This window comes from Dermacentor andersoni, chromosome 4, assembly GCF_023375885.2.
Source record: "Dermacentor andersoni chromosome 4, qqDerAnde1_hic_scaffold, whole genome shotgun sequence".
Taxonomy (NCBI): Eukaryota; Metazoa; Arthropoda; class Arachnida; order Ixodida; family Ixodidae; genus Dermacentor; species Dermacentor andersoni.
In genome coordinates this window covers 54,119,755-54,171,006 of record NC_092817.1, presented here as the reverse complement: position 1 = coordinate 54,171,006, position 51,252 = coordinate 54,119,755, and the positions used below count along the sequence as shown (strand labels likewise).

At 44.7% G+C, this 51,252-nt stretch overlaps 1 protein-coding gene across 3 annotated transcripts; it reads left to right on the top strand.

Moving 5' to 3' along the window:
- The first annotated feature begins 10,340 nt into the window (after positions 1 to 10,340).
- Positions 10,341 to 46,463, top strand: asrij (OCIA domain-containing protein asrij). 3 transcript variants are annotated; one of them, XM_050184365.3, is made up of 8 exons: positions 10,341 to 10,471; positions 17,436 to 17,505; positions 20,910 to 20,963; positions 24,569 to 24,616; positions 26,004 to 26,136; positions 26,705 to 26,847; positions 36,301 to 36,579; positions 46,310 to 46,463. In XM_050184365.3, the coding sequence occupies exons 1-8, from the start codon at positions 10,391 to 10,393 to the stop codon at positions 46,345 to 46,347; spliced, it is 846 nt and encodes a 281-aa protein (XP_050040322.1). In that variant the 5' UTR covers positions 10,341 to 10,390; the 3' UTR covers positions 46,348 to 46,463. The 3 variants fall into 3 exon arrangements, with proteins under 3 accessions (XP_050040322.1, XP_054929760.1, XP_054929759.1); XM_055073785.1 differs by lacking the exon at positions 10,341 to 10,471 and adding an exon at positions 10,520 to 10,627; XM_055073784.2 differs by lacking the exon at positions 10,341 to 10,471 and adding an exon at positions 12,316 to 16,125.
- Positions 46,464 to 51,252: the final 4,789 nt, after the last annotated feature.

The following is a 51,252-nucleotide window of genomic DNA, read 5'->3' as shown; positions in this document are numbered from 1 at the left end:
ACACAAACAGGCCCACGAACACAAGCGCGAGCGCGTGCACTCTTTCCAAACACGCCATTTACGGCATCAGTGTATGTGCAACCGTGGTACTGAAGCTCTTCTATGTAACTCGTGGACGCAGCCGTGTTTGATCACGTGGTGACGCGTCCATTGCTTGCCTCAGGTACCCTACCTCCGTTTCCTCCGTGTTTACAATGAATGCGCATGACGCCCGGTCCGGTTCAACAAACCTCTGTTTCGGTGGATATCGTAGACAGTGACTGGGTGGACGACATGAAGCTTTGCTCACAGCTTCAGAAGACAGGTAAGCACTTCCGTTCTCATTACGCCTTTTCTAAACAGCGCGAGCAGCGTATGTATAGTGCTTGTATACTAAAAGCGAGGTGAAGTGCATTCCAAGCTGTCCAAACTTTCCGCTTATAAATTAAATCAGTCTGTTTTGCTCTTCTTTATTTATTTAGCAATCACTTCAAATCAGCTGCTTGTCATGTTTCTGACTCGGTAAAGTTACTCGGTGCGATCGCTATCTGATTCTTTATTTTCTGCCTAATCCGCTCGCGGATGTGCTCAGTTGCGATAGATTTGTTCTTGCTGCGCACAAGGCTTGGAACGTAGATGATCTGTACCTTGTAATAGCTTGGTAGTAAAGACGTATTTCGTATAGTCACCTTCCTACTCTGTGGAGTGTTGGGAAACGCTCAGCTTCGAACATTCGTGTGTAGTCTGTGTAGTCACCGTCACTAATAATTCGGCACATTGATTTAAGTGTGAGCCCATTCATTTATCCATGATACGTGCACGCGGGATATAGTGGACGTAAATTTGTCTATGAGTTGGGGTGGACATGTGTAGAGAAAGTGCGAGAAACTCACTATGTCCGGATGCGGGGCTACTCCCTTTGTCACGGAGTAATGAGCTGCATTCACCCTTGCCAACGTTCCGGGGTTGAAGTATTTTCTTTGGAGATTTGCGATACAACGCTGGCGGAGGAGTGAAGTTGTTGTTGTTGATGTTGTTGTTTTTCCTCGAGTGAAGCCGTGCATCGTTAAGGCTGGTGGGTAACATATGCAGTCCTTATGTAGCAGCGGTCAGTGCACCTAGGTCACACACATTCGCGTCGTTGCTTAATATGACAGTCACTATTTTGCAGCCAACTACTGCCCACGCCTTTCCTCCACTGTTCCACACTTTACAGCATGAATGGAGCACAGTGCGTAGCGAACACCCACTTTCATTTTCGACAGCTGATCGCACAGTAGTAGGGCAGAAGCGGCGATGGTTTCGTATTCGTGCGCTTTCGCTGAGGTGAAGCAACGTGCGGCGCGCCGCCTAAAGCGCCATCTCATTCCTCTAGAGCAAACTGCTCCGCGAAGAGAGTAACTTTGGCGCACCGATGACCGAGTCCCTTCATGTTTTTCTTCATTCGTTCACTCGGCCTCCCGCCGCGCTCTTTCTTGCTATTCTCCCGTTGTCACAACTTTTCCACGCCCCGCGTCGTCCCCTGGCTTTGCCGCGTCACAGTCACTTTCCCATTCGCATTCGTTTCGCCGTTGGTTCCCTTCCGTCTACATCCCAATTCGGTTCCAATCTACCCGACCCGTTCTGCTCGTTCTGCCCGGATGTCGCTGCGGGCATTACTTTTTTATCTGTTCCTCTCTGTTTCATCCTGCGTAGCTGCCCTGTTGCTTGTTCTGCCACGCTCAGCCTACATCCGTTTATCCTCGCGATTGCGTTGCGCTGCTCTTTCTATATTTTTTTTTCTATCTCGTTCCTTCGCTCTGTATCATGTTTCCGGCTCTATACTGGCTTCCACAGCTGGTCCTTTGCACAGGACCTTCGGCAGCGCATATTTTTTGCTCCTTCGTGCATTATTTCGTCCAACCAACACTGGGAGCAAGAAGCAGAAACGCACGTTAGCGAACGCAAGCCGACGGCGGTGCACAGCAAACCCACAGGCCGCGATGAGCTCGCGGATCACCGAAGGCACAGCTGGCTTATGTAGGCTCCAATGACGGCGCGCGTAGAGGCCTAACCCGATTTTCATCCCATTCCCTTGGCTATCCAGTGGTCTTGCTCCGGGGCACGACTCAGAGACAACGCGATAATGGTCGCAGGCCTGCTGGCGACAAGCGTGCGCGACATGAAATGAGGCCAAGCGAACGCCAGTAGAAGGTGAATCAGCAGTGCTGGACGGGCGATGGTCGCAGTAGCCAGCCCCGGACCCTCGAGTAGCACCGAGGAACTTGAACTTCCTAGGACCTTTGATATCACACGCGTACATTTTTGTCTGACGGATATAGGTTCCATTCGATTGATTGATTGATTGATTGATTGATTGATTGATTGATTGATTGATTGATTGATTGATTGATTGAGTGAGTGAGTGAGTGAGTGAGTGAGTGAGTGAGTGAGTGAGTGAGTGAGTGAGTGAGTGAGTGAGTGAGTGAGTGAGTGAGTGAGTGAGTGAGTGAGTGAGTGAGTGAGTGAGTGAGTGACAACAATTTTACACGGGAGAGAAACAGGATAGCCAATATTTGTAATCCGGGTGACAGACGCTGAGAACTGTACAGATGCAGTCACTGTTATTCTCTGTCATCAAGTTCCTGTCAAGTTCAATAGAAACATACACGCAAGCACTTTTCGAACCGCGATTGGGCGCCACATACTGGAACGATTACCGTTGATTTGTTTTCAAGACGTTGTCGTAAGCCTGAAGGACATTCTCATGCATCGACGACGACGACATATTCGCTAGTTAATGTAATAATCGAGTTCAAAAAAATACTGAGAGGGAGGAAGGTACACTGCTTCAGTTCAGGAAGGTACATATATGACACACGTAGACAGAACAAATATGCATGGTAGAGCTATAAAAGAAAGACAAATTTTACATTTAGATGCGGTTTTAAAATTCAACAAAACATAAATCGGAGATGGGCAGCCATTTAAGGAAACGACTGCCGTTCTTCATTAACGCAGATGGACACTAAGTTACTGCTACTTGTGGAAACGCCCGACTCTCTCACGTCCACTGACGTTCGTTTTCAGCGCACGACTCTCGCGTCTTTTGGCGGTCGGCTTCCCCGCTTAAATCACAAACGGAAGAGGGACTTAATGACGTATTTACGCAGCTACAACGAAAGATGGCGTGAGTGTTCCGAAGCTTGCGCCATCTAACGGCGTGTATAGGTCGGGCGCCAGAGGAACTTGCTTCCTGCTCTTCGAATGCGGTAGTACGTAGGCGCGCGCAGTCTGTCGGTGCGCTGCGATGAAGGCTTGCCGTTCGGCTTCGGAGAGAGGCACTGGCATTAGCGTATTGGGTCATTCATTGCATGTGTTACGGCTAGCGGGTATTGCGTCAAAGGAGCAATAAATGCTCTTCTTGTGTTTTCACTACAGTGTTTTGTCATTTACTTTGTAACGAAGAGCTCCCGATCCACCACACACTAAAACCCGAAGTCCGTTTGATTTGGTTGATCCAAGTGATCTCGGAGCAAGATGAGTGCTGGCGCCTGCTTTCAGCTCGAACAATTTTTTTATCACATATTTACCTTCATTTTCGAGAAGTTTCGTGTCACCAAAAGGAGCACGTTCATTACATAGTTTTGCACGAGCAAAGTAAGCACAGTACATTTAGCCATGGAAGAACACTCTAAAATAGAGCTAAATAAGGGAAAACCAGTTGCTAACACTTCGGCGAGTTACTGGCTCTTCAGTGATTTAAGTTGTACTGAAGCACGAAGATAATTTTCTTTAGTTCTTTTTCGTATATGAGCTGCCACGCGGCGTAATGTCGGCATGAAATCAGTCTAGCGAGCACATTTCTTTCACTGTTTCCTGCGTATTAATTTTGTTCAGTTATTCCGCAGAAAACATTCACTGAAATCTGCTCCCCTAGCGGAAACAGGCTGTGATATCGTCGTGCAAGTTTACATTTTTCCTACACTATAGTACGAATGCTAAACTTACCTTCCCATCGTATTTCGTTCAGAGAAAAGCTCTAAAGTAGACAGAAATCTTCGGCCACGGTCTCTTCTTTTGCAACACGAATGCATCGCACAAAGATGAGGTTTCGAGCTTGTTGGTAGATGTTCAAGCTGAAGTTTCTTCGAACGAGGGCAGGAAGATTAGAACATAAAGGTAGAATGCTATGGCTTCATACTTGCTAAAATACTTTCTTTCATATTCTAGCCCTCCCGCTTTCATGGTTGCACCTCAGAAAGCTTCAGCATGGATTTCTCGAATATTTCGGGCTTTGTCGGTGATGTACATTATTGCATTGAAAGGGGTCATGACACCAAATTTTCCAATCGACTGGACTCCAGAGTTTGGGTTACCAGAATCATCTACACGTGTAGAAGTCGGCGCTACAAATCCATCATGACTCTCATTTCTGTCGGAAGCTGCCTTCTGTATTACGCATGTTCGTTTTCTGGCACCCACAAAAAGTATGCTGCTCCAAAACACTTGAAGGTCTTAATGTTAATGTCTAAGCATGCTAGGGCTAATTCCCTCGGAAATCTGTCCGTCTCTCTGTAACACGTGACACGATACGCTCTATAGGTATATATGAAGTCCAATGTGGATATATATGAGAATGATGACTACGTCTCACTACTGATTTTTGCGATTATGACTATATATAGTGAACACTGACAAGGTATTAAGGGTAATTAAGGTTAATAAAAGAATAATAAGATTGATTACGATGAAATTAATTAAGTCTAAATAAGACGCCATAAGCTAATGAAGATAAGTAAGCATAATGGAGATTAATTATAGTTATTTAGCCTGATGAAGACTAATTGTAAGCTCGCGGCCACTCAATCGATATCATTCGTTACTTAAGTGCAAGATGAGCGACTGAAAATAATGCTTACGCTTTATCTGACAAGTCATACGAGGAAGTTTCTGCAGCAATTTCTTCGGCTTTAATTTCGCGTCCAAACTGTGCAGCCAATGACGCCAATATAACGTCACCGACTTAGCTACAGGTATTTTAAGGCATATGAGTGACATTTTGTGGCAGCAAACCTATATATAACGTCCACAAAACGTGCCAGGCTGACTTTTCGTTGAAATACGGGTGCAATGCAATCTTCATGTGCTGATCAACAATAAACGAATCTTGCGCAGATGTCGCAAGCAATAATGCCACTTAACGACGATGAAAACGAACGAGACTTCCTTTTTTTCGTCTGTGCACCGTCTAAAGTCAAGAGGAACTTAGCGGACGATCGGCGTACGTTATCCGACACGACGATGCATAATGTATCACCGTTTCGCTGCGTGCCCTCGAGTATAAGCAGTTAGCTTTTGGCCGCATCCAATGGGTGCATAATTGCACGGTATCCACAGGATTGCTTATCCACAGCCTCAAGCCCAGTGCGGTTTGCACGTCATTCCCTATGTCGCTGCCGGTGTGCGTCCCTGTTTCTCCCTATCCCCACTCCCCCATTCCTGTTGCATTGTGCCCGCACGCTTAGCTGGGACAAATGTCTTTTCGATATACGCAATGTACCCAGGCGCACAGAGTGAGTATCAAGCGACAGCGACGTGCTCTGCGTAACAATAATAATAATAATAATAATAATAATAATAATAATAATAATAATAATAATAATAATAATAATAATAATAATAATAATAATAATAGTAATAATAATAATAATAATAATAATAATAATAATAATAATAATAATATCTTTATTGCCAATAATCAAATCAATACATTCATATGCAGGCCTGCCAAAGCCTTTGAAGGCTTCAGCGGCAGAGCCTGGCAGGCAGCAAAACCATACACGGTACATTAATAGACTATCTATGAGCAGCGAACTCGAGTATAGCACACCACAAAAAAAAAGTTATTAAAATTTATACAGTGTCTATGAAAAGAATTTTCATTGAGCATAATGAAACACAGAGACACAGCAACGCGTGTGAACGAAAATGGCCATGAGATAATAGATAACCATACACCAGCCTGACCGTCATGGTGCGAAGGAATTGCACAATCACATGCACGAACACAAGCAATAACGGTAAACAAAAGGAACAAATACGCCTTTACAAACAGTCAAAAGAGACTGCCAAAGCCTTGGCAGTCTCTTTAACTTGTATTTCGTTTTTGCACAGAAGGTGCTGTGGGGGGGGGGGGTGGGGGGGGAGGGTATTTATTGAAGCAGGTTGGAACATAATGGGCGCGCGCTCTAGTGCCATACCTTTATTTATTCTTTATTTATTTACCGGATTTATTTAGTAAGTTTACGAAATAAATCTTGGCTTTGCAAGCTACGTTTGTGACCGGCTGCAATTTCCTGCAGGCACGTGGCCTGGGACTTAAGCGTGAAATTCGCTGTTCGAAAAGACATTTCCAAACAAAGACCACCTGCGTCCTGTGCCGTGTGTACATGAATAAAATGACTGATGCGGAAGACGGGGAAACTCTCTCGCAGCATTTCGAACCTATTGATAAGTTTCAAAAGGCTTGTGATAAATTTTGCATAATCTGTTTGTTATACATGACGCGTGCACTGTCTGCTACGCATGCATGACGTCACTCTATTTAACACATAAAACAAAATCTCTAAAATACCATTGCACATTTGACAAAGACAGGCTCATCTATCGAAACGTCCTCCAGTCTGCATCAAGCATTCATGCTCAGTTTTATACCCTTCTTTCTTTTCTGTGTCTCTAATGAACACCATTTCAGATTATATCGCTCGCGTTCCTTCCTCGGTGTATTAGTGAAGAATTTAATTAGATGTAATATGATCCAGGAAATTAACTTCCAGTATTAGGCAAACACGCATTGTGTCCAACAGTCACCATTCAGCATGAGCCGATTGTCGCAAGCCCAGCGACGAGTGTCTGATGACATACGACGAGAGCGACTAGCACGCTCATGTGTAGAGCCGTTCTCAAAAGTGCAGCTATAGCCCGCGCCGTGGTGTTGCGACGGGCAAAGCAGCTGCGCCGAGGTAAGCCTCAGCGCACAGCGTTAACCCTCCCCCCCCCGCCCCTACTTCTCTCCCCCGCGAGAGATGCCGCGATGGCCTGCGTTCTGCCTACCGCTGCGCCCATGTCAGGATAAACGGCTGAGCCGTGCAATAATGAACAGGCGACTGGGCAGCAGTCTCCTGCGGACGGGCATCGAAGCAGAGCAAGAGGGGAGATGGGAAAGGAAACGCGGAGGAAAAGGGGGAGGTTGTTCAAGTCACGTGGACCGGACTACAACCTTTTATCCTCCCCCTGCTTCCCTGCTGCGCGCTCAGAGATCCGGCAGTCGCTCCGGAAGGTTGCATCACGCAACACGGCGAGCAGCTGTCAGTGAACACCTCCGCCCGCGCTCAGCGCGCGCTGCGCCAGCCACGCAGATAAAAGGCGGGCGCGAAAGGGAGAGGCGGGAGAGCTGGTTTCGATCTCGTCAGCGGAGGCGCCTGGTTGAGCTGGACGACGGCACCGGCCAAGCTCGCAGCGAAGGCAAACCAGCGCTGGCCCTAACCCGAAAGGCTCAGGGCGACTAAGCACGCCAGCGCGTGCGCGACTCGCGTGGCGTGGTCATTGTTCTTTCAAGCCGGGAACGCTCGCTTTGTCCCAGTTAAGCGCGCGCACAATGCAGCAGGAATGGGGAAGTAGGGAGGGGGAGAAACAGGGATGTACATAGGGAGCGGCCGTGTGTTGGTGACGTGAAAAGAAAGAAGGCATAGAGAACGACGTCTAGCCCGCGTTGGACTTGCGGCTTTGTATACCTTGGACGGCACCAACGCGCCGAAGCATTCCTGTGGATACCGTGCAATTATGCAACCATGAGATGCGGCCTAAAGCTAACTGGTTACACCCGAGAGCACGAAGCGAAGCGGCGATATATTATGCATCATCGTGTTGGATAACGTACATCGATGGTCCGCTAAGTTCCTCTTGACTTTACATGATGCACAGACGAAAAAAAAAAGAGGTCTCGTGCGTTTTCATCTTCGTTAACCAGTTGATTAGCCGAGCCGCAAGAGTTTAGCTGACTTCCCGCAGAGCAATGCTCACGCACAAAACCGACACCGTACAATGTCCGGAGAAAGCGGTGCGATATGCGCACTGTACCGACGCGCATATAGCCTTAATCTTAGACCGAGCAAGTTGCCTTGATTTTTATACTGTACTTCACGCTTCGCACTTTTATTGTATTAAGATATTTCATCGGCAATTCAATCCACATTTTCAGCGAACCTTTCGAGCGAAAGCCAACTGAAAGCCGGTTTCTAAAGGGACGCTGAAAGGAAATATTATGTCAATGTGTAATGTTAAAATACCATTCCAGAAACCTCGCAGCGCTTGTTTCGTGCCAAGAAAAGACTTTGTTTAAGAGAAAATTGCGTCTGAAGGGTCCCGCATACCTTTAGGGCAATTCAAACTGCCCGCTCCCGAGAGGGAAGGGGTGACGTTGCATGCGCCATCATCGCCCTTTACTGCCGTCGGTGAGTAAAACGGCGCCCGACAGTCGGCGCTAGTTATCTTCTTTTTTTGTTTTCTTATTTTTGCGATACGCAAACGCGCAGCCATGGAGAAACCGTGACAGGGCAGAGCGTCGGATTCGCCGCTGCAGCTGCTCCTGGTCAAGAGGCGACATCCCGCGACATCACATGGACGTGGAATTCTCTGTTACCAACAGTTTGTGCGAGTTTCGCGAGCCAGCAAAAGCAGCGCAGCACTACGCGATAACAAAATTACTGAAACGCGAAAGTGCGGGTGGTTCAGAGTCGAGCGAAGGCGAAACCTTTCGATCGCCCGCGTCATTGCCAAGGGTAATGTCAATAAGCTTTTCGATTTTCTTAAAATCGAATATAGAACTGGACAAGTATCATTTTATTCCGTCTTATAATGCAATGCAATGCTCTTTTTATTACTAGTGGTTGAGTACTAGTACCAGATATATAATGAGGAGTTCCTACGTCATCGGGCTAGTACTTCAATCTCCGGGTGGGTCGCAAATCGAGTCATGCATTTACCTAAATTTCTGTACTACTAAAGCTTTGTTCGCGATAATATTGACGCCTTAAAAGTTCTTGAGCATTAATCAACCACTTTAGCTAAACTTTAATATTTGCCTTTAATGTTCCTCTAAATATGGATTAGTCCCAATTGTAGGTTTTGGAATCTCAATTAGGCTGCTGTTACGAATGCAGATGAACCTTTTTCCGTTTCTTATGGCGGCATCTTGAGCCAATCAGAGGCTGCTGTGGTCCTCTCTGATCGGCTCAAAATACCGCAATTACCCAATTCTACAACATGGCGGAATTTTACAATTTCCAGGATAGTAACCTTGGAAACAAAACAACGCATTGAAATGGTTTCGAAGTTGTTGGCGCTTGAATCTTTAAGCGCTGTGCATTTTCTTTTAACTGCTGTCGATGTTGTTTCACTGATCTTGAGTTACCAAGGTCGCAATTTTGTAGAGACGCCTTCCGCTGTGCACAAATTTCGGTTTACACTCTGTGGACAGTGTAAAACGTACACACTGTAAACCGAAATCTATGCACAAGTATTCGACATGTGCGATTTTTCGCGCGACCACACGCGTGCGGTGTGGTTTGCGGCGCTGTGTGGCTCGAGCGTACATCGGCCTATCCACCGTTCACTAGTGGCTGAACTCTAGATAAGCGGGCGGAACGTAGCTCTGACTCAAGACTAGCTAAGCTCTGATCCCTGGCGATGGAATAGCATCGTAAAAGGCATCGCTACAAAATTGAGGCCCAGCTTTCTGCGTACCAACTGCCATTTTATATACTTTCCTCGACGAACGCGCGAAAATATTTATTTCGCACGATCCTGGTCTAATTATTTGTTTCGTGTTGAATAATTATGTTCTTATGCAACACTTCGTGTCTCAGATCTGCCTGCTTTCTAGGTTTATTCCACCGCCAAGAGAAAACGAATAACATGGCTAGATTGGGGTGAGCGCTCTACTACATGCGCTTAATTACCTTAGTCGACCACTGGTTCCAAGCATGTTCGTCAATAGTCCTTTATTGTTAGTGCATGACGGCAATGCTTTCGGAACACGAAGGCATGTTGGCGCGGAAGTAAATCAACAGCAAATTCATTATACATAATTTCGATGCGATGACAGTGACCACGGAGAGACGAGGTGCCCTTTCAAACATCCCGCCATAAAAGGAGGGGGAAATAAGAAAAAGTATTTACAGCGAGAAAATAAATGCACAGCCCATATGCACTAAAATATTATGTAGAGATTATAATATCTTGCAAAGTTATATTAAATGCAATATTTTTATACCTTGTACACACTTGGGCAGTGCTTGAGCGGGGTAGTCAGGATCGCCAGGTAAAAGTGTTGGCCGCATCACCATCTCCATCACCATCGTCAGAGAAAATGGCGACTTCCAGCGATATGCTGCCTCCATCGGAGGTAGCGGCCGGCGGCTACGATCAGGATAGGAGGCCGCGGCTCCAAGTGAGACATTGAGCAATACCTCATGAGATAGAAACGCCAGTGCAGTAAATCTTCCAGCGGCTCATGTGTGGCCCGTTAAATTTTACAGTGTTGATTATCGGGGCACGTCGCCTCTATCATTTTCCTGCACGGATTGCGGGAAATCGGCGCAGCAGAGTAGGGGTGATGGCTTTCATATTATCCAATGCGTCCCAAGTAGTTGCTGTCTTCAAGGGGACCAAGTGTTACAAAAATTGCGTCCTACAGAAACTTGCAGCATAAGCGAGGTCATTGCCCTGCTGACCGAGTCCTTGCGAAAACAATTCTGTATGCTTACAAAAGCATTGTCAATCTGAACCCACTGCCTACTAACGAATTTGATGCTTCCCTTCACGACCTTCACTGTACCTTCACATCGGCTTCTTGTCTTGTTGCGTCTGTGTTGATATGGTCCGTTTCACGACAGCAGCAGCTGACCAGTCTTGACGCGTACTCCGTCTTTTGGCCTCCAGCTGTTTGTACAAGAGTTTAGGTTAAAAGACGTTCTCTATCTGTTAGTTCTTTTATATTCTCAGTAAAGTTGAAGAAGTACTTTTACAAAACCCGCGTAATTAAATCACGGAAGTTGTGTAAGAGAGCACAGAAGCAGATGTAGGCGTGGTCAGCTGTTGCAAATACCGAGCTTGTTGTTTTTCGCTTCTAGCTCCTGGTGATGCTTAATCAAAGCATACAGAGATATGGCTGAAGTGGGAGCCTCAACTTACTGTAAACCAAGTCGCTCCAAAACCCTACATCTATCAAGAATACTGCTTTAGCACTTAATTAAGGGTGTATTATTAGGACGTCATCCGGTGGAGTGAATGCACAAACATCTATATATTAATCGGTGCGGATGAAAGTGCTCATCTACGCTGGTGCAGTCAGGAGCCAAAGAAGTGTGCGAACCACGAACTTAATCTATATCTATCAATGGCAGCTGAACCGTGGATTTCCTAAAAAAATTGCTCATTAGTGGTCATGCAGCGGTGCCAGCCCTTCTCGGTTATATTGGTTAACTTCAGTAAAATGTTCTTGTCTTGAAAACCGTGAAAAACTTGAACTCGACGCTTACGCTTGCTATTTGCTGGATTTGGCAATGTGCAGAGCTACCCCAGCGGAGCTGTGCCATATATTGAATGCTTACGTTATTGGCACATAACATGAAACGCTACTCGCACGAAGGACATGGTGTTACCGCTGTGGGCTTTTACGTGGACCAGCGACATCAGCACCCAATGTAATCCTCAGGGGTTCCCTTCTTTCAGGGACTTGACCTATTAATGTTACAAATGGAGAGGCAAAAGTGCAGTTGCAGCAGTTTATTATTGGTTGATTCAAATGTCTTCATTTGTTCCTTTCAAAATCTTTTCATATCATGACCTTTGTGTTTCTTTCATGAAGTTCCGTTTGCGAGGTTATGAGAGCAGCTGCACAACACAGGCAAATACATGAATAGGTGCATCATGTACACTGCAGTGTGGCCTGGATAACCCTGTATCTGTTGCTGCTCTACAGGAAGGTGTTGTTGGCAGCATACAACAGTTCAGAGCCAATGGAGCCAATGGATGGCATTCACATTATTATTCTTTTGCCATCTGTGACCAATTTTATGTTGAGTTGCCTTGTTGAGGGGTTTGTTCCACTTCTCTCTATTCCTCCTTCTTCTCTGTCATTTGGTCTCCCTTCCTTAATTTTGTAGCTTTAACTCATCATGACATATATATATATATATATATATATATATATATATATATATATATATATATATATATATTGTCATGAAAGCCATGGATGCCCAGTTGGTGGAGCATGGCACTGGAGGAGGGTCGTTAGTTCAATGCCAATATCAAGGAGCGTGGACAGATGGCCGATGCCTTCCACATGGACTCCAAGCAGCAAAAGTGAAGGCATCTGGTAGTGGATGCAGGTTTATGGCTGCTCAAGTATGTCAACACCAGTCTGACAAGGGCGGTCGCAGGTGAACTTACTGCGTCCTTGGTGGCATGTATGTTGTTCTTCATGGCTGCTTGTGGTTTTCTGAAGCTGGGTTGCTTTGCAGGCAAAATCATGCAGCGTCGCTTCAGGAGACTGAGCTGACAGGATCGCAGAGACTGAAGAGTAAAGCATGTCATCTACAACGCAGTGTCGAGCAGCCAGAACACTCCAGGTCATGTTGCATCACTAGAGAAGCTTCAACTTCTCAAAGATGTAGGCAGCAACATCCTCACTGTGCACTTGGCAACAAGATCACATTTGCATGAAGCACTCATCATAAGCAGAGGATAGCTGTCTGAAAGTAACAAGAAAAGCCACACTCCATTCTTCCCATGACTGCTATGTGTACCCGTTGTAACTGTTCCACATCTTAAGAGCATCACAAGGTTGCCATTTTCCAACAGACCTTTTCACATTCTCTAGGCAAGCGTGAAGGTTGCCAAGTGGTCAGCAATCCTTACCCATAATTCAGGGTCATCTTGGAAGCCGTCAATCTTGGGAGGTGCATCTTCATTTGACACTGGTAGTAGACGATGTGTGACAGCAGAGGGGGTAGAGTCGGCGATGGTCTGCTGCAACAGTGCCAAGATATTACATGCAACCTCCGAAAGAAGCCCTGGTATGCAAGCAGCTGAGACCACCTTGGCAAAGGCCTCCCATAGGCCCGAGGCACTGGGAGCTGTGGATGATATGGTCAAGGACGGGTACCCACCGGCATTACACAAGGCACAGATCACAGCAGCGGGATTCAGGAGGACATCATCACTCCAGGGAATGTAATTTGAGCCCAGGATGCCTGGAATTTTGAGGCTCATTGGCTACACCATTGTAATGGAAGAGGCAGTCGGCCATCCTTCTGAGTGTCTCCCCTTTTAATCCACTTCCTCTTCCTCCACCTCTCGCGGCTTGCTCGCCATGTCTCTTTGACAATATATATAACATTATGTATAAAAATGCAGAGAGTTCATCCTGAGCCTGTGATCTGTTACCAGCTACTCTGCACTGGGGAAGGGGAATGAAGCAGGGATGAAGAGTGCTGATGACAAGAATACTGGTACAATAAATTCCGATCATAACACGGGAGCATGCTTAAAATGTTGAGCCCAGTTCTCTGTAGTGAAAATATCGAATCATGGCTCATATACTCTTAGTGTAGTGTATCTTGAATTTGGCTAAGAACTGAAAATAAAAGTCCTCTGTAAACGCCCTGGCTTTGATGGTTGCCAGACTAGAGGCTCAAGTGAGTCACTTCTACAGTCAAGGCTGTGGCCGCTCCTGCATGTAACTGGGCAAATGCAAAATGTGTGTGCTGATGTCCCTGGCACATGGCAGCGGCCATAATCTAGGCCGTTCTCATGACCATTGAAATGCTGCGTTAACGCCACCCCAAATTGTATTCTTTGCGCCAAACTCGTTCCAGGCGTCACTCCTTACATTGTGAAAAATGTACGTTCTGTGAAAACATACTGACTTAGGCTTGAAAATAACAGAGATGTCAAAATTTCAGTGCAAGACAGCAAACTTTAATTTCAAGCATACAAGTACACAAGTGTGCACATAGACCCAAACAATGAAACCTTCCTTACCTCAGTAAGGAAGCCTTCATTGCAGTGAAGCCACCTTGTGTCACTCTGAAAGCTTCCTTACTGAGGGGCCCTCAGGGAAGGTTTCTTTGATGCTTCTTCAGTGTAAGGTAGTGTCAAAGCTACCTTCATGCATCCTTACACCGCTCCTGGCCCTGAACGGGCACTTCACCTCACTGCTTAGCCACGTGACATTTGCTTGCGCTGTCACCCACCTCCGGAGAAGCGCAAGCACAACATCAGTGGCGTTCCCAGGCGCTGCTAGGCATTGCACGATGCCAGCGTGCCAGCGTTGCTGTAGCACATCAAGTTTTGCACTATAATGTGGTACTCTTTTACATTTACTAAACAAAACTAGAAGAAAGCATGCACGTGTCTCTATATTAGCACTTCAATTTAAAAATTATGCGAGGATACATCTTTTTATTGTATAATGGTGTTCGCATAAAGCTTTTAAGAGATCCTCTCGAACCCAGGCATGCGGCAACCGTTCCTTTCATGAGGACAGGCGAAGGTAACTTTCAGAGTACGCTTGCTTCCTCCATCGGTCCTTCGCTGTAGGGAGGCCTCGCGTAAGGTTAGGAAGCGGTCTAAGGAAAGGAACGTTTCACTGTTTGGGCCATAGTGTTGCACTAACTGCTATTTTACTTGTGGAGACAGTATGGTGGCAGTTGTAATCCTTTGTTTTTGTGATACTCATCGTGCTAGCAATGAGGAAAAATGTTTATTATGCATTACCTATGCAGCTAAGCTGTTTAGGAAAATTGAGAAAGTGGCACAGTTGTCTCAGCTGTTGTGCAAGCGGTTGTTGATGGTTTCAAATGTGTTACATTCTTAGAACTGACAAGAGGGCCTATAAACAAGCCCTACATCGTCCCATTTCCACCTCTAACGAGAGACTGGACACCCTAGGCATTCACAACACCACAGACTAGCTTACTGAAGCTCAGAGTATTAGCCAATACAAATGACTCGCCAATTCCACCATGGGTAGACACATTCTAGGCGCCCTACGCATAACCTACACCACCCAATTCAGACCAAAAGTACCCGTCCCTGCAAACATACGCGCTCAGCTAGTTATCCTGCCCATACCTCACAACATCCACCCTGAACACAATCGGGAGTGACATGTAAATAGAGCTGGACGACTACAGAAGTGCTACTACGACCAAGCCGCAGACTTAGCCTACGTGAACACAGCAGAATACCCCAACCAGAACATCATGGCAGTTGCCGTAGTTGCAGGCTCGCAGTACCGCCTCGCCGTCACCGCATCAATACTCAACACGAAGAAGGAGAAGAAATGGCCATCGCTTTGGCCTGCGCCTCTAGCAATGCACACTGCATCATCAGAGATTCTGTAATGGCCATTTGCAACTATATAAGAGGACTGATAGCACCCCAAGCACAGAAGGTACTCTCCGGAACTCCTCCCTCAAGGCAATGCCCTGTCCAGATCATGTGGGCCCCTGGTCACTCGAGTCTGGCTGGGAATGAAGCCGCCCATGATGCTGCCCAAGCTCTCGCACACTGGGCGTATCATACTTCTCCTGCGTCTTCCAATCCTGACAAGCCTTCTGTTCTACATCACAGTCATGCAAGGGACCGAATGGTCACGTTCAGAGAAATCTTCCTCCACTACCGCAGAGAATGTTTACGCTACACCCCCCAGCATACAAAACACTAAATAAATCTCGATCCACCACTTGGCAACTACTCCAGACGCAAACTTTCCCAAACTCCGTGTTATACAACTGCATTTATCCCCATACATACTTCCCACTCTGCAAAGCGTGCGAGGCGCACGCTGACCTCGATCGCATTATCTGGGCATGCCCCAAAGCCTCACCCAACGCACTAACGCTACACGCATCATAACTACGGCCAAGCAGTGGGAGACTTTGCTGCTCAGCTTGGACCCAGAAGAGCAGCTCTGGGCCATCTGGATGGCCAAAGATGCCGCCAGAAAGCAAGGACCAGCCGCCGGCTGAGGAATGGGGGGACTGGGTGTTAGTCTCCCAACCCCCGCCACCCCTGGACCTCACCAAGGACACAGTAAAGTTTTATCTCTCTTAAAATAGAAAAGGCAGCACTCAAAATGATAAAGGCTGTTTATACAGAGGTTGAGAAACTATCTAAATGCTGCCAATTTGTGCTGCTCTTATATGTGTAAAAATAACTAAACGTAAAATTTACACTGTTGTGGGCACACAACTGTGTTACATACTTGTCTAAAGTAGTTGAATGGTGTACAGTAGTGTACACTTGTGCCATCTGTCAGGTATTGCTGGGTTGACAGTTTGCTTTTGAGAAATTGCTTCCTGATTTGCAGGCCACCAGTGTCGCATTGTTCCCTGTGCAGGGAAGCTGGCTAAATTAATTAGCGACAAGTCGTGATGTGCTAAAGCAGTCCAAGCGTCAGCTTGGCAGCTGCTCAGGCTTGCCTGGCATAGGGTAAAGTGGTTGATAAAATGACACCATGATAACTCGGTAGCAGAGCAAGAAGCAGCAGCAGTGAGCTCATTTGGCAGAACATGTTCAGAACAAATGGTCTCAAGCCAGGACACTGGGCACATGAAAATGTAATTATAAATTGTGGGGTTCAACATGCTAAAAATGCATAGTAGGCTATGAGGGACACTGTGATGAAGAGCTCCAAGATAGTTTTGACTATGTGGAGTTTAACGTGAACCCAAAACATGATACACGGGCCCATCAGAATGAGGCAGCTATGGCCGAGATCGAACCCATGACCTTGTGCTGAGCAGTGCAATTCAATAGCTGTTGAGCCATCATGGCAGGCCTATTCGGTACATGGCACACACTGTTCAGCACACTGCTCTGTGCTTTAGAGTGGGCACCCAGAAAGTTGAAGTTATCTCCTCTAATGTCTTGCAAGTTCTCTTAGGACAACTGTGTTCTTTTTGCATGTACACTGTGTCCATTGTACGCACCCATCAATTTGTATTACATGAAGACCTTTGCTAACAAAAAGGCTGCATAATCTTTACATAGCCACCTGATAGCACAATGAATCCAACTTCGTTTGACTTGCTGCTATGGCTCACCGGCCATTGCATTCTCCGACTGCACATGAGGTCATGCATTCTAATTCCTGTCTGCAGCAGCTACATTCTGGTGAGACTGAAAAACAGAAGCTTTCCTGTGCTTATACTTGTATGCATAATAAAAAATTCCCGGTGGTGAAACTGAATATAGAGCCTCCTACCTTGGCATCTCTCATGTTCTCTGTGCTGCTTCGGGCTGTTAAGCCCTGTCAATCGTTCAATCAACCAAACCGACTTGGGGGATGCTCCTGTATCATTTGAGCACAATGATACAGCATATCTGTTCTTCTATTTAAGGGCCATGCTTTAACACCGGAAGAAGTAAGGGCCTTTCAGGAATGCAGCAGTGAAAGCTTCAAGTACCGCGGTGAGTTTTTCAATGTCAACTGCTGAATGTTCAAAAGTTAAGCCCTTACTGCATGAATTATTATTTTGTTGGGAAAAAATTACACAAGCCTTTTTTGCTTAGGCCATATATACCTAAACCAACCTCACTTATATAAATAAGTGCTTGATTACAATTTAATGAGCCGAAATTGATGTCTGTCATATATTATCCATGATGTAGTTGTGGGTATATATTTTGTGACCATGCTAAAATACATTTGAATTGCAGAAAACATTAGAACCATTTAAAAAACTTGACACATTGCTTTGAGAAGTGGTGTGTATTCCTCACAGCTCCAGCAAGTATAAGTTTCATTAATATTTGGTGATGTCATCCTTGACCGACTAACTGATAGCTTCAATATCTAGGCCAGATCAATTATAGAGTTTAGTTTTATGTTAATTTTTGCTTTGCATAGTCTTTAGGAGCTTGTTGCAAGCTGATAAAGAAACATTCTTCCTACTTTTGTGAGAGTTTTTTGTTGCTACTGCTGTTGTTAGCTCTTGGAACATGGCAGGCCTGACGCTATCTGCATTGTAAACACTGCTGTTGTGTTCATTTTCTGACCTATTGTACATAAATAGCGGTGCTAAGGAAAAGTATAGTCTGTACAAACATTAAACTTGGACTCCAAATTTGTTCTTTTGCAAGGAAACAAATATCTACTGTCCTCCACAAAATACCTTCATAATTGTAAGAGTAGTTAATCTTTGCCTCGGAGTACCACTCATATTTCTTGCTCAAAATATCGCAGTTAGCCAATAAGCAGTAAATAAATGCCCTGATATTTGTGCACTGATTTCGAGTGCATAAATTGCGAAAACAACCTGTTTATTTACTAATGTTTCGCACATTGCATGAGGAGCTGCCAACATACATTTTTTTAATGGAAAAATAACTCCAAATTTTTTTACAGTGCTAAAGTTGTCATTTTTATTGCTGGAGCAGACATAAATTCTGGCTGAATATGTAAGATATTTTTTCTTTTTGAGTCTGTTATTCTACAAGAAGCTATTCTATGCATATCATATATGATAAACTAGGTGATAAGGAAATGACTGCAGGAACAAATCATTCTGTGTGGGCTATCAATTCACAGCATTGCAACATAATCGTATCCTTCATGATTCTGTGGTGTGCTATCATAATCTAGTTATTGTACTGTTGAGATAAAAGTCCAGAAAATACTGGAGTTGTGGCCAATGTGCATTGCTGCACTTTATGATGGCGACCTGCCTGTGTAGGAGATCTGTAGACTGCATACATGTGTGCTTTATCTGTCAACGTGCACATTCGCGCAGTTCAACCATATGCTCACAAGAAAGATGGTGAAAGAGCAAGGTGCTGCTGTGGCAACCAGTGTGCACATATCATTTAATGCTATCAAGGAATGCTAGATACATGCTTCTGCATCACGATTTTAATGCGATTAGCATTGTTAGGGTACTTCACACTTTCCAGGGGCTGCCTATCTATCTATCTATATCTCTGACCGTTTTCCCACCAACCTGGGTTACTGGTAGTCCACGCTCGAATAGCTAGTGCATGGGGCTGCTGTGCTGAGGGAACAGTTTGGAACCAGCTGTCAAACCAACTTGAGTCACTAGGTATGTGGCGCTGTGCACCCATGTTCCGCTCTTCAATGAACCTCTCTGATGCTGACACGAGTCACTGGGGATGGGGAACTGGGTATCTACTGTTTTTCATTGAATCTCTCATGCTGACATCAAGTCTGTGCTGCTCTTCAGTGAAACTCTGTGATACCAACTTGGGTCACCCTGTATGTGCCCGTAGGTGTGTGCTGCTCTTCAACGAATGTGCTTGATGCCAACTTTGGTAACTAGGCAATTGCCGCTGGGAATGTGCCGCTCTATAATAACAGAAAAGGATCCTTTTAATTTCTCCGGTGCTCATCGGAATCTAACCTGCACTGAGTGCCGACTTTACAGCGGCCTCAATAGGCAGTGCAGTGGGAAGAGGAGCCTGGCTGCAATTAGAGTAATTGATTTTGTGATGGTGATTTCAGCCCGCCTAATGTACCATTAGAAAATGTTTCAAATTTCTCCTGTGCTGGGCAGAATCGAACCCACCTCACACGGGTTTCCCGAGGACAGCAGCCCCACGCTTTAGCAGGCTGCGCCACAAATGCACTGGGCATGTGCCGCACTTCAACCTCTTGCATGTGCCACTGAATGTGCGGCCAGAGAGGGAACAATTCTCATTGTTTGCACACACCGGCGCGCTATGTATCTCATCTCGGAGGCCATGCGTGGACTTCTCAGTAGCGATGCTAGATGGCGCGGCACGTATAAAAAAAACAGTGCGAGAGAGAAGCCTGGTGGCTGCATAATGCGTTTCTCGGAACCTGTACCGGTGCATCATGCATTTGAAAGACCACGTGCAGGCTTTGTGGCGGCACTACTAGATGGCATAGAGTGTTTATAGGGAAGTCTGAGAGAAAAGTCCCATTGCAATACACACGTTATGCATAAGGCATTTCGACAGTGGCAGTACTTTGTGTCGCTATATTGTTTCAATGCTAAGCACATTACTGTTGACATTACATCGTCATTTTTCTGCCTCATCGGCCTTTTCTATCTTCAGAGCATGCGTATGGACACTTGATATTGGGAATTAGCATCACAAGTTACTGCCTTATCCTCAAATTACTCATACTTTTATGTGACAAGCCGTCATTTGTACACATGTGCCTATTAAACTGCACAAACAAGCACACTGGCAGGTAAAAAATGACGTCTGTGCGCAGTACATATCTTTTGATTCCAAACGTTATTGTTAGAGAGTACAAAAGTGCACTTAGCCACCACTCCCACGATTTCCAAAATTTCGCATTCAACAGTACATCTCACAGTCCACTTTAGTGCCAAAGAAGTAAACAAAATATCTTAAAAACTTCAGCTAAGATCTGTTTTGTGCATTGACTGTTCCTTGGAAGATGAGGGTGCCAGCTGCTGCTTTCTTTTTAAATATAATTTTACTTTCTGTTAGTATTTCAATAATTCACCTAAAGTTTCTTTATTACAGTGATTACATTGCAGAACATGAATAATAATTATATACTACAGTAGGAGGCCCCGAAGTGATAAGCTCCATAACTAGCTTCATTTTGCAACCCTTGGTAGGACAAGTAGACTGTTGCTTTTGCTTACAAGGCACATGTTCGTAATGTTGTTTTGGCTTGTGAACTGTAACAACCTCTTTACTATGGGACATCACCTGTATATGTTCCTATCAACATGTTGCGCTTAAGGGGAAAAAGCCTAGGCTTGTGTCATTGTCTCTTGTATACAGTTTCGTGTGTGTGTGTATTCGCATCTGCAGGCATGTGTGTGTTGGCTTATTTCCCATGTTTCATCTTGCAGCCTTGCCACTAGGACTGGCTGCTGCTTTTGGAGTCCAGTATGCCACCAAAGTTGGTAAGAAGGCTGATCTAGCCCTATTTTATTTAGACTGGTCAAAACACATGAAATCCTGGTACATTTACTGCAAACAGTAGTTGTGAGTTGAACAGGCCGATTGTGTTTTTTTATTTTCTTCATTGTTCATGCTTTGGTTCAGGCTCCTAGTTTCTCCTAAGAAAAGTATGTTCAAGTATGTATACCTGGAATTGAACCAACAACATTGCAATTTCAAGCCCTGCATTCTAACCACTATGCCAAGACAACATTGCACATGTAAACAGATAAGACCTTTATTGGATGACAACAAATGTTGACAGTTTTTCACCAGGCTCATCTTGTGCACCACGCTTGAGTTGCTCAAAGCAAAGCACCTGCAATGTTCATGCCAATGCACTGTGATGTGGCCTTACTTTTGTTCCACCAGTGTTTGCCTTGGTGTGCATTCAGTCTGCCAGATTTGCTGGTTTGTGAAGCAAATCCACAAACACACAAAAAAAAATGCATTGCCACACGCATTTACTGCTGCATGCAAGCTGCATGTTTTTTCATTGTAGAGATGTTTGTAGCTTTGTCCAAGAGTTCCTCTCTGCCTTTCTGTAAATAAATCTCTCTTAGTCAAGGAGTTCTCAGGAGCTTTTCAAGTGGCAGTATAGTTAACTGAAAGCTCTCCAGTTCTTCACAAGATCCCATGAGAGTCTCTGCGTGTATCAAAGAGCTTGAGGCTCCTAACTGCTGTTTGCAGTCATTCAGCTTTAGGAATGAGGGTCACAGGCATGTGCTTTTGCTGTAATCTCTCATATTCAACCCACACTTCTCTCCTTTTATTTTTTTAAATCTTGACAAGGCATTAGCCTTTCCTGATTCAAGTTTATGGCCATCTAGTGACTTATGTGCTGCGTTACAACTCTTTTACAGAATGGGAAAACACTGATGACCCACTGTGGAAACATTTATTCACTATACTTCATCACACTTTGCTGTTAGCACTAATTTATCCTTCTGTATGCGCGCACTTGTTTGGGTACCCTCATGGGGAGCTTTCTTTCTTTCTTTCTTTCTTTCTTTCTTTCTTTCTTTCTTTCTTTCTTTCTTTCCTTCTTTCTTTCTTTCTTTCCTTCTTTCTTTCTTTCTTTCTTTCTGTATTTATTTATTTATTTATTTATTTAATGTCCATTTCCTGTGGCAGATTTTGAGCATGTGTCCAGCTTGACACACAGACAGTTCCATTTTAGAGCAATTTCTCTATATCTATAATTCAAACACATGCTTCTCTTCCAGAACAAAGAGATGAGAGAGACCATGTGTAAGCCTAATGAAGAGTTACCTGTTATTTTGAAGTTCTCGTCTTCTCTGCAGAATAGTTTTGGCTCGACAGGTGCTCTCTGTTTGCCATTGGAACACACAGTCGGTGCAACCAATGTGCTTCGATTGTTGTCACAATTGCCATGGGACATTTTTATAATTTTGGAGCAATTTCTTGGAGTTACCAAGCCCTTTCTGCTGCATACTCAGTGACAATGCCTTCGACTCTCTGCATATCCTGTTGCAGTGGTTTGTTTTGTTCTGTGTGCATTCATGTACACTAATCCTGCAGGGACCATTTTGTTGTCTGCAGTGCAGGCTGCATAATTATATAAATCACCATGTTGGAATCAGATTAAACAGAATAAGTTTATAGGCTTGCTGTATTTATACCTGATATCCCGATTCTTTTTACTTTTTCAATACGTTCTTTAACATAATGTCGGAGCTAGTACCAGTGTGAACAGATGGATTCAGGCAAAGAAGCCAGGTAGCCCTCCTGAAACAAGCCTAACTAATCAGCACAGCCCAAAACAAATGGAATATTTTCATTCTGAGGTAGAGGTTAAAATCTTGCTCATTAGTGATAAATGCATTTGCAGATTGCATCTTCACTCAAGGAAGTTGAATTCTCTAGTAATGTGAAGCACAAACTTAAAAACTAGTTTTCATTGTTGGGTACCATGTTACTTTTATGCCAAACATTGTTTAGTATTAATTATCAGTTTTCTGGTTGCTGTCCTGGTTTCAAATGAAGGTTATTGTTTGAAATGAATACTCCAGTTTATGTAACCTGAATATCAGACCTGGCAAAGAAACTTGGGAATGTGAGAATATAAAATGAGATTATAATTTCTTAAATTAAGAAAGCTTGACTACCAACTAGGCTCAAGAAACCACAAGTAACTGAAAGTCTTTACAGTCAGCTTGGTGAGAGCAACAAGTGTAAGTCTGTTCATAATAAGTGATATTCTGCTTTTATTGGTTAACATATTAAACATTGATGACTACTTTTCATTCTAAACAACTCAAATTTTTTTGGCACTCGATCAAGTCAGAAGAGGCTGTGTCTAGAAGGTACAGGGACTGAAGAGGGTGTCAACCTCTTTGACTGCATGGTTCAACAGGATTTTCTTGCACATGCTTGCTGCATAGCAGCATTCATGTGATATTGCTTGCATATTATACAAGGATAGCTACAGTACAGATGTATGTAAGGTTATGCGTAATAAGGTTATACGTATACGGTTATATGTATAAGGTAATAAGGTTATGCAGATACAAGCATCATGATGCATTGACTATTATTAGTGTTCAAACACCCATGTAAGATAGTGAGAGAAGCTACACATAGTTTGAGCTTTACTTTACATCGAAGCAGTCACAGTTATCTCGCAAAATAAAACGAACTGGAGTAAGCTAAATACAACGCAGAATATTCATTACATTGAACTAAATTGTACAGTAACTGCTTTCTTTATTTTGATGAATGGAGGAATATTCATTTGTGAGACAAGCCTAACCTTGATGTTTGATCCATTTTTGGCTGCAACAGGCAAGGTAAACAGAATTGGGACTATTTTTGTTGGTCTTGATGTGTCGAAAAATTACTTTTTCAACATTTGGGAAAGTCAGTGGCAGGTCAAGAATGTAGCAACAAAAGCCTCTCAGAGGAAAGACTGGTCATGTGCAACTGCACATTGCCTTGTCTTACCTCCTTTCAATCTGTGTCCCCATTTCAATCATTGCTATAGCCCTGCTGTGGTGTGGTGGCATAAACCACCTCATAAATGGCGGGAGAAGTGGAGCGTGGTTGTTACTGAGATTCAAAGAAAACCGGCTTCTTGTAGAAAAAAAAAAAGATTAACTTGGCCTTCCTGACTGCACTTTGTTGGCTGCTGGGAGTGCCTTGCTGTTCATGCAAGACAGCAGAGAGGTCAGTTGTGAGGTCAGGGCACACTAAGCCTTCTCCTATGAATTCCTAGTTATACTCTGCATGCATTTATGCAGTCTGCTGTCTTCTCAGCCTCCACACCTACCAATCTTGGCTGCTTATGTGCAAGGTGCATTACTGCAGCATGTCCGTTGTCCCTGAAGTTGGTAAACCACTAGGGTACCTCTGCCTGTGCAATCTATAGGAAAGCTATTTTATGTGATTGCAGAGGGACAGAAAGCAGGTGTAGCACACTTTAAGGAAGGAGCCTCTCCTACGTTCTCGACCTGTCATTGACCATGGTTAAAGGCCCTTTCGAGGGACCAAAATTAACTGCCCTTTTGCTTTCTGTTTTCCTTACATACTATTGCTCTCCTTGTTGCAGGTTACCTCACACCGCATCCCGTGTATGGCCCCTACTTAAAGATGATTGGTATGAATGATGTCTAGATATCTATATTGCGTAGCGAAAATAAACAGAAGGGAACCTCAGTAATGGCACCAGCATGAGCGCAAGAACGAAAAGCATCAGCACAAATAAAACCTTGAAAAACAGTGTATATGGGGGTGGACAGATTGGAAGCACTTGGTCATGTAATACTCATTGTTCGAAAAGTACTAATGCAAGGTTGCTGTGTTGCTGCCAACTAGAGTTCAAATTTGACAAAAAAATTAAAATTAAATTATGGGGTTTTACGTGCCAAAACCACTTTCTGATTATGAGGCACGCCGTAGTGGAGGACTCCGGAAATTTCGACCACCTGGGGTTCTTTAACGTGCACCTAAATCTAAGTACACTGGTGTTTTCGCATTTCGCCCCCATCGAAATGCGGCCGCCGTGGCCGGGATTCGATCCCGCGACCTCGTGCTCAGCAGTCCAACACCATAGCCACTGAGCAACCACGGCGGGTAAATTTGACAAGTCATAACGATTGGAGCATGCTATGAAATTATGATGTTTTCATACTTCATTTGGAAGCGCCAGGAAAACATGACTCCTTTTTTTTGACTACCTTGTCTGCTGGCCAAAAGTTTATTGTGGGTGTCACCAAAAATGGCACACAGCAAACGGGGGTCATCTGCAGAAAGGTCTCCAGATTGACAGCTGTCAGTTAGACTTTGTTGTGCTCATCAAATTGGTAGACAACGAAGAGTGGTCATATGGCTTGGCCTCTGAGATATGGAAAATGTGCATGATGTCGGAGGTCGTGCCATGAACGATCACGTCCCTTTGTCTTCTGCATGGCACAATGTACTATGCAGTTTGCCTGCTAGCAGAATAAGACACCAAAAAGGTGTCATGCATAGTGTGGGCGTTTAGCAATTGGCTCGGTAACGTTTGAGTGAATTAGTCACACCCATGTTGCAGGAGCAACTGTGTGGGTTTCAGCAAAGAATGTAAGCACAGTTTCAGTGAAGAATGTAAGCAGTTGATGTGTGAGAACTTGTTTAATGGCCACTGTGTACTTCTGGGCCTTGGCATTAGTGAGGCACCTATGTTGTTGTAAGCCTGCAGTTGGATGGCCCAAGGCCATCTGGCTTTGAGCAATGGAACTACTAGCAGTGGAAGTGCTGCTTACCATTTCCTACGGTTCTCCTGCTAGTTTTGTTTATGGATAACAAGGTTCTTCTGTGAAATAGCCAACTAACTGCAAAGCCATGATTTTAATCTGTTGTAGACACAAACCTATCATCAAGTGAAGACATGTGCCTTGTTGATCTCAGGTCTCGGCAGTCTGCTGTTACTTCAGTCGACTGTAAAGAAGTGTTTTTGCAAATAGATGTTTCTTATCTGTGTGTTGCTTCTCTTATTCCCTCAGGAGCTGCATTTGTAGGATGGCTGGTTGGCAAGGTCTCTTACCGCCGCCAATGTGAGGAAAAGCTCATGAAGCTTCCAAACAGCACCATTGGGGAAGCCCTGAGACGAAAGCGTGGCATCACTTCGCCTGATGTGTAAGTTGCCATTATACTCTTAGAAATGTTAACAAATAGGAATTTGTCAAGTCCCTTGACTGTTCTAGTTTTCAGTTATTACAGCATCTTCTCACTGTTCACTGTTGAAGTGCAAGAATGACAACTGTGCAGGCTAAAAAAAAAAGCCCTTCTCTACGTTTTCAAACAAAAGGAGTAGTGAAAGACACATGCAATTTTGAATAACAGGTTCCCAAAGCTACCTCATAAACACATAAATTTGCCTATGTTTTTTCAAGCTACCGTGCCTGGATTAGAATTATTTTTCGCACTCTTTTTGGCTGGTGAAACAGTTTCATTTGTTGCATATGAATGCAGAATGTTGCACTGCAATTTTGTAGTCGAAATAAAAAATAATTTTTGCTCTTTGAACTCACATCACCCCATAAGTCACTGCTGCCACATCTAAGATGGCTTTAGCAGCAGGCATTTCACTTACCACATGCCCATACTGGCTTCAGCCATTTATTTGTTCTTTATGAGTGTTTGTTTTGCTATGTTTAAACATCTAAAGCTTCTAAGTGACTTTCTTACCTTGCTGTTTTCACAGAGTCCTGGGATACCAGGCTGGAGACAATGCCGCACGTGCTGCTCAAGAGAAATATTCAGCAGACCTTAGCTCAAAGAGATTGGACCTGCGTAGTTACAATGCACCTCAAGGTCTTGATGACAGCCAGAGGCCATCCATGGACAGTGAGTATGCGTCCAGCTTTGAGCACTGTTAAGAGTACTGTGCCATGCACACAGTGGTGTCACCCGCTGTGATAACCCACTGGCAATGGAGTCATGCTGCTGAACTCAAGGTCACAGGTTTGATCCCGGTTGTAGCAGCTGCACTTCAATAAGGGCTAAATGCAAACATGCTTCTGTAAGCTTATATTTAGGTGCATGTTAAAAAACCCCGGGTGGTCAAAATAAATTGATAATATCGCACTATGGCTTGCTTCATAATCAGATCGTAGTTCTGGCTTCGTTCTAATACTATTTGCACCGTAACGCAAGGCCACCACTCTGGCGCATTTCTGCTATCTGTTGTATGTTTACAGACGATTTTTCATCAGTGTGCTTTCTCCAGGATGGCTCTGCCTTCTGTCGTATCTTTTTCATCTGTCATTCTCTTTGCTTTGCCAAGTTAAGTTCTAACATAAATGAGAGCACTCCTTCCTTGAGAGCAGCTGCATGATTGCTTTGAGATGGCTGCTCGTATGGGACCTTGAATTATTGCATGGAGTGGCGGCTCTTCCAACTTGGAATATGTGCCAGGCTCGAACTGGGAAGAGGACAGCTGGTCGTCTGAGGAAGAGCCAACTTTGACTGCATTGTATGCTGATGCTGTCACTGTGAAAAAGTACTGAGAACAATGGTGTTTTTGAGTCTGCAGCGCATTTTATCCCTTTTGTCAGATGGGAGTGCAATGACCACACCAAAAATGAATTTGCCATTATCCGTGTCATTTTTTTTCTCTTCTGCATAATAAAAAATAAATTGTATTCATTTTAGAATGTTTAAGAAAGCCTAACTTCAGGGCTGCTTCACTTCCAAAATAACCCGACACTGAAAGGGTTAAGACCAGAGTTTTTGAACACTGCAAAATTGCTAGAGAAGTGAAGCAGGAGGCAAATACGATTCTGGCTGATACCTGTACATTTAAAAACGGAAGCTCTCTGGAGGTTGCATATTTTTCATACCTGGTACAGACAGGCCAAAAAATGAGGTCCATATGCTCAGAATTTTTTTTACATCATTGGCATCATCAATTGGCCATTTATGCTGTAAATAACACTATCACACTGATTACAGTCATGAGTGATAGATACTAGAATGCCAGCAAATGAGGAAACACTCTTATGGTAGAGACGTTTTATGAATATGAGCCCAGAATTTCAATCCCAAACTGAAAAATATCTTGACTCCAGAAATGTCATGTCTTTGTGTGCATGGTCCCCTTTAAGGGCACTGTCAACTGTCAATAATGTGCCTTGAGATTACTGGCACGATTGTGACTCACAATGATAAGAACAAGCATCATTTTATTAACCCTTTCGCTGTCGGACGTTTCTGGCCGTGACGCACCCCCAGTGTCGGCTTGGTTTCAGGGAACGAGCATAACAGGGAATGAACATAGCAATTTATTTTTGATTATGATTGGTATACAAATAACATAGTCAATGCAATATGCACATTTCAGTGTTCTGCAGCTGTTGTTAGTAAACATCATCATCATCATCAGCCTGACTATAAAATCCGTTCAACATCCGAATCTGACGATGCGGAACCCTCTTCCTCTCATGCGACTTTGTCCGAGTCCGAATCCGAGCTCGGCTCGTATTCTGAATCGGAATTCAGCCACCGCTCCCATGAGCAGACGAAGGTCCCGCGCGCCGAGCCATCCGAAAGTAACCGCGCGCAGGGAGGATGCGCTTTCAGTCGCCCGCGCAACGGAGAGAAATGTGACGTTGCGTGATCAAGAAGACAGAGGGAGATGGAAAAAGGCTAAACAAAGTTCGAAGGGCTTTACGTTTACTGCTGCAAGTCGGAAGCGAGGGTGCGGCGAGAGAGCGAAAGCAGCAATCGAGTCACCCTTTTTGGAGAGGCAACGGCACGTGCGCCTGAACTTGACGCGCCGTAGCAGGCACACCAACAGAAGAAAAATAAAAACATTCAAACCAGCGGAGATTACAGAACAACCCTTGAACCCATAACCACACGCGCGCGACGCATGATCCAGCGAACGCGTAGCCACCGCGCCACTCAGCAAGGAGAAAGTGGGGAGTGGCAGTCGCACCGTACTCTTCAATACATGGACTTCACAGGTCGGAGCGAATATACGAACTTGTAGAAAGAGTCAACAGATGGCATGGCCAATCCAGGAGCGCCTGCTTTGCGCTCAGGCGCGAAATTTTGAACACACGATAGAGAACGTACCGGTACGTCAGTGACACCGTGGGGGGGAAGCGCGATGACGTACCGGTACGTCGGTGACAGCGAAAGGGTTAATTACATAAAGAATTATATCTTTAAATTGGCACTGAAACTCAGGCAAAAATGACGGGGGTGACAATCACCAGCGAAACATGTCATTAAAGGGACACTAAAGGTTACTATTAAGTCAACGTGGACTGTTGAAATACCATCACAGAAACCTCGAAACGCTTGTTTCGTGCCAAGGAGAGACTTATTTTAAGAGAAAATGCGTTCTGAAGCGTCCGCGTACCTCTAGCGCAGTTCAAATCGCCCACCCTCCGATCGAGGAGTACTGACATCATGGTCTCATAGTGACGTTGCGCCATCGGTGAGTAGAACGGCGTCCGCAGACGGCGCTACGGCTTTTCTGCGCAAAACGCAAACGCGCGGCCAGAAACAGAGCCAAGACAGAGCCGACAGCAGAGCGGAAGCGGGAGTATGGTGGCTAGCGGAAGGAGAGACGAATTACGTCCCACATTACGTCCCACGACACACGGAGAGCCCGTTTTCGTTAAACTATAGGCTGCGGCGAGCTCGCAGCGTGGTCGGCGTGGTCTGTGAGAAGTGACGAGCCTTTTCGTACTCGCAACAGGGCATAAAAAAGTGCGAATCGACGCAAAACTCGGCCTAGAAACGTGCTTCGCCACAGCCAGGGCTCAATACGACCCAAGCTGGCACGACCCAGATGTCGTTTCCCGCACCGCCACCAGGCGCCGCTACTATACCTCAAACTCTAGCGCAAGACGCCCATAAGCTGGTACTTCATTCTATGACGCAAACTTCGACGCTCGTCGCAATGGACCCTGACACCGACAGATTGGCTCACGATGGTGGGCTCAACTTCAGCGATTTGAGCACCGGCGAGCGCGACCTGCTGCTGAGGGCTCGCACTGCCGGCGTCGTTGCGTACTACGATGGCGGCCTCGACACCGGCTCTCCGGAGCGGGAAAGCAACGAGGGCTTCCCACGACATCACATGGACGTGGCATTCTCGCTGCTTGTTCCAAATGAAAGTTTCGCGAGCCAGCAGAACCCTCACAGCACGACGTGATAATGAAACTACTGAAACTCCAAAGCGTGCGCGGCGCAGAGTCGAGCGCGCAGAGTCGAGCGAAAACGAAACCTTTCGAACACCCATATTACTGAAGGGTAACGTCAAAATGTTATTTTTTCTTAGAATCGAATAGACGTAGACAAGTAGCATATTTTTCCGTCTTATAATCGAATGAAATGATATTTTTAATACGAGTAGTTGAGTATTAGTAACACAAATTATGAGGAGTGCTTTCGTCATCGGGCTAGTACCGGAATGTCGCTGGGGGGTCTCAAATCGTGTCATGCATTTACCTCAATTTCTCGGTTACTAAAGCTCTGTTCGCGATTATATTGACGCCTTAGACGTTCTAGAACATTGCTCTACCACTTTAACTTGAGTTTCTGGTAACCTTTAGTATCCCTTTAAGCCCTTTAAAACCGTGTCCATCTATAAATCAATAAATGTACAGGCCTCAGCTCATTTCACGTGCTATATCTATAAAGTCACGAAAATGCTGATTTCCCAATATTGAAAATTATCTTTATTTGTCTGTGTACTTGTAACCCGCAAATTGTTTTATAAAAAAAGTGGCTCTGCCTGGCCTGTCACCATCCTGCAAACTTCCTACAAGTACAAAACCAAAAACAGTATTTCACTAACTGTACCACCAGCCGACAGCGAGTTTTCAGGATGACCACATTAGCAGTGCAACATGCACTGCCACCTGCCTCGGTCACCTGTTGCCGACGGCACCCGCCTATCCCACTTTCGCTGTCTGTGCATTAAAGCAACCGCTGACGATCATAAGATCCATGCATTTGAGATGGCTTAGCTTCTTCCTCTTCATAATTTAACACAATAAAGGAAGATGCACTGATGTGTGCTGCCTTTTAAGTGGCGAGCCATCTCTCACTGCACGGTCAGATGCTTATCTGAATTGAACATGTCTGTTACCAGCAGCTAATATTCGTGCTAAAAGTGTTGAGTAGTAGTCACTCGTCACAGAATAGCCGCTTTACAGCTTGCTTAATTCCAACTGCAATTTATTGTTTTATGAGAGACAAGTTCTAACATATAACCGATGTTTGTTTTGTTGTGGATGGCAATGCGCACCATGCAGCCTGGCCTACAAGGTCCCGGCCACGTCTGCGATGGTGTCACACAGTTTCATGGCCATCCATTCATCCATTTGTCGTAAATTGTGTAGTTATGTGCGTCGATCATGAGTAGATGTGTGTGTGACTACAGCAGCACTATGACAACCACATCACAGTCATTTGATGGTCTACAATGTGGTTTTCATAGCGCTGCCCTCATAGCACTATGACAACCACATTGTAGACCATCACATGACTGCGATGACATGATTTCTATGCCGGCTGTTGGCACAAGCCTAGAACATGGCGATTGTTGGGTTCTATATAGTTAGTGGACAAGCATACCGTATTTACACGATTGTAAGTCGACCCCTTTTTTTAAATTTGAAAGTCTGAAGTTGGGGGGTCGACTTACAATCGAAACCGAAACATGGCCCCGCCAAAAAAAGCGATACCAACGGGAGCTACAACGTAGTTACAATTTTATGTTTGCTCTATGGCCCTACCCGTATCTTTTCGCTATCCCGCGTGTTTGTTCGCTTTTCGGAAGGGTTTTTCAAGATTTTTGAGAGTCTTACAGTGCATGCAACACTCATGGGGGGGTGTCGATAGTTGATGGAAGCGCCGCTGTTCCCATTTGCGGCGGCACCCTCAGAACGGTGGCGCGCGGGTTTCTCTTTCTCTGGTTAAAGCACGACCGGCTTTATTACTAGTCGGTCGTGGTTTAAAGGCATTGGTATTGGTTTGACGCGTTCCACTTGACTGCCGGCTACGTGCTACTTCTATGCTTCCCCAGTCGTCATGAGTGCTCCAGGCCCACTAATCGTTCGGCACTCGTTCACAGCAGCGTTAAGAGGGCTGCCATCCTTTACGCCGAAGAAACAAATCACTGCGCAGCGGGCCGCAATTTCGATGTTTCTAAACGGGTGGTGCGAGATGTGTGAGCGAAGCGAAATGTGTGACGGCAAGTGAGAAATTTCCCACGTGCCGAAGTCTGGACACTTTCCGGAGCTATAGGCTAAGCTTGCGGCGTACGTCACTGAAATGCGTGATCGGTCCCTGCCAGTGAAGTGCGACGTGGTCATGAAACAAGCCCGGACCTTCGCCTTAATTTTAAGGTTCTGCTCCGCCGTGAGTACAACGAGTGGCTGGTGGCAGAAGACTGCGAAATTACGCAAACCGGACCTGTCAAAAGAGCCTCCCTGACGGCTGCGTGTGGCTGGGTGCATTTGGCGTGGGCTGCTGTTCTGCAAGATGTCCTGGTGCGGTCGTTTGCCGAATTTGAACTTTCGCTGGACCACGACGCGCTGTGGGACCGCAGCAACGATGACGATGGCAGCACTAGTGAAGACGAGTAGTCCAGTGACCATGTCAGCTACTAATAAATTTTCGTTATCGAATGCGCCCTCGGGTATGCTCTCTGACTTTTTTTTTTTTTCCGGTCAAGCGATATGGGGGGGTCGACTTACATTCGAGTCGACTTACAATCGTGTAAATACGGTAAGTGAGAGGAACACAGATTGTGACATCATCAGCCACTGCATGTTATACAATCGTACATACATATGGCTATTTCGTGTGACGCATGTTAAAATGATGATGGCATTTGTGCTTCAGTGAAGAAATTATAAAACTTTATTTACTTGTGCGATCATGAAGTCTGCACAATGTCGCACAGTTTCTACGTAGCATAAGCTGCTATGAGGAAAGAACTGGGCAAACTGGGCCAGTCCCAAAGATAGTGCAGTCTAAGACGGCACCTCAAAGCTAGAGCTGTCACAAGGAAAGAAGACGACAAAGTGGCATGGGGTGCCCATGCTGAGTGCACACCCCAAGCTGGCTGGCTTTGGAACAAGGGAAGCATGCATGTGATTGTGGCCTAAATATGGCCTATAGGTTCAGTAAAGAAAAAATAAGAGTGTGGCTTAATGGTTAGAGCACCTGACTGCTTTGCTCGATGGCAGAGGCCCGATTCTGCATCGGTCACACATTATTTCATTTTTCTTATAACGAGGTGAGACCTACCTACCTACTGCAAAGTGCCAAGAATGAGGTGAAAAATGCAAAATGTGCCTTGCTAGAGAGTGTGAAGCATTTTTGCCATTCGAGTAGTGTATGCCTTCTAAGCGTTCACTTTCACTATCGTGATAGACGTCAGACACAGCCAGCAACAGTCCTTGCAGTCTACAGGAAGAAAGACTGATGCAAATAGGCCCTCATCTGAATGATTCTGTTTTAGCAGCACTGCAGTTGAACATATGATAGAGTTCCTGAGCAAACACATGGAGGTGGTCACTTATGCACAATAGATACCAGGCGTTGGTGAGCATGTCTCGTCTTACACAGCCTATGAATCTGCTGTCTCGATTTACACAAAGCAATTTATTATTTTAACATTCTCTCAATGTTTGGATTCCTTCAAAACGATGTGCGGCACTGTTACGTTGCACTTATTTTTTCAACGAGCACAACACACTACTACATTAATTTGGGACGTGCTGTTGCTTTATTTAATTACTGTCATTGTCATCTTTAACCTGATGGGATCGTACTGTATCACAGTGTACATGCATCACAGTGTACATGCATGAAACACCATGAATGTAAACAAGCTTTTTGTTGCCGAGTACAATCCACAAAATTTGTCATTTCACTTTTTAAGCAATTAGAAATATTAGATATTCGATTCGAATGTAAGAGTCATTTTTATTGAATACTTGTTGTAACGGTTGTTCGTCACGTATGTCTGTGTGCAGTCAAGTGGTAATGAACGTCAGAGACATGCAGGCAGACGTAAACCAACATTTATTAAAAGGTGGTAGAAGGAAAACAAAACAAGCAAGAAACGCAGAGTACCGAACGAAAGTCCCTAAATCAAACATGGTGCACATTAAGTTCTACGCGCAGTGTTCCAGAAAGGAGTAAAAATGTCTCACAGGTTCAGTTCCGATGGTGTCGACGATCGGCGGTAGAACGGTCATGACGATTCTAGTTGGAGGCGAGCCAAGGCACAATGACGGCACTGGTCATCAGATGAGGCAGGCGGCGGGCCCCGGCTGCGTTACCGTGGCCAGCACACTCGGAACAGGTGTCAGGCAGGTGGCTTCCACTGCCACACTTCGCCATGCCACCTCGAGCAAGAGGCGGCCTCAATTAGGCCTCGTCCCGGGCACAGCCTTATGCTGCTCCGACAGGTAATGACGAGCAGGCAACAGCCAGGCCTGCTCTAAATGGCGTCACACCAGGTGGCACTCCGTGTCTGCACCAACAGGAAGGCGCGTCCTCATGGCTGCCTCAGGTGCCGCAGCAGGAGCTCCCGGAACAGCGCATTGGTCCTGTGTCTTCCGAATCACAAGCCCGCCTTGCCTGCTCGTTTGGCACCCGCCTCTTCTTGTTCCTTTTCCTCTTGTTGAAATTCTTTGATGCCGCTAAGAACACAAGCTGTCCCTGGCTAGCCTTCTTCTGCTTCTTTCTTTATTATTTTTGACACAAAATTCAACACCCTTAAAAGTTCTCACAAACTCCACGTTCACATAAATTAAATCAAATTAAGTCCTTGCACTACACTCGTATACTTGATTTGACTCTAAAATCTTGCTACTCAAGCACCTCACCAAATTTCTATTGTTTTGCCCGCTTTCAGTAGGGATGAAAAAGAAGGAAATGAGGGAAAGGGGGAACACATGGATGGATGCATCAAGGCTCCATACCGCGGGCCACACTCTGACAACGACACTGCCCAAAATGGCCGTTCTTGAGTGTATGGCTGTTGTAGCTGTACACTATTAAACGTTTTTGATATTTTTTTAAAAAACATTGATTGATTTCTGTCTCCCATGTTTCAGAGAGCTCATTTCTTGCACGTCCTGTCAACTCTTGCACATGTGCTATGCCGACAAGTTCATAGCATTGTGCAGCATGTCGCCAAAGGGCAAGATAAACTTTACTGTGCCAAACTGGTTAAGTGTACTGAACTGAAACAAAACTGTAACTAAATCAGTGCGCACTAAACCCTAACCGAATCATTATTATTATTTTTTTTTGGTTCGGCACCCTGGTTGTAAGTAACATTGTCATAGCAAAAATGATCCCGAAGAGGCACCAGCAAGTGACTCCAAGGTAGTGGGACCCGAAATTGGGTAATGTAAACATAAATGTTCATATTGTAAAAGACAGAACTTTATTGCAGTGATTTAGAAGCAAACACTAGCCTTATCACATGTGCCAGGTTGTTCAATGCCTCATGGCACAAAAAAAAAACACAGAAAATTAATGAGCAGCATGTTCATGCTGCTGTTATTAAAACTTGTTCCCCCACCTGGCTTTACACCATCGGCGGTTGCCCAGTAGCTATAGTGCTGCGCTGCTGAGCTCAATGTTGAGGGTTCAACCTAGGCCACGGTGGCCGCATTTAGTTGAAACAAAATCCAAAAAATGTTTGTGTACTTAGATTTAGGTGCATGTTAAAGAACCCCAGCTGGTCAAAATTGTCCTAAAGTCCCCCACTATAGCATGCCTCCTGATCACATCGTGGTTTTGGCACGTAAGACCCCATAATTTATTTTTCTTAATCTGGCTTTAACCCCTTAACTGCCATAATAAATTTTGAAAAAGATCAATGAAGAGTGCAGATCTCTTTTTTTTAATGCAGTTTCTGGTTTCTTTCTTTCTTTTTTTTGCTTAAAGTATGATACCAGCAATACCTATTGTGCTTTTATTGCTCTTGTTGAAGTGATTTGCTCAACAAGTTGGGTATTAGTATTTATTTATCAGTCAAAATTGCACGGTTGTGCAAACTTTGTCATGGTGAGTTGGCTCATCATCAGCAGTTAAAGGGTTACACTACGCATAAGATTAACATAGCAACAAAGTAAACATCGCAGCAAGCCATAGCAACAAGCCAGAACAGTCATTGGAGCACTTAAGCAGGGTAACATTTACTGATTTATATGGGGATACTGAGCTTCAGCTGCAGTGACATTTCATAATTTTTTGTCATGACTGTCAGGTTAAAGAGGCTCTGCGCCTTTCTTTTTGCTCCTCCATCAGACCCAGTTGTTGCCGAGGTGCCAGAGAACCTCCCGCCAGCTAAGTACTCAACGTCGTACGAAGAGCTGCGTCGACAAAACCGTGAGGAGTACGAGAGGCGCCTGTCAGCGCCACCACCGTCATCGCAGCTACCGCCACTTGCCTTGTCCCAGCCACCCCCACTTGCTCCTTCGCAGCCATCTGTGCAGCCTCCGTCACAAACGTTTGAAGAAAGGCCTCATAGGGGCTATCCTTCGAGAATCCCCAGCACTGGGTCAGCACCATCGGGTGTCAGCACAGGTGCGATTTGCCTCATAATGCCTGTGTTGCATGAGCCTAGCCAAAAGCCATTTTATGTAAATGAGCTTGATGCAAGTGGTGCCTCCGCTGCAAGTATACAGCGATGGAGCAAAAGTATATATTTAGTTGCCACTGAGCTACTCCGACTAGCAGTGCTGCATCACAGCCTTCATATGTCCACACAACTGTTATTGCGAGACTTATCTAACTAAAGAAAATTAAAACAAGATGGAGGTTCACAGGAACATGGAATTTCAAAGAGATTGAACAAGAATGCCTCCAGAGTCAACATTTCAACACAAGGACTTGTCTTCATCAAGGCACTAATGAAAACAAGGCCTCTTGTTGAAACGTTAGCCTCGGAGACATTCTTTGTTCAACAACAGTTGATCAATTTAAGGAAATTAGTTGTAGCTCATATCTGCGAGCTGGAGAAAGTCATGTAAAAGGGGAATCAAAACCAAGTGGAATAGTTATACATTATCATGACCAAGGTTCCTCAAAAAGAAAGCCTTGCAGTGGAAGAAAAACTGACCTTTATTCCAGGATAAAGCCTTGTGGCCATGACCTTTCCAGGGCACTTGCTGTACCAACTGAGCTAACCAAGAGGCTATCCAATAGAGCGAGCTCAAATTTAATAACAGTGTAAAGTGCAGGGAACATTCAATAAACAGGTGACTTAATGTTGAGGTACTAAGATATGAAAATTGTTCATTATTAATGGTGAGAAGGCTGCACATTATTCATAAACTAGGTATACGAAAGATGTTCTGTATTCAATTCACTTCTCGTGCTATTTGATTTGTGTTGAATTCAGACAAAAACTATTCGCACACCCATAGTTGCATGCGACATAAACAATGTGATGCTGGCAGTTTAGGCTGTGTTGCACAAATTCAGCTCAGTGCTTTTCTTTCCACCAACATGTAAGCTTGGACTTACTCTGTTCAAGTGCAGATGAACAGGCACACTTGCTATAGCTGTCAGCTGGTCGCCTGCAGGCCAACCACTGCTTCTAAAGCCATCAATCTAGCCCTTGTGCGCGATCTTGGGCCCTATTACCGATGAGCCCCTCAGTAAGCGACAAACTTCTTGTGATGGTTTGCTGTCTGCCACCACGCAGGCCAGTAGTGATTTTCCATCTCGGCTACACGTATTTGGCTGTAGAGGCCTCATTAGCTTTGTTTTGCTGGATGTTGACATCCATAGTTACACTGACAAGCTATTTGCATTGGCCATACTACTCTCTGAAAGCGAAGAAGCCACTCCAATGAAAATGGGAGTACAGACAGCCAATTTTCCTGCCATCGAGTGCATGGATCACGTCCGAAAATTCAAGATAGGCTCATACGGCGTCCAGAATTTCGGTCGCCGTTATACATTGGTCCAGTAGAGAAGGTGGCTGTGTTATGTGGGCATTCAAGAATAGGTTTCAGGGCAGTACACGTGAACCTCGTTATAACGCAATGGCATATAACGAAATAATGAATATAACGACTGCTATGTCTCAGTACCAATAAGGCGTTAATTGGACATTGGCCACAAGTCAAACCACCACCAATCCATCAGCACCTATCCAGACGTTAACGCAGCATGGACACCGACTCTTGACGGGTCCCACAAAAGGCCATCACCCCACCAAGACAAGGGGGAAACGATGACGGCCACCTGGGAGTCGCAATTAATTAACCATTTAGTACTACGAGCCAAACCACCACCAATCCATCAGCGCCTATCCAGAGGTCAACGCAGCATGGATACTGACTCTTGACGGGTCCCACAAAAGGCCATCATCCCACCAAGACAAGGGGGAAACGATGACGGCCACCTGGGAGTCACAATTAATTAGCCATTTACCACGAGCCAAACCACCACCAATCCATCAGCGCCTATCCAGACGTCAACGCAGCATGGATGCTGACTCTTGAGGGGTCCCACAAAAGGCCATCACCCCACCAAAACAAGGGGGAAACGATGACGGCCACCTGGGAGTCGCAATTAATTAGCCATTTACCACGAGCCAAACCACCACCAATCCATCAGCGCCTATCCAGAGGTCAACGCAGCATGGATACTGACTCTTGATGGGTCCCACAAAAGGCCATCACCCCACCATTACCTGGCAGCCTGAGCGAAGGATAAAAAGGAGGGGAACAACGTCGACAATCTGGGAGTTGCAGGTTGCTTTCTTATCACACATTCCAAACCAGTCTCTTCGGAGGCGGAGTTACTGTGGGTTGTTGCGAGCATGGGTGTGGTATCGCTACGGAGTCGAGGAGTGTGATTTGCTGCTGGACAGTCTTCAGATTCCCTAGTCAACTCGCTTAGGGAAGACAACAGTATTAAAAGCGGAGACTTTTCGAGCAGAGGAGACAGGGTCCTGATGTAAACTCGGACGTTTAACTTGATCCTGCACGGAGTAGGCTTCCATACTGGAGCTGTGTAACTAAGGCGATAAACCTTTTCCCTTCATTTTCTAAAACCTCGCATAGTAGTTGATGGGCTTGGTGGGTTCCTTGCCCTAGCGTCACCCTAAGCCGTAACACGACGTAAATGCAAATCTCCTTGAGATGCCCATAGACAACCATGTATTTTAAACCTAGGTTTAACGAAATAAAATTGTTCTGCCAATCAGTATAACGAACCCAAAATAGTGACCGTTGCGTAATGCTGGGTTTTGTACTTGTTCTGCACGGCAGTTCAACATTCTCGCGTGAAATGCAGTCACAAAAAGTCACATGTTGCACACACTGTATATTCTGTTGCTGTTGTTTTGTTCAATTTTCATCGCATATATGGCTGTGTAGTGCTCAGGCGGGCCATGGAGCCATAGTTTTCTTTGCTTGTCTACAGTTGTACATGCCATTGGGCATATACTGCAGTAAATGACAGTTGTTGTTATAACAAATTAATGGATATAACAAAATCATTTCGGTTTCCATTTCAACTTCTTTGTAATGGGGTTTATGTATATTTCTGTCTGCTTCAATTATTTGTTTACACGAGCTGTGGGCCTTGAAGGGACACTAAAGGCAAATACTAAGTTGACGTGGACCATTTAAATACCTTTCCAGAAACCTCGCAATGCTTGTTTAGTGCCAAGAAAAGACTTAGTTTGCGAGAAAATTGTATCTGAAGGGTTATAATACTTTTTTTGAAGTTCAAATCTCCCGCCACTTAACCAGGGTAGTGGTGACGTTGCCTACGCCATCAGCCCCCTTTTCTGCCGTCGTTGAGTAAAACGGCGCCCGACAGACAGTTGCACAGAGCCAAGACGGAGGGGCATATTCGCTGTTGCAGCTGCTTTTTGGTCAAGTGGCATAGACCATTCAAACATCCCGTGACATCACATGGAAGTTAAATTCTCTGCTACTTGGAGTTTATGCGAATTTCACGAGCCAGCAAAACCAGCGCAGCACTACGCAATCAGGAAAGTACTGAAATGCAAAAAGCGTTGGCAGCGCAGAGTCAAGTGAAAATGAAACCTTTCAACCGCCCACGCTATTGTCAATGGTATTTTCAATGAGTTCTTTTTTCTAAACATGAAATGGAACTGGACAAGTAGCACTTTATTTTATCTTATAATACAATACGAGGATGTTTTTTGCAACAAGTAGTTGAGTGCTAGTGATAGAATTTAACTGAGGAGTGCTTTCGTCATCGGGCAAGTGCTTGAATGTCCCGGGGAAGTCTCTAATCATGTCCTGCATTTACCTCGATTTCTCTATTAGTAAAGCTCTGTTTACGATAATATTGACGCCTTAGAGATTCTCGAGCAATAATCTATCACTGTTGCTTGACTTATTTGTCTTTAGTGTCCCTTCAAAGGCCAATAATAAGTGCACAATGGTAAAACTAACAAGCTGGTGGCATCTGCCACCATTCCGTTTCAAAGAGGATGTTCATAATATCCATCCATCAAAGCGATTGGTGACTGTAAACGTAGAAAAAGGAAAAAGACTAGGACGGAGCATGACATCAGGCAACTCCTCTAATGCTGCCCCACACTTCCTTTGGGGTCCTATTTGTGCATTGGCTCTTGGGAAATAGGCCCTCCAAGGTTTATGGACCTTTCATGGCAATTGTTTGATTCGTGGTAGCTTTTAGTGACGCCCTCATCACAATCAGCCTTTGCTAAGCTCTCTCCCCATACTGTCCACGCTTGGCAGCTAGAAATTACCATTTCCTTATCACGTGGTTATCCCAACATGTGATCATGTCAGATTAAGGTTTAATGTCTTCTACCAGTGCTCTCGGCGCCCACTCTTCTGAAAAGACAACAGGTGTGACCCCACCCTGCAGCTGCTGTATTTGCATATTGCAACGAAGACAATAGTTGTGCGCGTTGCAATAAACAACCGAAGTTGCACAAATATCGAGGGAAAGTATGTGCAGAGTGGTTGGCAAGAACCTGCACAAGTGCACATCATTTAAAGCCTACTGGGAGCCAAATACAACGGGTCGAGTCCACCGAGCAGGGTTGCAAGTTGGGCCAACTTCTCGACGGGTAAAAGGCGGAGGGGCTGGCTTCACGAAGAGCTGGCTTATGAAGGCAGGCTGCATTACGTAATGCTGTCTCGTAGTTCCTTTACTTTTTCCATGCCAATTTTCCATTAGATTTCCCTTTATTTTCTAGTCACTTCTTTCAAGAAAATGCTGTTTTATGCATTGAAGCACCAAAGTAACTGGAACACCAATGCGTTTCGTCGGACACTTTGAAAATTAATATCTGGAAACTGATGCAGTCCAGAGAATACATTCCAATTGGATATGCCTTGCGAACTCACCGGCTATAATTTGTGGATTTAAATATGTGCTGTAAAATAATTAAGTAAAAGGTTAGGGTAATTATGTTAATGATTTAATTAGGCATTTTGATTTCGCATAGAAGTAGTAATGGCCACTTCATCAAGTAATTTAGATCAAGGGTTAGAAATGTGCTATCTGCCACAGGCAACTTCTAGATTTTAGACTTTTAAAAAACACCTGGCATATTTGAGAATATATATATACAAGGGTTATATGAAGGTACCCATTAAGTTGCTTATAAACCTTGCATGCTGACCTTGTCTTGGTTTGCCAAAATGCACATCGACAGTGGCAACTATTGAAATCGCCCGGGACCAACCCATACAAACACACTTTGTGGTGGAAGTGTTGAAAGTGCACATTAGGCACTTTGCCCGTGCCTGTTCCCATCATCTGGTGACACTACTGTCGGAAAGGCCGCAGGCATCGTTTTGTACTACGATTTTGGATTTTGCCTTCCATCAGGCTTCACCTCCGCAACTAAGCCATCGATTCCTCCATGGTGCTTGGCTCGATCTGCAGTCTACCTTACCGTACCAGGAATAAGGAAAAAATCTAAGCTGTCATCACCTGATATTAAACAACTAACTCTGCTCCTTTTGCACGAGAGGTACGCTGACCACGTACATATTTATACTGATGGATCGGCAACTCTCCAGTGTTCCTCTGGAGCCATGGTTTTCCCCAGCGAAAGCCACCACCATCAGTTTCAAAACTCGTCACCCAACGACACCAATGGCTTCGGAACATGCAGCTCTTCGCGCTGCACTTCATCTCGTCAGCCAAGAACAACCTCGAAGATGGTCAATATTCAGCGACTCGAAGGCAGCACTGCAGTCTTTGCTATCAGCCCTTCAGTGTGGACCACACGAACAACTGGTATTCAACATTAAAGAACTAATCCATACCTTTACTGACAAAGGACACCACATGACATTTCAGTGGCTTCCAAGTGACTGCGGCGTCATAGGGAACGAACACGCCGATAACGCTGCTCGGTCAGGTCTTCAAGGCGACAAAGAGAAGCCGATACCATTATCGAGGACAGATGCTGCTAGAAAACTTCGAGTGCTCACCCATGATATCACATTCTCCTTGTCGAACGCAGGAAGCTTGCAAAACAACCGGCTGCACAACCTAGACTCCTCTCTATGCCTCCTTTGCATTCCAGCTGGACTCTGCTGTCGCGAAGCTACCCTGCTTTGTCGAATATGGCTAATGGTGGCCTTCACTAAGTCTTTTGCATTCCGAATCGAATGGGCCGATGATGCCTTGTGTGATGACTGTGGTAGCAAGGAGAGTCTTCAACACCTTCTCTATGACTGTCCTCGCTACAATTTACAGAGACGATCGCTCGCAATCGCGATAGCGCGCTCTGACCAAAGACCTCTAACATCGGAATTTATTTTAGAATGTCGACATCACAAGGGGGCCATCACAGTGGAGGGAGACGAGGGCTCTGTTGCAGTTTTTAAGGGCAACAGAATTGGACAAGCGGCTGTAGCATGAACAGATGTTTATAGTGCTGCAAGTGCTACTGTGCTGTGCAGTGACGGTATTTGGTGACAGTGACCGACTGTGATTGTATGTCTATGCTCCTTTCTTTATCTCTACTTTGCTATCACATTACCTCCCCCTCCCCTCAGCATAGGTAGCAAACTGGATCTTCCCGTCTGGTTAACCTCCCTGCCTTTCCCCTTTCTTCCGTCTCTCTCTTTGTATGCTGACCACATCTGTCCAGCTTTGTTCTGCGTAGCAAAAAGATAACTTCCCTCATAAGACCTGCACATGTAATGTCGGCTCACAGGCATCTCTGAAGCACACTGATGTGTTAATGGAATGGTGAATTATATTTAACCTTTTCTCTGATTTAGCCACTCAGTATGCAATCAAAGATGGAGGAGACATAATGCTTGGAAAAGTGGCTGCTTTTTATACGAAGTGTCTATCGACTGCAAGGGTCCCAGAAAACAGGAAGAATGCAAACATTATACTAATCCACAAAAAGGGAGACATTAAAGGATTGAAAAATTATAGGCCCATTAGCTTACTCCCAGTATTATATAAAATATTTACCAAAATAATCTCCAATAGAGTAAGGGGCAACACTGGATTTAAGTCAACCAAGGGAACAGGCTGGCTTCAGGAAGGGATACTCTACAATGGATCACATCCATGTCATTAATCAGGTTATCAAGAAATGCACAGAGTATAATAAGCCTCTCTATATGGCTTTCATAGATTACGAAAAGGCATTTGATTCAGTAGAGATACCAACAGTCATAGCGGCATTATGTAATCAAGGAGCACAGAACGCTTATGTAAATACCTTGGAAAGTATCTACAGAGGTTCTACAGCTACCTTAATTCTACACAAGAAAAGGAAGATACCTATAAGGAAAGGGGTCAGACAGGGAGGCACAATCTCTCTAATGTTATTCACTGCATGCTTAGAAGAAGTATTCAAGCTATTAAACTGGGAAGGCTTACGAGTAAATATCTCAGCAACCTTTGGTTTACCGATGACATTGCTTTATTCAGCAGCAATGCAGATGAGTTACAATAAATAATTGAGAACCTTAACAGAGAGAGTGTAAGAGTGGGTTTGAGGATTAACATGCAGAAGACCAAGATAATGATAAATAACCGGGCAAAGGAACAAGAGTTCAGGATTGCCAGTCGGCCCCTAGAGTCTGTGAAGGAGTATGTTTACCTAGGTCAATTAATCGCAGGGAACCCTGATCATGAGAAGGAAATTCACAGAAGAATAAAAATGGGTTGGAGCGCATACAGCAGACATTGCCAGCTCCTGACTGGAAGCTTACCATTATCAGTGAAAAGGAAAGTGTACAATCAGTGCATTTTACCAGTGCTGACATATGGGGCAGAGACTTGGAGACTGACAAAGAAGCTTGAAAACAAGTTAAGGACCGCGCAAAGAGCGATGGAACAAAGATTGCTAGGCATAACGTTAAGAGACAGAAAGAGAGCAGTTTGGATCAGAGAGCAAACGGGTATAGACGATATTCTAATTGACATCAAGAGAAAAAAATGGAGCTGGGCAGGTCACGTAATGCACCGGTTAGATAACCGTTGGACCATTAGGGTTACAGAATGGGCACCAAGTGAAGGGAAACGCAATTGAGGATGACAGAAGACTAGGTGGAGCAATGAAATTAGGAAATTTGCTAGCGCTATTTGGCATTGGTTGGTGCAGGACAGGGGTAATTGGAGATCGCTGGGAGAGGCCTCCGTCCTGCAGTGGACATGATGATGATGATGATGATGAGCCATTGGGTTCTTCACCAATCTTCCAGAATGGGCATGTCCCACTATGTACGATTCCTGCATAAAACATTAAGATATAACGTCTGCTAACAAATATCACTAAAAATGATCTGTTAATAGAATGGTTGATTATATTTCATGACTTCAGGAATTCTTTCATGATTTAGCCATTCAGTGTGCCACTGGAGGTGTGCCCATTCTTGCCTCATCCTATCCTCCAGAATGACTATTTCCCACTGGGTCACTAGATGTACAGAATCCCTGAATGTTGCTTGATAATATCATGCTTTTCTGTGCATGCATCTGTCATCACCAAATTGTATGCATCGCCATTAGCTGTGAAGCATTGAATTAACCACTTAAGCTTTGCTTCTCATAGATCCAAACATGTGCATTGGATCAGCATGGGTATTACATTGGAACTATTAGCCTGCAGTTGGTCAGGATTTTTCATGGCTTGCTCACGCAAGAACAAATGGCAGCTGGAAGACTTTGAGTTTGTGCGTAACAGAATTATGTTTTCTCGTACTGTATTTGAATTACAGTCCAATGCTATCATAACTGCAGGTTGTGTGTAAGTCGTACTTTACAAATTTTCTAAAGCATTTTAATTTGTTAGGCTCAGTTAGTTCACTATTGCAATTACGCTCAGTGGAGGGCCTATAAGAATCAGGATTTATGCTGTGCTAATGGTACCTCCACCTAGCGGCCACAGCCACTCAAGCAGACCTCAAATGGCAGCTGGAAAAGGGCTTTCTCATTCAGTTTCTGCTTAACAGATTTATGTTTTCTTGTACACTCAAATAACAATCCGAAGCTATCTTGTCAGCAGCTTGCGTATAAGTCGTACATTACACATTTTTTGACAAAATTTACTATTACACATTCATTTGTTTCAATAATGTACTTGTGCTTGGCAGAGGGCCTAGGAGAATGAGGATGTATGCTGCACTGCAGCACATGTGCGTGCATGACGTACATTGCTTGTGGTGGTGTTTGTGTAACGTCGTCTAACGTCGGCAACAGCTTTGCTGTACATCCACTTTCACAGGGTGGAATGGAGGCGGATGTTTTTGTTTTTTCTTTTTTTTTTTTACACTTTTTCCATTCTGAATACTGAAACTGTAACCGAAATGAATACTGAATAGTATATGTAATATTTCGATAGAATACTTGCACAAGCCTAATCTGACCCTTTGTGACTGCAGCATACAATAAAACTACCCTTGACCATGTAGCGTTGGACAGCAGCAGCTGTAATATTCTACTGTTAAGCATGAGGTTGTGGTGATACTCCTGGGTTCCCCCATTCCAATGAAGGTGGTATGCAGAAACGCTCTTGCATTTAGATTTAAGTGGCTGTTAAGGACCCTAGGTAGCCTTAATCGATCCAGAACCGTCAAACTACACCATTTCTTATGGCCCGTATGCTGCTTTAAGACCTAAAACCCCATGATTTTTAATTGCACAGCATAGCAGATTCTAGCTGTTGCACATGACCATAGAACATGCTTCTGACACTTCTGCCCTTGAAATGTACCATGATTTTTCAGAGATAATGCCACCTTCTGTTGCTGCTCCAGCTTCTATCATCTACAGCAGCCTCTTATTTTCCTTTTTTCTTCCTTGACAGGCAAGAAGAACAAGTATGGAGACGCTTGGGAAGAGTAGGGACTTTACTACCTCCTAGAAGACACTTCTCTTCATGGTGAAAGGAAGAACACATATAGTCTCCCGGTAGACAGCATGGTTTAGCACGAATATAAGTAAATATGGAATGTTCTCAATGTGTGCCTTCTATGTGTTCTTATTGCGTAACCATAGGTCACACCTGCTCATTACCTTTGGTACCAGTTATTGTGAAGGTGTTCGGCAGGAGCATGATATGTTTTTTTTTTGCTTCTTTCTTTCTTTCCATGACAGCTCGCACTCCTGCAGTTATGATGCAAAATAGTGCCACATAAATTAATCAAAATGGTACTGCAAAAATAGACTTTTCCTTTGCACTCACGACGTCTATGCAGGTGTCACACATATGTCTTTGCCAGGCGAGGTCAATGAAGGTGCAAGCAAATGCCATAAAATAAAGTTGGAATATACTTTGGTGATTCAATCACTTGTTTCGTTTTAAAAACCAGGTCGAGCATGTGCACTGACTTCGTGTTGGGTTCATTCTTTGCATGCATGCTTGGTATGCGCCTGACTGCAGGTGTAGCGCACCATTTTTTCATATGGCATGTGTAGTGTGATGATGCGGCAGAAAATGCAGCTAGGAAACAATGTCTTGAATGCGACCTGCAATCTCCATTGAAAACGCTTTACATAACAACGTGCACCACTGTTTTAACTTATTTGTCAGCCAACCTTGTCAACTGGATGGCCTACGACAACGTAATTGTGAAATATGCTTGCTTTTGATGAAATATCATTTGACATGCCACAGCAACGATCATGCTTTGGAGGAGGTGGTAAGGGCTGCTACTGTCGCAATCTGTTACCCATCCTGTTTTATGGCTCGCTTAAATTTAAATCTTAGGGCTGCTAACAATCGTTGTCTCATGCTGGCATGTTGAAGAGTGAAAACAGAGAGGAGCGAACACTTCGTGCTGTCTCTCCCTTCAATACCTCTAGGAAACTTGAGATTATACAGCCTTCTAGGCACGAAGGAAGACAGCGCACATGAAGCGATCAGTCTTTGTACCCACTGCAGATTACTTCCAAGATAGGCGTGTGGGCCACGTATGCGCTCATCCACGCGCAGCCACCGCTGGGGAAGGAGACTCATGCTCACCTGCACCACCCCACTTGTAGCACACATTTCATCACGTTACCGCATGTTGAACTCCACTTGTGATCACTTGTTCACATAACCTTCTACATTCGGCTTGCGGGCAGGTGGCATGCATCAAGCCACCTTCCTTCTTTGCTCACCCTCGCACGCTTTCCTTCACACCCACTGCATACGGTGCGCGATCGTATTGCACTTGGACATTATCCACAATCTCACGGCAATGCCGATAGAGAAAATTCACCTGGAGTGTCCATATAACTGCTGCCACAATAAAACTAGCAGTTTCGCCAGATGAGAGAAGCACAGAAAGCAATAACAAGGTTTAGCCTTATACTTGAGCTCCTTAGACGGTGTACTAACAAAGTACGGGGATGATACGTTGGCGCGACGCAGCACACGAGACACTTGCAGCTGGGCAGCAGGAACAGGGCCCTGGCTGCTACCAGGTCTTGCATGTGTGTCAGAACATGGTCACAACTCTGGCATGATGTAGTGACTTTGTATATGCACTCAAAGGGAGGTGACTTGCGAGACTGTTTTCCCCATTCCGCAATTTGCTGATCACCATCACATGATCCAAAATGATGTCAAATGTTCTGCCGCGCTGCGAAGAAGCAAGCTTTATAGACCCCATGCCGACATTTTGTTTTCTTCAGTGCCATCGACATTGCAATCCAGCTCAGCTGGGTGACAAGTATTAGCTTCGAGGGGACCTTTGCAGAGATTAGCGCTGCTATTGCTGACCTAGGAATTTACATTGTATGACTCGCATTCGCGCCTTTGCTGCAGCCAATGCAGCTCGCTGGCTGGGCAATTGAAGCCTTGATTTTAGGGTTGTAGGTAGCATGTATCGTTCCTAAGGCAGCAATTTAGTTGCCCACTCTTGCAGTATGGTTTACTGCTCTGTGCAGCAGTGCTGGAAGTATTCAACAGAGCCCATCGGGAGCTTTCATGCATACCCCAAAACAAAGCGGCAGCGAGATACTTGGTCGATAAAGTCACTGAACATAATATGGTAGTCGTAAGAGTCGAGCAAGCAATGCACACAGGGCTTGTGGCATGTTCACTTCATATGGCATCAGTCATAATACCCTGGTGCAGAGATATATGACTTTCATGCATGCACACGGCAGACGTGCGTATTGAGGAGACAAACATGTAAGTGGTTGAAGTTCCACGTTTTATAATAAACCGGTGATAAATAATTGTCCCACGATAATTCTGCCAAAATCGGCAAGCCGCACTCCCCAAGACGAACACTTTGAGCAGCACAGTTATTGTGGCAAAAGTGCATTTTAAATATCGTGCAAACTGAATAAACACTATGAAAGCATCAGGTTGCTCGCTTGCTAAAAGCCTTTGCTACCCTTCATACTAGACTGGGATGTATGCGATAGGTTGTTTTGCAGCCAAGACGCCACACAATCAATGCTTGAAACATGCAAACACTTGGAATTAACCATGGCTGAACAGCTAGGGTTGCTGAACACTTTGTAACCGGTATCGCATGGTATCGCTTTCTATATGACGGACAGATTCCAGCAAATGGCACCGCAGTTTGTCCTTGAGACTAGCCTTGAAGCGAAGCAAACGTGCATTTCTTCCATCAGCTACAGTATCATGAGAATAGCGGCGGCGTTCTCTCGTCTTGCATAGTGAAATGGCATGAACCACATCATACTGACGTAACTTGTGCTCCAGTATGACGGGGTGTAGCGGACCAGTTGCACAAACCATGCTGAAACCAGAAAGGCCTTTTGCGAAGTGCCATGTGAACTGTCAGTTGTGCAACGGCAACAGCAAAGGCTTCTCCAAATGGGCCATGACTGGCCGGCTCCGAAAGGAGCCATGCAGTTTTGTCAGTGCATAAGCGAATTGTAAAATGTGCTATACACAACATATGTGGGCATGTAGAAATGTATGCATTCGCAGCATGAGAATCGGACAGTACAGCTGCTGCTAATGACGGTTAGCTATAATTGACCCTCTGTTAACAGTCAAAAGCATACCTGCAAGGCACAATAGTTCATTTGGTGACAATCTTAATCGTCTGGTTGCAGCGACCAAAATGCATCCATGCATTTTCTAGCACAACTTATTCAATCGTGTCGGCGATGATGTCGCAGAACACAACACAATTGTCCACACTGCATGCATGAAGTTTTCTTTAAAAGCTCTTTAAAACAAATATTCCGTGCCTTCCAGCCACGAAAAGCTTTGTCTGCATGCTAGATAAATTATTCCCCCATACTTACCATTGCAAATTACTGCACGAAGCGGGCCATGGTTTGAGCTGTTTGAGCGCATTTTACACTCATATTTGCCACCTCGCACATTGCCTGCAAACAAGTGTCTCGCATATTCTTGATCACGACTAACAGATTAGAAAGAAAAACGGAATGACATTCATACATGTCTGCCGCAGTACAAGTTAATTTGCTCTTGCGCGTACGAGGTGTAGCTCTATCCATAGCTTTTATACAAAAGGGCGAACCTTTACGCAACTTTATTCCCTTTAAGGGGACCAGCCACCGATCTTCAAGAACCCCCCCCCCCTCCCATTTCTTCGCACGATGGAAAGCCAACTATCTAAAGCATGGAGTACAGGAGAACCGACTGTGGCACTTGCCAATGTTTTTTGCTCTGTTCCCATTGCAGCCAACCAGCTCGCCCTCAATGCGCGCAACACGTAGCTTTGCTCTCTGCCTCCATTCGTTGCCCTTTCCACAACAGGCCTTTGCTAGTGCTTCTCTCTCTTCCTCTCCTCGAGTGTGTTAGCACAAGAAAGGAAGGAAAACTAGAGGTGAAAGGCAGAGAGGTTAACCAGATGAAGTGTCCAGTTGGCTACTCTGCACAGGGGGACGGGGTAAGGGCATAGTTGGCACTAGAGTTACAGTAACTCTAAGTGGATGGATGCTATGATTGCCCTCTTTGAAATGGGGCAGTGGGTTGCGCCACCAAGCTCTTGTTATTATTTTGCCTAATGTCCTACCTATCGCTAAAAACAACACACATACACAAAAAATTCCCAGCATCAAACTTTCTGAACCACTATTGGGAACTTTGTTTTTGTATGCCTGCATTGTTCGTGGTCTCCCTATTTGTCTGCCACCAAACTTCCGATCACCCCTTACTAATATCTATTGCGGACATGTTTACTTTCCTCCCTGCTATCCCAGGGCTTCAGGGAGGCCAGGGGAGCCTAAACCGACAGCTGGGTAGATATCTTCACATTCTAATAAAACATGTTTTATAGTTTCCCTAGCTTTACCGCAGCAAGTACATGCTTCTTCTTCCTTGGTGTACCTCGCTTTATAAGTATGCGTTGTAAGGCATCCTGATCTCGCTTCAAAAAGAGCTTTCTTTTGAGTTGTCATAAATTGTTTCATTCCTGATTTTGTTTTTTCCTCACAGGTAGTTACTCATAGCAGGTTTATTTTTCATTGCTGCCACCTATGAGATTGTCTCGGCCTCTCTTACTTTGCATTTGATATTCTTTGTTGCCATGTTGCTTACTATAATAATTGCATTTGCTGGTAAGCTTCCTAGTTCCTTTCCTCCACTGTGAGTCGTCAATGTTTTTTCTGTACAAATATATGAACACTCTCGCAACCTATTTCCTTTCTTTACTATTCTTCGGTCGTTTTTCAAAATCAATTTTACTCTGAGCTTCCCTTGCTTCAAAACTTGTCCAGACCATATCACACTGCAAAGCTTCATTTATAGTCTTCCCATGAGCACTAAATGCAAGGTGTCCCACTGACCTTTGGTTGCCATCGAGCCCT

Coding starts and splice junctions, on each gene's coding strand:
- asrij (XM_055073784.2), top strand. CDS start 16,027: ATGCCGCCAGAAAGCAAGGACCAGCCGCCGGCTGAGGAATGGGGGGAC. Junction 24,617..26,003: donor CCCCTACTTAAAGATGATTG/GTATGAATGATG, acceptor TTATTCCCTCAG/GAGCTGCATTTGTAGGATGG. Junction 26,137..26,704: donor GGCATCACTTCGCCTGATGT/GTAAGTTGCCAT, acceptor CTGTTTTCACAG/AGTCCTGGGATACCAGGCTG.